The sequence below is a fragment of the Halichoerus grypus genome, chromosome 8, assembly GCF_964656455.1.
Source record: "Halichoerus grypus chromosome 8, mHalGry1.hap1.1, whole genome shotgun sequence".
Lineage (NCBI taxonomy): Eukaryota > Metazoa > Chordata > Mammalia > Carnivora > Phocidae > Halichoerus > Halichoerus grypus.
Genome location: NC_135719.1, coordinates 1085764 through 1157101, shown reverse-complemented (window position 1 = coordinate 1157101; position 71338 = coordinate 1085764). Strand labels below are relative to the sequence as shown.

Genomic DNA, 71338 nt, shown 5'->3' with positions numbered 1-71338 from the left:
TGGCTCCTTTCTCTGGAAGCAAAGTCATCCATCACTTATTATGTATTAGGCACTCTCAAAAAATTTTTTTATTAATGTGAGCACTGATTTTAAAATTGACAAGGAACATTTCACCTGCAAGAGTAGCTATGGTAGTTTTGAGAAAGAACAAAGGAGAAGAATTCACTTTCCAGCCTCCCAAACATATCACAAGTCTATAGCCCTAAAAGCAGTGCGGGTCTTGTGCTCCGACAGAGAAACGGACTAACAGAACAAAAATGGGCTCATGCAGACATGGGTACTTGAGCACAAATACGCCAGCTTATGACTCATGCAGTCGGCCTTCCTAGAAAAGAGAGAACAGCATGGACACTGGGTCTTCTGTAGGGAGGGTAACCAATACGGAGGTGCAAGGGAGTCCCCACTGCATGCAGATCTGAGAGCGCGGACAGCGGAGTGAGGAGGGGCGGGGAGACCCTGACAGTGAGAAGTGAGCCGAGGATGTCCCCTCCCAAAAAGAAACGCTGGCCCCAACCACCCAGTGCCCCCAGCGTGGTTCTGGAACTTGCCAGCTCACGGCACCGGCTGTGGCTGGAGGGATGCTCCTGCCTTGGTGAGCGGGTCAGCTCTACCAAGAAGAAGTGATGCCCCCCTCGGAGCCGTGGCAGCAAAGGGGAAAGAGGAAGTGGGGGGGAGGGGGTGGACTCAAAGACCCTGAAGGAAGGAAAGAATAACCCTGCCAGTCGTCCCCCGTCGACATCATGGATTACAGCTGCATTTCCCTGAACGGACAGACGAAAGTTCTCTTGAGCCAGGAATCCTATTCACTTAATGTCTATATATACAGAAACCAAACCAACTCTAGACCCAACTACTATAAAAAGAAAAATGAAAAATGTGATTCATAACATTTTAGCCGATGATCATCCTTCTCACAAAGCTGTGAAGCCGGGTCAAACTGCAACGTAACATGGTTTAGACTACATCAAGCATCCTCAAACGAGCTTTTGGAGTCATTAAAAAACACACAGAAATAGAAACTCAAAGATTAAAAAGAGAAACATCAGGGAGAGGAAGAGAGAGAAACAATGTGAATGCAGGAAAGAAATGGAATCAAAAGGCAAAACCATCTCAAAATAAAAAATAAATCATGAGTTGCCTGAGGGAAAAAGAGTCAAATTAAATTCTAATAAGGGGCATTGAAGACAAGGCAGAAAAATAGCCACGAGAATGAAATTGAGTTAAAGAAGGAGGTAAAAATGGGGCTCAGAGAAAATGATCGAAATGGGAGTCAGCTGAGCCCCAGAAGAAGAAAAACAACAGAACAGCATTCAAACTGTAATCCAAGAAAACTTTGCAGATTTAAGGGAAAGCTCACGTCTACACATGAAAAGGCACCATTGCGTGCTTTGGAAAATTCACCTGGGATGATCAACTCCAAGACCCGTATTATTAAAACCATTAGGCTTTAAAGACAAATACCCTCAGGATCTCCAATCAGCAAGTGCAGATTATTCACGGGCTAACCAAATCAGGCAGGCAAGGCCCTTCTCAAGAGGAACTACAAAGAAAGGCAAGAGTGGAGACGTGTTTTCAGGCAACTCAAGGAAAGCTAGTAGGAACCACAGGTTTTTAAACCCAGCCCCACTTTCAAGGTTTGTTAAGAGGACGATTTGAATATGCAGGCGCTCAGAGGACACTGTGCACCCACCTCCTTCCCGGAGAAGCAACAACGAATGAAAAGATCACCGGGCAAATTTCATCAGAAGGATCAACAAGCCGGGAAGAAAAGGCAACCTAAACCCAAATGGGGAAATTTTAAAAATGAATCGAACTATTTCAAATGAATAAAGACACAGAGGGGGAGAAGGAATTTAATGCCAGTCAACTTTTGAAGGTAACGGTGACGGTCCACCCTTGGTCCGGGGAAGCAAAAGAGCCGCAGGGTAAGCGTGGGCCCCGCTAGGACGGCACCCTGGCTGCAGGGTCTCTGAACCACGTTATGTCTGTGCAGCACCGAGCGAGCGAATAATGTGTGGATTCTGTGGGGCCCCAGCTCTTGCCATGGAAGAAGGGAGGTACGGAATGGGGAAAGGCGTAAGACTATGTGTAAATACGTGCGTATCTGCTAGCTCGCTCCGATGAAAGGAGCCGGGAGTAAAGACCGCCCTGCAACAGCCCAGATCACGGTTTGCAAATGCCATTCCCACTAAATGGAACTAGGGCCCTTGGAGGGATGACTGATTCAAGGGCAAGAAGGAGAATGTGCAAGATGAGCCAGAAATATCTTGTTGTGCCAGAAAGTAACATGGTGCTCGAGGGAACAAATGAACGGAGCGATGGGGGCTTGTCACAAGCTTGAAGGGGCCCCCACTGGCCAAAGCTGGGGTAATGTGAGCACCAGGTTTTGACCACAAGAGAAGTGGGATCCACTGAATAATGGGATTAGGACCCACTTAAAGATAAGTGGGTCCTAGTCCCTGCCACCTGTGAATGTCCTTTTATAGGGCAAACGGGACTTGGCAGGTGTGACTAAGGTGAGGATCTTGACATGGAGAGATTCTCCAGTGTTATCCGGGGAGCCCTAAATGGAATCATGAGTGTCCTTATCAGTGTGAGGCAGAGAGAAATCAGAACACGGGGAAGAACAGGGCAGTGTGAGGACCGGAGCTCGGGGCCACCCTGCTGGCTTTGAAGGTGGAGGATGGAGACAGAAGCCTGGGATGCTAGGAATGCGGCTCTGGAAGCTGGATCAGGGAGGAAAGTATTCTCCCTCAGGGCATTCAGAGGGGGCGTGGCCCAGCCAGCACCTGGACTTGGGCTCCATGGAACCAATTTTGGACTTCTGACTCCAGAACGGTAAGAGATAAGAGAATAAATGCGTGTTTTTAGAAGCCCCCAAGTACGTGGTGATTTGTTACAGCCGCCTGAGCAGACTGATAGTCAGTAGTGGGTTACAAATCACCAGTGAAATAAGAACCCCTGAGTCCGTTTTCGTAGATGGAGGGGGCGCAGGAGAGGGAGGGGGTGCGAGCTCACTGGCAAACGGGCGGAGGGGAGGGCTCTTCCTTCCAGGAGAAAGCTAACTTCCTAGTGAAGATGGGTTCAGGCAAGAATCACGGACGAATCTTTAAGTCTAGGGGGACGTTCTGATGAGGATCAAGGGAAATGGTAACATGTTGATCCGTCACACCTCGGTCCAGCGGTCACAATCATTGTTATGAAAACAGCAGGGGGACACCGTGTGCCTCCAGGTGTGAGACCCTGAGAAAAGCAGAGGGTCGCATTTGCAGCAAAACTTGCATCTAGACGTGAGGAAACTTCAGACAAAACCCAGCAGAGGGGATAATAATTCCATAGTCATGAATAATTGACTGCAGGGTTTCAGAATTGTTGGTGTCATGGCAGAAGGGAGGCAGTGGAACGGACGATTCTAGATCGACAGGGACCAAGAACGGTGAGTAAATGCCCTGGCGAGAGAGGACGTCGGCTGTCTCCAGTTTGACCTCAGACTTTCCAGTTGGGTTCTTCTTTCCAGCTGGTCTCTTGGCTCAGGCGGGAGACCCCAAGGGCAGAGCATCCCGTGATGGGAACAGAAACCGCCCCCTCGAGCAGCCAGGACTGCCCTGAGCCCGCGCGAGCCCCGTGACCGACCCCGAGACAGGGATGGACCTGACCTTCACCGCCCACCTGCCCACATTCTCCTCCTATAGACCTGGAGGTGTTTTCCGCACTTTGGATGCTGGCCCGCTCTCTTCCCGGTGCCGGCCCCCCTGAAATGAATCCCTTTCCTGTCTGTCTCTCTGCCTTCGATTCTGTCAGCGGCGCGTGGCCGAGCCTGGTCCGCCTGGGACCCGCGGAGCCAGGGGCTGGCGCACCCTGGCGCCCCAAGCACTGGAGGGAAAGAATGCCATTAAGAACAGCACTGGGACAAGGAAATAACTGGAACGTGACAGTGGATTTGGTAAAATTATATCCTCAGTGTAAAAGTTTTTGAATTCAACATCAGTACTTTGGTTACACAAAAGAATATCCTTATTCTTAGGAAACACACACTAAAACATTAAGGGGCGAATGGGCACAATGTCAGCAACCTGGGAGAATATGCTTGCAACAAATATTAGGAAAAAGATTAGTATTCCTAAAAATAACAGAAAAAAAAGTCTTCACAGATAACCCAATGTAAAAATGATCATATAATAAGAAATCACAGAAAACATACATGGAAGGATGCCCGACTCTCTCATCACTAATGACACGTGACTTAAAACAAGGAGGTTCCAGAAGAGTTTGGGAACATTTATTGTTGGCACTAAACCCAGAAATAGCGGATGGCATGGTAGCGCAGACGTTCCCAAGGGCACAGCGCCCACGTGGGCGAAGACGGTCTCCGCAGTTGTTGCGCTCCGGGCAGAACCCGGGGAGCGGCATTAACGTGCCGGGATGGGGACGGAGACGGGTCCCTCCGCTCAGCGGGACTCAAGGAGTGGAATGAAATGTCACATGCAGTTCACAAGTCCATCTCGGTAGCCCTGCTGTGGAACAACACAGTGTCAGGGGAGGGAGAGGACTCGGGTCGTCCCAAGCGGACTTCGGCCTGCCCGGGGTCGCGTCTCATGTCTCGGAAGGGCAAACATATTACTGCGTTGCTTATGTCATTAAGGATCTCATGTGTAATTAAGAATTCCATACGTAATTAAACATTAATTCCAAAATACAAGCTGCAGTCTTTACCTCCCCAAGATCATTTATAAACCAGCGTCTCTTCTGTCTGTTAATAAATCAGTGACCACGTGCTGAATGAGGGCCCCCTCCTGCCATTCTGGCTTGTTTTCACTCTCCTCTGGCCCCTCGGGACGTACTATTTAAATCTCTAATATCGTGACCTGGAAATTAGACCCAAGCGAGGACAAGGAAAGGCGCATCTGAACTTCAGCAGCGTGGGGGTCCGCCTTTTCCCTCTCCCGCCCACACGGTGCGACGGTGCAGAGCGCGTGGACATCTGTGGACATCATCTGATGTTCATTCACACGGGCCTCTGTTTCCTGGCCCGCAGAACGCTGGTAACACCAGGTGGCCGCCCGTCCTCGCTGGGTTGCAGGAAAGTGAGGGGGTGGCGTCCCGTCCCTCCACCGCCTGCCCTGCGGGTCTCCTGTAGCGATCGGGTAGGACCGGCTCAAAGGACCTGGTGTTCCCGGTTTTCCTTCCGTGGTTCAAGCGAGTGATGGTGTGGAATCTGGTAGGAGCACAGACCTGATGTCCTGTTTCCCTCGCAGACATTCACATGGTCAGCCATGTCATTTACTTCGTTGTGTGGCCTTGAGCCAACTCCTGCCCCTCTCTGAGCGTCCTCGGAGAAAATGGGGATCAGAGGTCGGTCCCACTGTGACCACATTAGAGGGACCCAGGTCAAAATAAGAGAGGAGGCCGTGTACGCTCTCTGCAGGGTCAGAGCGCCTGGGGCCACGTCTTGCCGCCGCGCACTTTGCCTCCACCGCTGGGAAACGTGCGGGAAAACAAGCAGGATGGGGAGCAAACCGTGTCAGGGCTCTTCAGAGAAACGGAACCTGTAGGATACATACATTTATGTTTATATTTATGATGTAAAAGGAGATTTCTCATAAGGGACTAGCTCATGGGCTTGGGGCGGCGGAGACGTCCCTCAGTGTGCAGCCAGCAAGCTGGGGACCCGGAGAGCCGATTCAGCTGGAGACTGAAGGCGGGAGACCGCGTCCCAGCAGATAGGGAACAGGAGGGGGCCTTTACTCAGTCTGCCAATTCACATATCCATCCCCTCCAAAAACACCCTCCCGGACACGCCCAGGGGCACGGCTGACCTACCGTCTGGGCACCCCATGCCCCGTCAGGTGACACAGAAAATCCACTGTTGCAGGAACCAGAAGCTGTCTTCCTGAGGGACAGCTGGGCACGTCTCACTTGTCAGCTACGGGGCTTTTCTGTGGGACAGTTCTGTGCACCCCGGAGGGACACGGAGTCTGAGTCAACATTAGAGAGAACGTCCCAGCATGCAGGGAGGTTGGGGCTGTGCGTTCTCGCTCACTGCAGAGGAACGGCCCTCACACACATAGCTGTCGGGCAGGCACGGGATGGTGTGCTTGGCCTGAGGTTTCTTCCAAGTGCACGGGCCTTTGGTTCTGTGGCTGTGGAAGGGCTCCCACACGGGGCCAAGCTCGTAGACACTTTGTCCAGGCCAGACATCCCAGTCCCAGAGGGCTCGTGTAAGGACACTCTCACTCAATAACCATCAGGGGCTCCCATCACCCAGCGAACAACACTCAGACTCACTGGGCCAACATACAAGGCCTTCTTCCCCCACTGGCCGCACCTGTCCTCACAGCCTGACCCCCCACGGCTTTCCCACCAACCTCCGATTTCCCAGGTCTCTGTGTCCTGTCCCTCCTGAAAGGACATGGCTCCGAATCCCTCAGAAGCGGGTTCGCCGACCCTCCCGTGAGTTCCCTGGACCCCGGGGTCTGAGGCTCACACCAGCACCGCACACGACACTGCGGCTATCTGCATGATTGTGTCTGTCACCCCCGTGACCCGGGCACACGTTTGCGCCTGCGCCCGAGCGGCCCTCGCGGTGAGGTGAGGGTCTCGGATCTCGTTCGCTGAGTCGGACGGAGCGTGTCTGCCCGCGAACTTCCTTCCACCAGCAGTCTTTCCCTCTGGAACCCGAAACCCTTCTGAAGGGCTCCTAACTGACCTCCCATCGTTTATCTGTCCAACTGATGGTGTGAGCGGCTTCTGGGTGCCAAGCCCCCTCCGGGTTTGGGGACAGACCAGCTAAGAGGTAAGAGGACATGATCTTGGCTTTCAGGAGGTCTGGGTTCCAGTAGGTGATGTAGGAGCAGAGCTGATGAGCAGACTCTCCCCCCCTGCCGGCCCCCTGCCGATCCATGGATGGACAGATCCCGCGGGCAGGGATGCTCCGGGTGTTTTATCTCCGTGCTTCGGTGCCCGACCCAGAGCGGGGAAACGGCGTGCACCTGCTGAACAAACAGGTAACTACACGGGGTGAGTCCACACTTAGGCCAGCAACTGGTCCATTTCCTCCTACGTGTCAGAACCGCTAGCGTCTCAGACGCACCCAGAATCTTGACCTGAAAAGAGCATCAGAGCTGGAGAAGTCCCGTCCCTTATGTATCATTTCAGTTCCTTCTACAGCATTCCTATACCTGATCCCATGAAGACAAGCTCGGGTCCCCACGCATGGAGGTGTCATGTGAGAGCGGGGTGACGTTGTTTGGCGGAGTTTTAGATGCAGTGGAGGGGGGAATTTAAGAGGCACAGGCTCCAGGGAAGCCTATGGGGTTGGGGAGGGGGTCCAGAGCCGGCCCCTGTTGCTGCCACTCCTGTTCTTCCTGGCGCAGAGACCGGGACAGGGGGCTCGCACCCCCGTTACAACGAGCGCACAGAATTTCTGCCCATGAGACATGGTCAAGCTTCCGTCCGGAGCCGGCTAATTCCACACACAAGCCATCCCAGCAAAGTCGAGCTCATGGAAATTCACCGTGACCCTCTCTGTCTCAGAATTAAAGCCCCATTAGGTGGGGATGTGTGACAATTCATTCGGGTTCCTCTGCGTTGGCTTGCTGAGCAAATCCGTCGTGGCTACAAGGGAGGTGTTTAACCTGGTTGAATGAGAGACACGGAGACAATTTCTGCGTCTCCTTCTAGCCGCTCCGGCCGCTATCTTGTTGAGGACGGAGTGACCGTGCGACACACAGATCATCTCATCGGTTTCCTTCAAAACACGTGCGAGTCTCCGTCACACGGGGCCGTACAATCTCATCTCCAGCAGCAACACAATAAGTTAACCTGTGTTCTAGGTTCGATTTCTTCAAGTTCTGACCACTGTCTTGATGCCTCCCGTTTGGGGGACGTGTGAGGCTCTGCAGCAGGAGGCCGCAGGGCAGCTCGGGAAGGGTCTCTGAGCTCCGAGAATCTGATTGGAACGCGTGGTAAGATGAGTTGTCTCAGCCCCATTGTAAGGCAGGAATTCGGATCTGGGGATTCAGAGAACAACCTTGCAAATCCGGGAAGGACATGGTTGGGATCTTTAGGGACTGGACTATCCCACCAGGTCGGATGCAGAAGATGAGTGGGGAGGCTCCCATCACAGCCCCGCTCCCCATGACCTGTGTCCTGTGAGCCTGCAGACCCCGCCTTCCCCCAGCCCAGTGGGATGGCCTGCAGAGGGAAGAAGGCGCATCCCCCGGGGCGTGGGAGCAGGCGACGTGGTGCAGCCAAGGCAGCTCGCTGGGCGCCTGGTGCAGAGGCTTGGCGAGCACGCTCCCCCTCCCACACCGGGAGCACGGGGTTTACACGCGTGCACACACAGTCTGCGGAAGCAGCAGACTCCAGGGCCCGGATTGAGGCCCTTGGCCAACAGGGCACCACAAGGACAGTCATGGGAGTGATTGATTAACTCTAACCGCTGCAATTCGTTCTGGAGGCCGGGACCGAAGGTGTGGCTGTGACCAATCACTCGGCTTTCCTTTTTGTCTTTACATGAACACATTTGTCAGAACAAGAGGAGAGGAAACACAGAGAAGCTGGTGCCAGAGAGGAACTTTTACTGACTCGGTGACTCGCTTCTGCGACGTTCTTGTTCAGAACGGGATGCGGGGGCTTCTGCCTGACTGTGAGGACGGCCCTCCAGGGACAGGATGGGCAGGGGCGCCCTCAGCAGGGGACCCCAGGGTTCCACCCACCCCCCAGCCCTCAGACCCCATGCCCCACCCTCGCCCCGCCCGTGTCTAGTGGGGGGAGCGGGAGGAAGGCCGGGAGGAAGGGGGGACAAACGAAGGTCTATTTCCTGTGGCCACGGCCCCGGGTACGGCACGGTTAATAACTTCGGCCTCAGAGTCAGAGCTGGATTTAACCCAAAATGAAGTCCAAGTTCAAACTTGCTGCCTGTGTGAGTTCAGACGTCCTTACTAACGTCTCTGGCCTCCGTTTCTGCATCTGTAACTGAGTCAAATGATACACCTGCTTCCCGAAGTTGAGTGAGAGCCCCGGCAGGAGGGCCGTCTGCGTCTGTGTCCTGTTACATATTCCCTGGGTCTCCCTACTAAGTGGGGTGTTTCGTCCACCGCTGTGTTCTCAGCATCCAGAACCCCGTCAAGGGCAGAGCACTTGGTAAAAATCGTGTCAGTGAGGAGTAGTGGAAATACAGGGGTTAAGCCCGGCGTCCTCGCACAGCCAGGTCTCGGGGTGATGGCTTTCAAGTGTCGGTGACGGCTGGAGGAGACTTTGCGTTGAGATCTGAGAAGCTCTGGACGGCGACACAGCGGAGCAGATGCGAGCATGAGCTCTGAGTCCAGAATGCCGTGGTTTGAATCCTGCGTCTTCCACTGCACAACCGCGGGCAGGCTGCGGGGACCCCTCGGTGCCCCCGTCACTGTAGGAAGGCCTGGCGGTGATAAAAGTCCCTACTTCAGAGAGTCAGAGGGGGGAGGGGAATGGGAGTGTGCACCTGTGATCTCAGAACCGCGCTCCGCTTTGTAGGAAGGAGCCTGCTCTCATTAGTGGGAGGGATGTGGTGTGGCCGGATTGTGAGATCCCAGGGGTCTTAAATGAGTGGGAGGTCGCTCCCAGCCAACTGGAGTTATAAGACGCGAGACCCAGGGCCCGGCTGGTTTAAGCCTGTGTGTCGCAACCTGGGCCGAGGCTCACTGTGGGCCCACTCACTGCGGGGAGGTGAAGGTCAGGGGCTTTTCCCTGTGGACGTGGCCTCCTTAAGAGGAGACGTTCACTCCCCACTCCTGAAAAGTGTGCGTGGGAAAGCCCTGACCTGCACGCACCCCCAAGCAGGACCACGTCTGAGCCCCGTCATCAGACCCAGGGCATCTCTCCAGTCCTCTGTGCGTAAGCTGCCGTGCACGGCTCTGTCCCCCATAGCTCGCACAGGCCCTGGCCCGGTGGACAGTTCTGCGAAAAGTCTGTAGAGTGCACGAAGCACATCAGTTCCACAGGCGGACAAGAGAAGTCTAAGAACACGGGATAGGTGTGGCTGAATCACATACTCCCTGTGCCGCGAGTGTGCATCCTCTCCTCTCTCTCCATCTCTAATCCCATCCTTGACACCTACATTTCAGGAACAAAACAAATGGAGATGTAATTCTGTGCACCTGGGTCTCCCATGCAGGCTCAGCTACGCGGGAAATGGGCCAGGACCCCCCATGGAAGAGCCGCACCTGTCACTGGCAGGTGCCTGTGGAGCGTCCTCCTGCCTGGAGTCTGGAGCCTGGCAGGTGCATGTGGAGCGTCCTCGCGCTGGGGGTCTGGAGCCACATGAAGGGGCAGTGAACCAGGTCTTGGGCAGCTGGAGCCCACGAGCTTCTGGAGGTTGCCATGTGGTTCGCAGCCCCCCTGCCTCCAGTACGCCCGCTCTGCAGACAGGGATGCATTCCAGAGGGACGTGTTTGCATCCCAGCCGCACACCCAGGGACGCTTCTCTCTCGCCGTTTGCCGAGCACGTGCATGCACACACCCACACTCACCTTACCTACACTCACACTGCCTCCCACACTCTGAAACCTTCTTAAAACATGTTTTTTGAATCGTAATTCCTTCATATCATTCAAACTTCAGAAAGGATAAAAGGATAAATGGTGGAAACCGTCTCTTCCTACTTCCTGTCCCCGCATCCCGTGAAGGGTGAAGGGTGGCTGTTGGCAGATTTCCTCCCGAATGGGCTTCACGCACGTCAGTGATCTATGTGCAAGGATCTATTCTCTTTTTACTTCTCGTGTTTACATGGATGTTGCAAACTGGACATAATTTCTGCTCTTGGCTTCTTCACTTAAAAATACAATTAGAGCCTCCAAGTGGTGCACAAGCACGAGGAGTTACTATTACAGTTTTGAAATGTTATCTTAATAATGGGAAAGGGTAATTGTGAAGATCAAAATAGCTCTTCTTAGCATTTGGAGAGGAAAATGGAGGAAAGACTTAAACTGATAGAGAGCAGCGTGGCGGCCTGTGAACCATGGGTTCCTGAAACCCCGTGCCACGCGTCCCTCCTTTCCTGTTTCTCTACGTTCAGTTCAAACCCTCTCTGGGTCATAAATCCCTAGCTGCAAGTACACTTTACACAAGAAGGATGCTTTCCCGACCACGGAGACATGGAGACAAAGTTGTCCTATGTGCTCTGTCTCCCGGACGCGGGACGGGATCCGCACGGTTTCTTCCCCAACGATCCCTTCTGTGCTTGTCTACAGTCAGGAACCCATCTACACATAGTCATTTCTTCTCTTGGTTCCCTTGCTTCTCTTTGTGCCTCCCGACACTGTTGGCCACCAGGAGCGTCCTCACTTCCTGTTCTTACCTGTTAACTGTGCTACAGACCGGCTCCACGTAGGGCAGGAGCGCATCCCTGTCCGCAGTGCGGGCGTGCCGGAGTCAGGCGGGCCGCGAACCACATGGCAACCTCCGGAAGCTCTGCCCAAGACCTGGTTCACTGCCCCTTCATGTGACCCCAGACCTCGGGCACGAGGATGCTCCACACGCACCTGCCAGGCTCCAGACCCCGGGCGCGAGGACGCTCCACACGCTCCTGCCAGGCTCCAGACCGCAGGCGCGAGGACGCTCCACATGCACCTGCCAGGCTCCAGACCCCTGGGTGCGAGCACGCTCCACACGCACCTGCCAGGCTCCAGACCGCAGGCGCGAGGACGCTCTACACGCACCTGCCAGGCTCCAGACCCTGGGCACGAGGACGCTCCACACGCACCTGCCAGGCTCCAGACCCCTGGGTGCGAGCACGCTCCACACGCACCTGCCAGGCTCCAGACCCCGGGCGCGAGGACGCTCTACACGCACCTGCCAGGCTCCAGACCCCGGGCGCGAGGACGCTCCACACGCTCCTGCCAGGCTCCAGACCCCGGGCGGGAGGACACTCCACACGCTCCTGCCAGGCTCCAGACCCCGGTGCGAGGATGCTCCACACGCACCTGCCAGGCTCCAGACCCCTGGGTGCGAGCACGCTCCACACGCTCCTGCCAGGCTCCAGACCCCGGTGCGAGGACGCTCCACACGCTCCTGCCAGGCTCCAGACCCCTGGGTGCGAGCACGCTCCACACGCTCCTGCCAGGCTCCAGACCCCTGAGTGCGAGGACGCTCCACACGCTCCTGCCAGGCTCCAGACCCCTGGGCACGAGGACGCTCCACACGCTCCTGCCAGGCTCCAGACCCCGGGCGCAAGGACGCTCCACACGCACCTGCCAGGCTCCAGACCCCAGCGCGAGGACGCTCCACACGCACCTGCCAGGCTCCAGACCCTGGGCGCGAGGACGCTCCACACGCACCTGCCAGGCTCCAGACCCCGGCGCGAGGACGCTCCACACGCACCTGCCAGGCTGCAGACCCCTGGGTGCGAGGACGCTCCACACGCTCCCGCCAGGCTCCAGACCCCAGCGTGAGGACGCTCCACACGCACCTGCCAGGCTCCAGACTCCGGGCGGGAGGACGCTCCACACGCACCTGCCAGGCTCCAGACCCCAACGCGAGGACGCTCCACACGCACCTGCCAGCCTCCAGACCCCTGGGTGCGAGGACGCTCCACACACACCTGCCAGGCTGCAGACCCCTGGGTGCGAGGACGCTTCACACACTCCTGCCAGGCTCCAGACCCCGGCGCGAGGACGCTCCACAAGCACCTGCCAGGCTCCAGACCCCTGGGTGCAAGCACGCTCCACGTGCACCTGCCAGGCTCCAGACCCCGGGCGCGAGGACGCTCCACACGCTCCTGCCAGGCTCCAGACCCTGGGCGCGAGGACATCCACACGCACCTGCCAGCCTCCAGACCCCTGGGTGCGAGGACACTCCACACGCACCTGCTAGGCTCCAGACCCCGGTGCGAGGACGCTCCACACGCACCTGCCAGGCTCCAGACCCCTGGGTGCGAGGACGCTCCACACGCACCTGCCAGGCTCCAGACCCCGGGCGGGAGGATGCTCAACGTGCACCTGCCGCAACGTTAGGCTCACATCTGGTCCCAGAAAGAGACTCCCCAGCTTTCAAGTGGCCTCCTGCCGAGTGAGAAGCAAGGCAGGTCTTCTGAGGCGACCAGAGCTCCTCTCCCGAGGGTCCAGCTCAGTGCTCTCCAAGCGGAGTGTGGAGTGTGCATGGGTGTTGTTTGGGGATGCGCCGACTTCCAGAGCAGGCTGGGGTGGGGGCCAGGTGTTTGGGTCTCTTGCAGATTCACAGGTGGACCCAGTCTCCCATGTGGGCGCTGTGCTGTGCTGCCCTGGCCCCTCTCTAGCCCGGGGCGGCCGACCCCTCCCCGCCAGCACCGGCGGCCCACAGCGTCAGGGAAGCTCCTCTCAGAATTGCCTTCAGCTGAAGAAAGCCTCCCACCGCCCCCCGCCGAAGCCTCAGCTCTCTCCAGGAGCCAGCCCCAGGACACTGTTCAGGCAGAGGCAGGAAGACCCACACCCTTGCTTCGAGGGGGACAACAGCTCCAGAGGTCCCCAGGGGGATGGTCCGCCTCCTCTGCTCGGGGACCGTTCCACCCTCCAGGCTGCTGACCCACGTGCTCTCCCCGGGGGCCCCGGCGAACGAATCTCTGTCCCGTTGTCTGCCTCCCGCAGAACCTAACCCGAGCCACCTTCTCGACACCCGAATCTTAGCCTCGCAAATGCAGAGAGACCCAAACAACCGTGCGACACGTTTTGTAGATTTTGTCGTGCTGTGTTTATGTGAAGGCTGATTACCGTCACTGTATGTATCATTTCTAAAGATCTTGTTTTATGCTATTTTTCATTGCAACTGGAGAATGTCCCGGCTAATTTACAGGAGTTTATCTACAGGCATTTGTAAGTTCATTGACCATCCCAAACCCACATTAGTAACATTTTTATTCTATAGTAGGCAGCATTTCCTTGACACGGCACTGTGTTCTTCTTCACCTTTAAGACAAACCTCAAGAAATACCCCATCCTTCCCACAAATATTCCCTGAAGGCCTCTGGGCTTCACCCTGGTGTGGGTGCTGAAGACGCAGCTGTCAGGGGGATTGCAACGCAGCATAAAAAATAAATACTTGGGGGCACCTGGGGGGCTCAGGTGGTTGGGCGTCTGCCTTCAGCTCAGGTCATGATCCCGGGGTCCTGGGATCGAGCCCCACGTCGGGCTCCCTGCTCAGCGGGAAGCCTGCTTCTCCCTCCCCTCCCCGCTTGTGCTCTCTCTCGCTATCCCTGTTGCTATCTCTGTCTCTCTCTCAAATAAATAAATAAAATTAAAAAAAAAAAAGTTATCAAACTAAGACAAGTGCCCGGACACCTTCTAATGTGAACGGCAGGGAAGGATTGTGGTGAGGAGGTTGGGAGGACCTCTCCGGCTCGGTGACATGATGACGAGGACGGAGAACATTCCTGCCAAGTGAGCAGCAGGTGCCAAGCCCTGAGCGGGGACAGGCGTGCTGTGCTTGGGCAGCAAGGTGGCCTGGGGCTCAGTGAGAGGTGAGCGTGGTGGGGGGACCACGGACCCTGTTCAGTGCACAGGCCACGGGAGCCAGTGAAGGTGACATACTCCAGTTTCATCTGATTCGGTGGACCCCTCGGGCTCCTCATGGAGAATGAACTCCAGGGTGAGGGGAGAGCCGAGATGCCCGAGCGAAGGGTGTGGAGTCATCGGTGGCGAGGTGGCGGCCACACACACGCAGGCGGGCGGAATGTGCGTGTGACCTAGGGTCTGCAGGGGAGTGACAGGCGAACACGGGCCACGCGGGGAAGGGGGGAAGGGGAGCTCGCCGATGCCTCTTCCGCTCTCGGCCGGAGGGCTGGCTGGGAGCACAAGTAGCTGAGGGCGGGAGCGCTGGGAGGGGACGGGGGAGAGCATGACCAAGCTGGCCACGGAGGTGTCTGTCACCCACGGAGGTGTCAGCCGGACACCTGGATGTCTGGGCCGGAGCTCAGAGAAGGGCCCAGCTGCAAGGATCTAAACGGGGCCCGTCGGCACCCGGATGGCGTCTGAAGCCTGCTGCAGGTGCTGATCCCAGGAAACCACAGACGCGGGAGGAGGGGCTCGGGAGGGGGGCAGAGAGGGCAGCAGGAAAGTGGAGGCCAGTGAGGAGGGGACAGGCCCGGAGAGGACAGTGTCTGAAGGAGGGCGGGCCGCACGCGTCGCATACTGCTGCAGGGCTGGTGACATGGACTCGGAGGAAGGGCCACCGGACTGAGCGGGGCGGGAGTCTCTGGCACCTCACGGGGCCGTTTTGGAGGAGTCATGTGGAGAGAGGCGGGGCTGTGGGAGCCGGGGGCTCCCCCACGGCCCAGAACATTCCTCTAGGCAGAAACCCGGGGTGACCTTCTTGCCGACCTCACCGTCCTGGACGCCCCGAGTCTGATTGGCTTCCTTCACGTCCTGTGCAGTTCTCGACAGGCCGACCGCCGAAGAGCAAGTTTAGTGCCAGCTTCTCTGCCCCGACCCCGACCAGAGGCTCGTGTTTACGACTCATCGACGGCATGGAGTCCTAATGAGCAAAGTTGGTCCAAGCGTGATGCCAGACGTAGGAAAACCCTTTCTGCTCACGTGTGTTTCCTGCCAGGACCTTCACGGTCCCATGGTTTTTAACACCGAGCCCTTCAGCCCCCACGTAAACTTATTTTGGTGAAAGACGTAATAAAGCATGGGTCCGGCTTTCTGCAAATGATAAGCCCGCTTACTAAATAATCCGCCCCCTCCTTAGAGGTATAAAATGCCCCCTCGGTACACCAAGATCTTCCTACAATTGCACCTGTATCTTGACTCTTTTTTTGTTCAAGTACATTGTCTGTCTGTTGCTGAAACCACACGGGGAAAACTACTCTGAGCTCCAGATACTGACCTGAAGACTAATTGCTAACATGCACGCCATAGGAAGACTGTTCCAGAACACCGAGAACGTGGGGCCTGGGGGCAGAGCACATTGCTTACCTCTCTGCTCCGCTGCTTACTCCCTGCTCAACCCTGGGCGAGCACTCAACCCGTGAGCCTCAGTTTCCTCGAGGGTAAAATGGGGACAGCGGCTTCCTCTCATTTCTGCTCCTCTCCTGAACTCTGCGTTCCAGCAGGAAGGGGCACTGGACCCTGAAATACGCCTCACTTGTTCGCGTCTCCACGTGCCGGCCCACCCTGCCCTCTCTGCTCTGACAGCCTGGTCACGTCCTCTTTCCGATACTTTTATCATCACTTACAAAGTAGACACCTGAGTAACTGCTTCTTGAGCCTTGCCCCGTTCCCGGCTACCCAGCCACCCCCTTGCATGCTCTCCCAGCAGCCTGCGCGCGCATCTCCCGGGGATATATGTATTCCCGTGTCCGTCCCTGGTGACTGACCCTAATCTCCTGGGGGTGGAAGCTGGCCTTATTATTATTCTCTGATGAGCAGAATTAACACTTAGCAGGTGCTCAGTAGGGGTTGGTCGAATGAACAGGTGGACAAATGGATGCGGATGCAGGGCTAAGTGATGGTCCAGCCGGCTGCCCGTCCCCCTCTGCCCTTGGCAGGCTTCGCCTTAGTGGCCACATCCTTAGTTCTCTTCTGCCTCCTGATGACAGCATCCTGATGTCAGAACCCCTCTCTCTATGGGACTGTTGACACCAATGCTAGGCCCCTGAAAGCCTCTTTACAGCTTCTCAAACAACTGTCCCCTTCTTTCCCAGCAGATTCTTTGTTCCCTGCTTTCTCTGTGGGCCCTGAGCTCCCGCTGCAGGGTGCTGTAAGCTCAGGACGTCAGCATGAGACCACCAGGTGGGTCCCTCCCTGGCCTGCCAACCGGTGGGACTGTGGGGCTATCTGGTGGTTCTGACCATGGGCTTCCCACCTGTCCAGGGCTGACCAGCAGGACCGAGACTTCGAGTCTGCCTGCACTAGCCCCTTGAGTTGGAAGAAGGCAACTAACATTTGTTGAGTAATTATTATCAACCTGGTGCTTTGTATACGGATTTGCATTTCATTCTCTCAAAACCTCCTAACATCAGGGTGATTGTTTCTATTCCCAGAAACCCCGAGGGGCTGAAAGTTGCTCCAACTGAAATGGAATGTGTGGGTTTAGTCACTGAGCCCGAAGACCCATCCTCCTTCCGCATCTTCCTTTGGCGTCTCTGGTCTTGCTTTCCCTGGCGCATGCTGTCATGGGGTCATCACTGACCTGGGGCGTGCTGCATCCGGTCCACGGAATTAGACTTCCAGTGGAAATCCATTGAGTGGCTCTGTCTGGGCACTAGCCCAGCGGGTCTCCTCCAGTTTCAAGTCCAGCCCAACAGTGCTTGGGGTTTGGAGTCAGAATCCCTGGGCCCACCCAGATTTGAGTTTAGGTCCCGCCTGTGTTGCTTACGGACTAGATGAACCTCAGTTTCTCTTGCCAGCGTTATAATCCCTCCTCCTCCCTCCCAGGGCTGGCCAATTTCTAGAAAGTACAGGACTCACGCTCGAGAGCCCACTTTTTAGATGCAAACCCACCATCCCAGAGCCCACACTCCAAGCATCTTGTTTTATGAGGTGTTCACACTCTGAGCTACTCTCCACCTGCCCACAACCAGGGACCGTGTTCTCATGCCAATGTCCTGAGGTTAAGAGTCCTGGAGTGGGAGCTCAGGGCCCACAGAGAAATTACACAATCAATCCTAAACCCTCTTGCGCGCCGACCTCTCCTGCTCCTTACCCGGCAGCCGCGATAAAGGCTCCTGCCCACGGTTCCCACTGTTGCTTCTGCCTTCTGCTGGAGCCCGGTGCGCCCATGTCCACCGCCGTGTTGCTCTTGGGTGCGGTCTTTCCTGTGATTATCCTCTCCTTATCTGTTGGCATTGCTATATCTGAATTTTTTTCTGTAAATACACTATTTTAAACCAGGCTTTACATCCGGGATCCGAGATACGAGCTGCACAATCCTCGGTCTGTCTCTCTGAGCCTCCACTTTATCCTGTGGGGACGGGAGCCGTTTCTAGGTCTTCCGGTTGTTGTGGGGATTGAACAGTCGGTTCCTGGCATGAGCTGAGTGCCGAAGGAGAGCGATCACTACCGTGATCATCACAGCTGTAGCTCAGCGCTCACCAGTACCCACCGTGGGGCAGCACAAAAGCCAGGACTGGACAGGGCACCGACTGGGGCAATGACAAGCAATTGAGAGCCTTCTCCATGGACTTCCTTGGTCATCCAAACACAAACTGGGGCAACCAAGGCTCTGAAGAATTGTAGGCTTGTTCAGGGGCGGCCACGAGTGGAACTTGGTTCACCTCAGGGCCTGAAGAGGCATGCTGGGTGGACACGGAGATGGCTGGAGAAAGGAGGTCCAAGGGGACGGCAGTGTGCCCTTGCTGTCAAAGTGACAAGCAGCAGTGAGCCACGGTTGCTAGGAAGTGATGTCAATGCAAAGCGAAGGGTCAAAAGCCAGGAGTCGGGAGATGGTGATCGGTCAAAGCTGACCTACACCCTGTGTGTGTTGCAAGAACCAGACTCAAGCTGGCAGGTGGAGCAATGACTGAGGAGGGTGACTTCCAGGAATCCAGGTACTCCTCGATCCCGTGCAAAACACAGGTCCCAAGAACATTATGGAGGGGGTGGGGTGGGAGCAGAGCTGGGCGAGTATGGCAAATGCCACACTGTTACGCCAGCATTGAGTATGCACCTACCGTATGCCCGTCTTGACACTGAGAAGTCTGTATCTTCCAAATACTGCGGTGACAGAAGTGTGGGTGCGCTGGGGAACAGCCCCCTTGACCTCGTCAGTAGAAGAAGAGAGTCAGAGTGTGTGAGGTCAGTGGTTCTCAAACTTGAGCATGCGTTAGTACCACCGGGAGGGCCGGGTAAATCACACATTACTGGGCCTGCATCCTTCCCCCACCTCCAAGATTTTCTGACTCAGTAGATCTGGGGTGGGCCTGAGAATTTGCCCATCTAACACACACCTGTGCTAACCAGCCCTGTGTTAGGCATATTTAAAGCCTAACTGCTGCCCTTCCCTGCCGGGCTCCTCCCTGCTTGGATCTTCCCTGAGCAGGAGTCTGTCTCCCACCCGCTGACGCTGGGCCGGGCCTGGTGACTTGTGTGCACACAGGGTCTGTGTGTCACTCTAGGCAGCAGCTGTAGGAGCCGCATGAACCGCCCCCATCTTTCTTTCCCTCCGTCAGCAGACGGGATGGGTGTGTCCCAGACACGGGGCTGCTCACACAGCCTGGGCCCTGTGACGAAGAAGATGTGAAATCCAGCTGGTGAACATGCAATGTGGGAAACGAAACTTCGTTGGCGTGAGCTTTGGGGATTGCTTGTTAGCGCAGCACATCATGGCCGAAACTGACTGATACGGAGACTCTCTAGAGAACATGGCCCTGAGTGGAGTCTCACAGCAAAGCTTCCAGGCAGAGAAGGGGCAGAGGTTTGAGACAGCGTGCTGTGGGGTATCTAGTGCATAAAATGCTTTAGAACCGGATGTGGTGGGCGAGGTAGGCAGGAGCCAAACCAGCGGGGACCAGATGCGGAAGACCTGGAAGGCGGTGTGCCCAAAGCAGGGCCTGAGATGCTGTTCCCCATCCCTAAACTGTCCCTTCCAGACTCTCCAATCACACGGCACCATCACGGCTCTTCCCCAAATCAGAAAGTCATCCCCGATCAGCCTGTCTCACTCTCTCTCACCAGAAAGGCCAGTTGGCTGCACCACAAATAATAAAGTTCAGTAGCTTCCACCTGACGGCCTCCCCTGGCCCAGCCCGGCCATCTCTCCCCTACTGTTACAACCCCATCTGGGCCAGTCCCCCTGCTTCCACCCCTGCCTCCCCTCAGCCCATTCTTCACATTGCTGCCAGAGCCCTCTCTTAAAAATATAAATCGAGGGGCGCCTGGGTGGCTCAGTCGTTGAGCGTCTGCCTTCGGCTCAGGTCACGATCCCAGCGTCCTGGGATCGAGCCCCGCATCGGGCTCCCTGCTCCGCGGGGGGCCTGCTTCTCCCTCTCCCTCTCCCACTCCTCCTGCTTATGTTCCCTCTCTCGCTGTGTCTCTCTCTGTCAAATAAATAAATAAAATCTTTAAAAATATATATATATATATATATAAATCGAATTGTAGATTATGTCATCTCCCTGCTTGCCACCTTCCAATGGCTTCACATTATATTGGAAATAAAATCTAACCTCTTTACAGTGCCTAAACACCCTACCTAACCCAGCCCCTGCCCGCTTCACTGATCTCCCTCCTACCACGTTCATTAGATTAGAGCCATGCTAGCTCTCTTCATTCCCACCTCAGGACCTTTACACTGTCAGCTCCTTCTGCCGGATACGCTCATCCTGAGATGTGCACACACCGCATTCTCCAGGGGGCCTTCACTGGCTGCCCTAACTCAGACAGTGTCTCCACTCCTCTCTGAGGTGAAAATTGTCCTTCATTATGCCTCTTGCTGTTTGAAATGATGTTTTGCTTACTTGATTGCTCTGTGTGCATTCATTAGAATGGAAGTTCCAAGACATCAGCTCTCAGACTTCATGCATTCATCACTCATCATTCAACGAGTCTTTACTAAGCATCTAGTATGTTCAAGACGTTGTTGCTTCCGGGGACAATATTTCAGCCCCAAGCCATGGCCTTGCACATTCAAGTTGCTTAATAAATATCCGTTCAACAAGTAGATGAGTAGAGCAAAGGGTAGGAAAAGGTTGGATCAGAAAGACATAGGTCACATATACCTCACTAATGGTAAAACTGAGCTCTAATAATAAAGCTAATTGGTAATAAAATGATAACTTAGGCTGGCGGAGACATCCACATCAAACAGCATTGGTCCCAGAGAGAATGAGCTGGGAGAGCCTTCCTCGTTGGGACGTCTGCACTTACACAAGAATCATTACAATGTGGGACATGTCTGTGAACAGCCAGCATGAAAATACCATGTACATTTCTTCTCTTTGTGGGTGACTATGTGGCTACTTATCAGGCATAATTTCTTAGGTGCTTTTCTTGACAAATGAAGGGAAATTGTATTTGCAATTAACCACACGCACACTGCTGATTTCCAACAGTAATTTTATGTCTGGGATTTAATGAATCTTTCAGGAATCTTCAAAAACTGCTGTGAGTTGAAGTCAGATTTGAGACAGCAGAGAAAGGGCGTGGGGGTGGCTTGGGCTGCTGTGCCTGGCTCCAGCCAGAAACACCGATGTTCTGTTCCTGTTTTGGGACACTGGTGTATTTTTTCACATAACATGGTATCACTTCTGTCTAAAGTCAGGTGTGCCTCCTCCCGTCCTTTCCATTACAAGGACTAGTCCAGATATAATCCACATCCAGCTATGGCCAGATCCCAGTGAATCCAGCACACCATGGACAAAGCCTGAAATCCAGAGCACTAGGAGATGGTGTGCTTTTTTTAAAAGTACCTTCAATAGCATAAAGTAAGTTAAGCAAGTATTGACTTTCGCTGGTACTTGGAGGGAAGAATCTAAATTAATGACAGACTAAAATGCCTTACGATAGCACAATGCACATTGATTTGTCCTCATGGGGAGGATCAACATTTTCCCTACAAGATTACTTACATGCTGTTTTCTTAATTCACTTGTTCAGAGCACTCTGGCAAAATGCAATCCAGGTCCAGTCGATCTATATGCAAACCTTGGATTTAGGTCTGAATTAATATCTTATTGTAAAACTGAGAAGTGTTCTTAAACCCACCGTTGTGTGGCCACCCTAACCTTGTCCAAGCTCACATCAGAGACTTCTCTCTGTGTGCAGGTGTCAAGATATTAATTGCTTTTTGCAATGTGCTCTGACTTGGGTCCAGTCATTTTTCTTTAATGACTCAGGCAGGGAACTCAGTGGCATTTGTGAATAGCACAATGAGATAACAGAAGCTGGATGAATTCTCTCTCTTCGGCGTCCTCCACGATATGATTTCACAAGCAAGAGATGTCCTATGGCCTCTGCCCAAGTCAGCTATGATTCATTTACTTTACAGTGAGGGATGTCTTCATATCTCTGGGAGGAAAAATATTATGTTGATGTTGTGCTCACACAAGCACAGACGAATAGACAAATGGAGCAGGATAGAAGGTCCAGAAAGCCATGTATACATTCAACAGACTTGTGTCAAAGGGGGAAAGATGATCTTTCTAATAAATAGTGCTGACCAATGGATATCCCACATGGGAAAACACATATCATAACCCTCCCCACCTCAAACCAGATGTAAATATCAATTCCAGAAGACATACAGATCTAACCATGAAAAGTAAAACAATAAAGCTTCAAGAAGAAAACAGAGCATCTTCTTGACCTCAGAGTCTCTAAAAATTTCTTAAATAGACTCAAATTGCCAATCATAATGAAGAAAATGATGTATTTCTCTATCAAAATCAAGGACCTCTATTGATCAAAAAGACACCATTGAAAGAATAAAAACGCAGCTCACAGAATGGAAAATAGTATCTGTAATGCATATCTGGCAAATAACTCATTTTTCAGAATGTATACAGAAGTTCTACAAATCATGAAGAAAAAGACAACCGGCCTAATGGAAAACTGGCAAAAAACGTGAACAGGCACTTCACAAACTCGGACATCCAAAGGGCCAATGAACATACAGAAGGTAGCAAGCCTCATGCATCCTCAGGAAAATGTAAATTAAAGACATGACGAGGTGCCACGACACACCTGCACGATAGCTAAGACGAGAGAGAGTGCCTTGGGAGTGGATGGAGAGCACCAGGAGCTCACGAGCGTGCTGCCGAGGGGACGGTCAGCTTGTGGAAGCACGGAGACAACGTTTGGGCCACATCTGCTCCAGCAGAGCAAGAACGTACCTCACGGTTTGGCAGTTTTACTCCCAGACGCGCCCACTGCAGAAATGCACGCGTGCTTTCACCAAAAATGCAGACAAGAGTGTTCAGCCCCACACTGGAAGCTAGGCAAACGCCCATCAATGGTCGAATGGATAAATAAATTGTGCCTTGTTCTCCATCAGTGAAGGCAACAAAATGGGAAGACTACAACCACACACAGCAACACGATGTTTTCCACAGCATCGTGCTGGGGGAAAGAAGACAGACACAAAAGGACAAAAAGTATATATTCATTTGCTTTTTTAGAATATACCTATAAGTGAAATCCTATGGCATTTGTCTTTATCTGACTTACTTCACTTAGCACACAAACAAAAATCAGGAACAGACCCGTGAATACAAAGAACACATTGGTGGTTGCCGGAGGGACGGGCAGGGGATGGTGGGCTGGTGGGTGATGGGGAGCGCGAGGGCCAGGCTTCCAGAAACAGGATGAAGAAGTCACAGCACCCACAATAGTCAATGATGCTGTAATAGCGTTGTGGTGACAGAGGGTGGTTACACCTGTGAGCTCAGCATCCTGTGAGACTTGTCCACGTTGTACACATCCTCAGAAGTGAGGATGGCCATTTTTCTTTGCCAGGTTTTAACCGGAAGGGGGCATGAGGGAGGCTTCTCGGGTGTCTGAATGTCCTGCTTCTTCATCTGGGTGCTCGTCACCCGCATGCTTTCCATTTGTGCAAAATTCCACCAAGTTGGACACTTACGATGTGTGCATAAAACTGAATACTTACAATTTACGCCTAGAATAAAATCTCACTTCAAGAGACCTTATAATTTTTCAGTTTATTTTTGATTATATTTGGAGAGGCAGATTGTACACGAATAGCTTCAAACCAACCATTGTACATTAACCAAATTTTACACAAGCCATTTGAAAAAAGATCTAAAAATGTGCTTAGTTATTGGTATTATATAACATTGATCAAGCACCAAGAGTGTGCTGACAGCTATGCAGACCAAACGTAGAAAAGACAATCCCCTGCCTTCAAAAATACCCATTCCTTGAGTCTCGCACATAAAACTTCGCCTTACATTTCACACCCTTTTATTCATAAGGCATAAATAAGGAAGTTTGTTGCATTTCTCATTGTTAGTCAATAAATATCTAGTACCCTTTCCCCCAATTATACCGACAATTACTAATATCTTTGCCTTTAAATACAAATTTCCGCAGTACAATATACAGTATATATTGATTTGGTATTCACACAACTGACCACAATATTCTTGCAGGTTGGTTATAGTATGAAGCATGTTGCATTTCAACATTCACAAATTTTTATACCACTTAACAGAATCATTTACTGTCGGCAGAGCTTATTTTTTGTTAAAAAAAAAAAAAAAAGGAGGTGCCATTACTCTTATATTGATCAAGTGTAAACAAAAACAGCCCTGCCTTGATTCTGGTAAGGGTATCAGGACTCGGGGCACAGAGGGGAGAGTTCGCGTATCTACTAAAGTAGCCTTGCGGATATCAATCACACAGCCGCATGCCCTAAAATACTAAGTTTATGATCGGCTAGTAATGGGTGTTTGAAATATTATTTGCTTTACTGTATTTGCAGTTTGAAGAAGGGGCTAGTGTTGTAACACATCTGAAAACTGAGCTGGGAACTTTTTTGCTTTTCTGCAAGGCTGTGTTCAAAGCAAATCAGACTAGAAAAGAGGAACTGAATGATTCTGAAATTTAACCAGGGACTGAGGATATCAGATTTCAACATCATCCCTTAAGCAACATCTTCAGATTGTTCATTTTTTAAAAGCAAGAGAAATGAAGTGAATTTTGATAGATTTTAGGCCTGGGCATAAGAAATTGTACTTCGTGTGAAAATGCCGAAGAACATTGTAGAAGGTGGTGCCCAGCACAGAAGACCGGCCAGTCCACACATCACCCACCAGGAGCTCATAGCAGCAGGAGATGAGAGGGATGGGTAGAGGTCTCCTTCCCAGCCAGACTCTGGTTGTGCCCTGTTCTGCAAATACAGGGATGGAGGAATCTGGGATCCAGGGAAAGAAGGCTGTCACAAGCTTGGGGTCAGTGGAGAGAGAAGACCCAACCGTGAACTTCACCTTCTCTAGATCCCAAGACCCTGAGCATCCATCAGCTTCAAGCCACAGCAAAGATTCATAACTTGGCACCATGCTCCATCCTATAAGGCTGGGGATAACCCATTCCCATAGGAAACCCCTTGCCTTTGGGGTTGTCTGGTTTCCCAGGGCATCAGCAGGTGTGGGTGTTTGTCCATTATGTGGCAATGATGTCGAGTTGAACTCTAGCTACACTGGACTAAGAGCAAGAGGAAATTTCCCTGCTACCTCCTCAGATATGAAAAGGGTAGAAGAATATTATTCTAGAGAGTCCTGTCTCTTCCGCCCATGGGGTGGGGCTTACAGTCACGCTCCCCTGGTGGTAGCTAGACACATGGCTCAAGCAGGGCCCATTAGGAACAGGTGCACCCAAGAGCAGTGGTAATAGTAGTTTGGCCCATCCTCCACTGTCCCACCTGGCAAGGAGAGCAGTGCTTGGGATCTGACCAAGTTTTTCTTATCCTGGGTAAGTGTATCTCCACTTCCCTGCAAATCATAGAGCAAGACGTTGGGAACTACCTATCTCTGACGCTCTCCTGGTTTAATCCGTGGTAACAGGGACAATGTGTCACAGAGCCACACTGGTTGGCAGGAAAGCTAGGATGGCGACTCCCAACTCTTGCAGGTGTGAATCTAGTATCCCCTTTAGGATGAAAGACACAACCTTATTTAGTGTACCCAACCCAGAACAGAGCACCAAAAGACTAAAATTCTGACAATAGACAGTAATATATATATATATGTATATATATATATATATAAATTTTCAATTATAAATCCTCAGTTCTTCATACTAAGGCTTAAGTTTCAGTCACCTAGTTGAAAGTCCATACATAAACAGGAGAATAGAAACAGGTAACATAAAGACCGCTAAAAATGAAGGCTCGCTACAGATGAAAGCATCCGTCCCTTACTTGTTGACAGCATGAAATGTTCTGACTACCCCGTGTGGGGAACTATAGGATTAGACAGAGCAAGCTAAGCATTACTTGAAGGTTTCTGGGATGGATGCTGGACTCCTATTGCTTTAAAATCTGAGATGCACCCCAAACCTCTCTTTCAGGAATTTATTATACCGTCCAGAGAGATTATTCTTGCTACCCACCTTGTTCTCAGAAGAATTAAGGTAGCTAGTATCTGTCATTTTTCTTTGACCTGTAATGAGACATTAGAATCAAATGCTAAGAAGGATTCTTTCTGTCCAATTGTGTCAAAGCACCATTCGACAGGTGGAAACAGAAATCAAAATCTGATCGAGTTACAACAGCTTTCTGTACGCTGGAGAAACCTTGCTCTCAAGTTATTTAATAGAGAAGACAATAACCCCAAACTAGGTGTTTAGATAGACATATAGATAGATTGATAAACGGTTAAATAGAGAAATTTTTTTGCGCTGCTGACAAGAACCCTGGAGTTGGTGTCGCCGTGGTTAAGAACACCTCGGTGCCTTTATCATATTATTGACAAACTTGCAAGATCCCATGAAAGCCACCGGAAACGGCTGGGGTTAGGGGCACGTGGAAACCACCGCTTACAGTTAGAATGTCAAAGTTCAGCCACTGTCTCTACTCTTCAAGGCCCAAGGACATGTTCCAAACTCTTCAACTCGGGGGTGAGAAGCAGAACATCCGGGGCCACCAGGAGAGAGAAGACCAAGGAGTGGAGCCACACACCAAAGCGAGCATGGGAGACCCTTCAGGTGGCCGTGATTTTCAAAGAACTGGCCTCACTCTGTTGGCAAGCAGCTCTCCCCCCATGCCTCGGGGTGGGGACAGGAAGGTCTCCTGGCCTGAGTACCTCAGCCTAGTAAGCAGAGGAAGCACACTCCGTGCCACACCCGATTGGGCAGTTCAGCTCCTTCCTACCCTGTGCACAAGGGGGAAGGTCCAGAATGTTCCGTGAAGATCTGCAGTGAAGATCGTAATGATGACAGAAGGGCAAGAATGAAAAGTCAGTAGCCCTTGATGAAAGTCAACAGAGAAGCAACATCCTTTGTGGGCACGACACCTGTTACTTTACCTGCAGTGGTCTGAGGACGTGAAGGAAAACAGAACTCATCTTTTTTCCTTCTCGTCTTGCTATCTCCCTTAACTTCCCCAAGCAGGCAGGTACTAAATATCTTCTGTATAATATATTCCCCACCATGAAACTTCACTAAAACGGAAAGAATTCAATTAATTTCCTTTTTTTTTTTCTTAGAATTCAATTTGTATCTACTGGTACCCAGTACGTTCTTTTGGTGGGAAACCATATCGCACCTCCCCGAATGCCTCCGAGTGTCATGAAGTCAAAGCCAGCAGGAGGGCAGATTCCTCTGGAGAATGTGCACTTTCTGAAGAGCAACAACACATTGGCAGAGAGCCTCCGGGACCCCATCCCTACTCCACCGCCCCGAGCCCTCCCGCCACGGAGGGGGGCGCCGGCAGTCACGGGCTGTGCCCCGCTGCCCGGCGGCCCCAGGCTCATGATTTCATTGTGCAGATGGGCACGACGATCACGAGGATGACTGTGCACGTGGCGGCGGCGATCAGGGCAGCGATCTTGCAGACCTTGGCTCGTCTGAACTCGGCTTCCTTACGCTTTAGCAATGAGTCGTAGCCTGGGGTATAAATATCTTCCATCCAGTATTCTAAGTGGTTTGGGTTTAAAGATTCCTGCGTCTAGAAGTGAAGAGAAGATGTTAGAGACACAGTAAAACCCCGTTCCCCAAGCTGGCCGTCAGGGCCGACCGCGACATCCACCGCCGCCGGCCCGGGCTGAGGTGCGCTGGCGAGGCCCCGAGCTCCTACGCACTGTGGATCGCACCTGCCCCGCCCTTGCTGCCCAAGTGCTAAGGGTCCTGACACGGGGAAACCACGGTCTCCTCTCTGCAAGCAAGCAAATGAGGGCTGGGACCAACGGGGCTGCCACCAAGCACAGACTGGCCCCGCGGCTAGAGGGGCAGCGAACGTCCCCGAGCAATAGCCCCCCGGCAGCCCCTGAGAGCAGAGCCCTTCGAAGCAAGGCTGTCCTCTCGCTCTGATTCCGTCCCCAGCTCCTCACCAAAGCGCCTACTGAAGAATCAAAGGCACCTCCCAGATAAGCAGTTCAAACAAAATATAAAATATTTCCATTTCAAACACTTGTCTGAGCAGGTCAGGCCCCTGCTCAGGGTCAAGGTCTACAGACCCGCGCAGGCTGTCCCCGTGCCCGGGGCTGCGTCCCCAGGGGCGGAAGCCGCACTGACATCTGTCTCCCGTCTCCCTGAGACCGATGCACTGTCTGCAGGGAAAACGCCATCTTTAACCTGTCCTGCCCACAGGGCCCGCTCCCCGGGGATGGTTGCAATCTCTTCCCATCACGAAAGGCAGTATTCTCATTTTACGGCAAGCATTTAATAGCACAGTGTCACATAAAAGCAAACACATCGTAATTCCCCAAGTGAGGTCACCTCAATCTTTGAAACTCAAACAAAATATCCATTTTGAAGACTGTCTCGGCTTCTTTAATGCTCGAAACATGGGCACATTAAAGTCTCTCTCACACACGCAGGTTCACAAAACAAATCCTTCAAAAAGTCTTCTAAAAAACTGAGTTGCCCCGCGTCACTGGGGGAACACTGGTGATTCTAACCTGTGTTACTCATTGCCACCTGTCCTTCCAGGGGCGCCCCCTGTTCTTTCCCCCGTGCTCTGTGCCCCGGGAGCCTGGCCCCACGGACCCACCCAGGGGGCCCCGGTCAGCGGACGAGGCTTCTCTCGGTTCCCACCAGGCACCTGCTTCAGAGCCGTGGGTCCCGGGGGGTTGCAGAAACAGCTCCCTTCCCTCGGCCTCAGATCCCAGGGTGAGGGTGTCCCGTCGCTGAGGCTGGTTCCCTGGGGGATGCTCCCCGGGCTCTCACCCTGCCCGCCGCACCGTACCAGCCACCCCCCAACACTCTGCTGTCACCCGCAGGGCGTGCTGTCTGCCTCCCGCTGGGGCCCGCTGCGGACGGGCCAGACTGGTGGGCAGACCGCGGCCCCACGTCCAGCCCCCGCCCCCTGCCCGTGAACAGCCCCCAGGCTGGGCATGGTCTCTACGTTTTTAAGTGGTTGACAAAAATCAAAGAGGACTATTCCATGCTGTGTGAACATTAGAGGAAATTCAAGTCTTGCCATCCAAAATAACGCTTCACAGAATCACAGCCCCGTCCGGCTGTTGGCAGATGGTGGCGGAGTCCAGCACCAGAGCCCTCAAGGCCCAGACCCGTCACCATCGCCTTTGCAACCCCTGTTCTAGTACTTTCTGTGCAACACTGCATAATGGCAAGGGTGGGGCTCAGGGGTCGCTAGAACTCTAGGCCCCCTCCCTCGCTAAGGCAGAACATTTACGGGCTCTGGTCAATCTCAGAAGCAGCGCTGACCACCCGATGCCCATCCTGAGCAACAGGACTCTCTCGGTCGTGCAAAGTCCTTAAGAGCGGGGTGCTCCGTCTTTGCAAGGGCCCCCACGACAGCGCCCTCCGCCTGGGTCCCAGGAGCTGCGGCCCCCCGGAGCCACCCGGTCCCGGTGTTTGGACACATGCCCGTCTGTATGCTTGAGCCAGAGCTCCCTCCCCAGCAAGCTCTGCCCTCCGTGGGCGCTCGGGACGTGTGGCCGCAGCCACGAAAGCCCTTCAGCAATCTCATGGACGCCAGACGGACAGACGGATCCAGGATGGGCATATTTGGCTGGGAGGCTGGTCCGCGGCGGCGGGGGGCCACCCGCAAGGGCTGGTGGACCTGCTCCCTGCCGTGCACCTTGAGGACAGGCTCTGGCCACCTGGCTGCTCCAGCCCCTTCTTCCCGAGCTCGCCAAGGAGGCGAGCCGTGCACACAGCACAGTTCCGGTGTCACCTTCCCTCCGGCTCAAACAGAAGCAAATCGGCTTCTCTTCATATATGTACCTTAACGGGCTGGGGGTCAGCCTGTGGAATAAACGATTTTTCTTGAGTTTTTTCAGCAAGTGCTCTAGTGACAACGAAGAGCGCGGTGACACCAAGGTTTCCAGGGACACAGGCGAGGGGCCTCGTTGTGACCAGACTCAGGCGGCGGAAACCCAGCCCACACCCTCGATCCGCCCGCCAGTGGGCCGCTGACGGGGAGCCCCACGTGCCACCAGGGGACCCTGCGAAGACTCTCCAGATGCTAGGGTGCTGTCGAGGGCCCGAGCTTCTGAAGGGAGAGGAGCGCACATCAGGCCCGCCGCCCCGCCTTCCCCGCGCTCCCGACGCCGCTGGGCTCCGCCGCAAACGCCCGGCCGCCGCCAGCCCCGCTCCCTCCTGCTCTGTTCTGCGCGGCTTGGGTGCATGATGCACTTCCGAGGATGTCGCCCCCAGCTCTCTAATCTGAAGACCTACTTTGATTTCTTGTGACGTTAACATCACGCGGACCCAGGAGCACCTCCTTCGCCCACACTCTCAGACGATGTTTCTCAATCTACGACTCGTTCAGTTAATCGGACCCTTTCCAGGCCGCGCACTGGTGGGGCCACTCACACCCCGGGGCCTGATGCCCACGGCGCCCACGGCAAAGCCGCACAGGGCCCGCCTGCGGGAATCAATCCCGGTCTAGCCAGCAGGATGAGGTCAGGACGGGAGGTGGCATGCAGGAGGGGCGAGGGGGGCTGCCACCACAGACCCCGCTGTCAGGATCTGGCCGGAGCCGCCCCTTCCCCTAACTGCTGTCACTCAGGGCCCAATATATACAAATGTCACTGCATTGCAGTCACGGCGGGGACATGAGGCTCCCGGATGCTCCCCCCAACAGGAACGGCAACGCGGGAGAAAGGGCCCAGGCCGTTGGTGGGGTCCAGCACAAATTCAGACTTGTCCGACCCCGGGCAAGTCCCGAGCTTCTCGATCTCCTCATCGGGGAGCTGGAGGTGACCGTAATCGTCCCTGTGCCTTCCTTGTGCTCACAGCCTGCCGTGAAAAGCACGTGCAGAGTTGGACTGACGGATCTCAGCATCATGGGATTGGCCCCTGGAATCCCTTTCGGTGCCTACCTAACGCCGGTACTTTAAATACCTTCTTTGCAAAATTCCTCACAGTGACTCTGCGAGGAGTGCCGTGTGCTCACTGGACGGGTGAGGGGATGGACGCACAAGCAGAGGCGTGCATGTCCTGGGTCCCGCAGCAAAAGAAATCCTGGACTGGAGCCCCATGCTGTGGACCCGTGAGGTCTGTTCCCGCCACACCGCGCCCCCTCAGCCCCCTCTGCTTCGGGCCCCAGCCAGCCCCCGCCGGCGTCTCTCCCACTGCCCCCGCAGTGATATGGTCATCCTGGGACCTGGAGGTCTGGCACCGCTGGGCCCCACCACCCACAGAGCTAATCCTGCGGGTGGAGACAGGTGCCCCCCGGGCCCTGCGGTGACGCAGAGACCCAGGCAGACACAGTGCAAATGGAAGCAGGTGGAGCTGCCCACCCACATACGAGGGGACCGAACCCCAGCCCGGCAGGTGGGGAACAGAACACATGCCCGCCGGCCATGATGGCATTCACAGAGCTCCCGGGGGTGGCTCTTACCTGGGGACTGCTCCGTATGGAAACTTAGTCCATAGCTTGGCTCCCACAAATATGCTTATCCCACGTGCTACATGTGGAAGGAGAAATCAGCTTGTATCTCATTAAACAGTTTGGCTCGGGTCTTGTGAGCAAAGACGAGAAGCTGCACTTGGGGCAGAGCCTTAAAGGCGCGGTTAGCAAATCATGCGGCCAAAGTAAATACATCAGTCACATGATTACAAACGTATAAGCCAGATCACGTTCCCCTCCTTAAAATATCCACTCTGGGGCTTGTTAAAGTTCAGAATTCCGTGGCAGGGGCCCGGGGAGCTGAAAGGTGAGGGAGCAGGCTGGCCTTGGCCATCCCAGTTCCTTCCTGCATCGGCCGGGCTCCCAACCCCCCCGCCGCCCCCTCCCCCGCCTCTCACCCTCTCCCCCGCCTCCCACCCCAGCCCCCCACCGCCCCCTCCCGCCCAGGGGACAGCGCGAGACTCACCTGCAGGTCCAGGGCAGTCAGCTTGCCCTTGTCGCCCGCGTTCCTCGTGTACTCCTCGATGGTCCAGGACGGCTGGCCCCGCTTCACCTCCGCCAGCTCGGTCAGCCGCATGTCCGTGTACAGAGGGTTGTTCTTCAGGTGGGCTTTGAGGGAGGCGGGGTAGGGGTGCGGGCTGAACACCTGCTCCACCAGGAAGCTGTCTTTGGGCTGCTTGGGCATTCGGTGCTGGGGGGGGATGTCGTACTGTCTGTCCGCCTGTTGGGGGGGAGGGCACAGAGAGGTCCAACGGGCAGCACAGAGGCTGTGGGGTTTCCCAGCGCACCGGGCAGCCTGCAGCTCGGCATCCCCGGGCCCTGCGCCTGCCCGCCAGTGGAACACCCTTATTTACACGCGCACCCTAAGTATGCCGCAGGGGGGCATTCTCCGGGAACAGCTTGTAATGAGGACCTGAGCCTACACTGGACTGAACCCTCACGCCATCACTACCACCAACCACATGCAGCCCCGCTCCTGATGCAGAAAAGGGGAAAGCAGGACCGTGAGGGGAGGGAGGGAAGGAGGGAGGAGGGGAGGGCGCCTGAGAGGGGCGGTATGCATGAGCGCGTGGTGAGCCGTGCCGTGCGAGTGTGAGTGTGCACCTGCAAGGGGACTGGGCCACACCGTGTGTGAGCGTGAGCATGAGTGTGCACCTGCACGGGGACTGGGCCACGCCATGTGTGAGCGTGAGCATGAGTGTGCACCTGCACGGGGACTGGGCCATGCCGTGCGTGAGCGTGAGCATGAGTGTGCACCTGCACGGGAACTGGGCCACGCCGTGCGTGAGCGTGAGCATGAGTGTGCACCTGCACGGGGACTGGGCCACGCCGTGCGTGAGCGTGAGCATGAGTGTGCACCTGCATGGGGACTGGGCCACGCCGTGCGTGAGCGTGAGCATGAGTGTGCACCTGCACAGGGACTGGGCCACGCCGTGTGTGAGCGTGAGCATAATTGTGCACCTGCATGGGGACTGGGCCACGCCGTGCGTGAGCGTGAGCATGAGTGTGCACCTGCATGGGGACTGGGCCACGCCGTGCGTGAGCGTGAGCATGAGTGTGCACCTGCACGGGGACTGGGCCACGCCATGTGTGAGCGTGAGCATGAGTGTGCACCTGCACGGGGACTGGGCCATGCCGTGCGTGAGCGTGAGCATGAGTGTGCACCTGCACGGGAACTGGGCCACGCCGTGCGTGAGCGTGAGCATGAGTGTGCACCTGCACGGGGACTGGGCCACGCCGTGCGTGAGCGTGAGCATGAGTGTGCACCTGCACGGGGACTGGGCCACGCCGTGCGTGAGCGTGAGCATGAGTGTGCACCTGCACGGGGACTGGGCCACGCCGTGTGTGAGCGTGAGCATAATTGTGCACCTGCACGGGGACTGGGCCACGCCGTGTGTGAGCGTGAGCACAAGTGTGCACCTGCACGGGGACTGGGCCACGCCGTGTGTGAGCGTGAGCATGAGTGTGCACCTGCACGGGGACTGGGCCACACCGTGTGTGAGCGTGAGCATGAGTGTGCACCTGCACGGGGACTGGGCCACGCCGTGTGTGAGCGTGAGCATGAGTGTGCACCTGCCCGGGGACTGGGCCACGCCATGTGTGAGCGTGAGCATGAGTGTGCACCTGCCCGGGGACTGGGCCACGCCATGTGTGAGCGTGAGCGTGCACCTGCACGGGGAATGGGCCACGCCGTGTGTGAGCGTGAGCATGAGTGTGCACCTGCACGGGGACTGGGCCACGCCGTGCGTGAGCGTGAGCATGAGTGTGCACCTGCACGGGGACTGGGCCACACCGTGTGTGAGCGTGAGCATGAGTGTGCACCTGCACGGGGACTGGGCCACGCCGTGTGTGAGCGTGAGCATGAGTGTGCACCTGCCCGGGGACTGGGCCACGCCATGTGTGAGCGTGAGCATGAGTGTGCACCTGCACGGGGACTGGGCCACGCCATGTGTGAGCGTGAGCGTGCACCTGCACGGGGACTGGGCCACACCGTGTGTGAGCGTGAGCATGAGTGTGCACCTGCACGGGGACTGGGCCACGCCGTGTGTGAGCGTGAGCATGAGTGTGCACCTGCCCGGGGACTGGGCCACGCCATGTGTGAGCGTGAGCACAAGTGTGCACCTGCACGGGGACTGGGCCACGCCGTGTGTGAGCGTGAGCATGAGTGTGCACCTGCCCGGGGACTGGGCCAGCACATGTCCACCGGCCTCTCTCCATCCCCATGTGCCGTCCGCGGCTGCAGAAGGACAGAACAGCCACCAACACAGACAGCAGATGATTCTTTGGGATCAGAAAAAAAATCACTTATTTCATTTACTCTTTTCCCCCACTTTGGACACTGAAAACCTGCTGAGAGGCCCATCTTCCAAGCTCCTCCTTCTTGGCACCGTCTGAGGAAGCCAGCCTCCCCGCGTGGCTCTGCGTTTCTGCAGCGCACACCGCCATCCCTCCCTCTGACCCTGGGCCCTCCGGTCTGTCCCTTGACCTTCAGAATCAGGGAAGGGAACTGAGAAAGCAGCACATAGTAACCGTGTCACTGGAACCCCGGGGAGAATGACGAAGAGCAGCCCTGGGGGCCACCGACATGAGTCACCCCGCTGCAGGGGACGCGAGCACCCATGCGTGTGCTCACTCGGACCTGACAGGGAGAGGCCAGCTCTCAAGACGCAAACGCACTCAAGCCGGTGCCAAACACACAACCCTGATGCAAAACAGCAACAAAGCAAAGGAAAGGGCTCTATCGGGACCTGCTGTCCTCAGGGGCGGCTTGGGGAACATTTTCCTTATTTGTCTGGCTTTTCCTACTAATCCTCTACCGATCTTACCATGGAAAGACTCGAACTTTTAAAGAGGAGCACCGTGAATCCACGGGGCACAGGGAAGGGACACCTGAGCCCGCACGTGTGGAAGGCATCCCCGTTCCCTCGGCCCGCACCCCGTCATCCTTGGCAACACCCGCCTCTCCCCCATGCTCCCCATTCTACGAGAATCTGGCCCCTGCCACCCATCCGTATCCAAACCCCGCTTCCTCCCGCGGGCAGCCTGGCGGCACGCACCCCTCAGAGCCAGCAGGACAGACAATCCGTCTGGGCCGTCCCCCCTGTGCTAACACGGAAAGCCCGCCAGATCTGCAGGAGAGCTGGCGCATGGAGGGAAGGCCTCCTCCTTCCTGACTCCTGTGACGCGCGGGGCCGGGACATGCACCAGGGCTGCAAGAGCGCGAGCGCCCAGCTTTGTGGGCGTGGGGGAAATTACCTCTTTCGACCGGCGGTGCCAGTCGTTACTCTCCCCGGGGCCTCTGTCCTTGCTCTCCTCCTCCCCGAGGCCCGCACGGCTGGTGTAGGTGACGGTGTGCCAGTCTCTGGGCGAGTTAGAGGCGCTGGCGATCTTGGACTCCGTGGCGCTGTTCTCCTCCGTCAGGGACCTGGAGGACGGCCTGGTGAAGAGGTTCTTCTTTAAGGCCTTGACTCGAAGGCTCTCGCTGTTGCTTCCACTGGCGTCTGAGCAGTACCAGTCGGCCGCGTTCTCCAGCTTGGGCCCCCGGGGGCCGTCGTGTGGGCGGAACATCCTTGGGGAGGCGCTCTCATCAGACGGAGCCTCGCTGGTCAAGGAATTCAGGTCAATCTGCACGCTCACCTTCTCAGGCTGCTGCATTTTCTGGTCCAACTTATTTAGCTTGCCCAGGACCTGGGAGATTTCCTCACGGACCCCTGACAGCGATTCGAGCTTCCGTTCAATTTCGCCGATCCGGAGTACCAGTCTGCACACGCTGGTCTTCAGCTCCTCTTCCGAGTGGTGGCTGTTTTCAGGCCGGTTGCCCTTTTCTCCTTTGCTGCCGGGGAACCCGTTGGCGATTTTGGTCAGGCTGTGCTCGGGGGAACTGTCACCGTCGGACTTGTGAGCCTGAGACAAGGACCCCGTGCTGTTGTAGCAGGAGGACTGCATCACCCCCGTGGAGCCACTGATACTCATGTCATCAAGGAATCGAAAGATGTCACTGATGTCATCACTGACGACTTCTGAGTCGTCATCTGACTGCTTCATGGCGTGCCGGTCACTGTACTTGGTCTGCCCCGTGGCGCACAAATCTTTGCGCTTCTTGGGCTCTAGCCCGTGCTGCTCCGTCTGGGTGCCCACGCTGCTGGTGTCCGAGCTGAGCTGCCCACTGGCACAGCTGATGCTCTTGTCTTTGAACTTTTTGACTGGCTCGTGCTTCTCCAGGTCAATAGGGGACGAGATCTCTTTAGACTTGAGCCCGTTTGGTTTTGCCGTGTAGCCAACGGAAAGGATCGGCTGTTGGTCTTTTGGCACCAGGTAAGTGGGGCGCCTGTCTGGGGTTGGGAAATTGGGGTTCTGGCTGCTGGGATTTGGGTAGAGCAGCTTCTCCTCGGAGGGATTTCTATTAAAGAAGGACCGTTCAAAGTCAGGGACTTCTTCGGTGTTCAGGCTCCAACTTTTGGCCGGCCAAGGGGTCTGCTTCCCTGGCCTCCCCGGACAGCGCCTGGCGTCCTGCGTCCCCATCACTGGCGTGGGACCAAAATACGTGGAGGCTTGAAGGTCATCTAAGCTCTCGTGTTTCGCCCGTCTCTTGTCGGGCACAGGGGAGTACACGGGATTCAGGTACTGGCTTTGGTAAGGCATCTCGAAGCTGTGATTGAAGAAGGGAGTCCTGTGGGGCTCCTTCTGGCCCTGGGGCTCCCCATGCTCAGCCTCTGCCTTGTTAGCGGGGCCAACCAACTTGGGGGACACGGTCATCAGATTGTGGAAATCTTTAAAGATGTTCCTTTTCTGGACACAGGACTGGACCACAAACGGCTCCTCATTGGAAATGAAGGTCTCCTTGATGCCCTGGCTGATGGGCAGGGAGTCCTGATCCGAAATGGACTCGTTCTCGATGTTCATGGGGAAGTAGGTTCTCTGCATCTCACAGGGCTGGGGGCTGGTGATGGAGTAGGGGGCCAGGGCCTGCAGCCGGTCCAGAGAGGCGGCACGGTTCTTCAGCTCTTTGCTGACCCCCAGCAGGAAGTTGGGCTCGGAGGCGGGCACGAACTGCAGGCAGTCCTTGCGGTCCGCCTTCCGGCCCTGGGACGACTGCCGGGCGGGGTAGCCCCGGTGGAAGGGCCTCTCGCTCAGCTCACAGTTCAGCGGCTCGCACGCGGCAGCGGTGCACACCTCTGTGTCCGACCGGCACGACTCGAAGGACGCCTCCTTCTTGTGCACCTTCTGCCGGCCGGTGGGCAGCTTCTCCTTGGCGGCACCCCCGTTCGTTTGGATCAGGTTGAATATCGTCACGATGTCCGCGGCCACCATGATCTTCTTGGACTGCTGGTTGTTCATGGCGCATTTCATCTTGTCTTTGAATAGCGTGGCTGGGAAGTTGGGGTCGAGACAAGCCGTGTAGAAGAGCACGCTTCTCAGCTTGGCGAGCTGCGACAGGTCAAAGCGGGCGCACAGGGACTTGCACAGATCCTGGTAGGAGACGGTGCTTTGCTTGCTGTCCAGCTCCTCCAAGATCTTCATCAAGAAGAGGGAAGTGTCCTGGTTAGTCTCCATGACTTCGGACGTCAGAGGCTCGCGTAGTCTTCCAGTCCGTCCTATAGTGACGACATCGAAAAGTGGAGGGAGGTCATAAACACTGGTGGGGTTGTGAGCCAAGCTTGTTACGAACCACATAAAGACATGCAAGGAGAACCTTCTTAATTGAAAAATGTGTTGTCAGCTTACGACTTCGTAATTCCCTTCCCAGGAATTGATGACAGTGATTTATGTATAAAGATGTTTGCTGTGATGGCGTTTGTAAGAGTGAAAAAATAAAACATCTTAAATATCCAGATAACCAAGGGATGCATAAATAAAACATGCAATGATTATGCAACGACTTCCCACAAGCATTAAAACGATAGCAATGCACGTCCTTACGAAGGAATATGACCCATCAATAAAAAGGAACAAACTGGGCCCTCTGAGGGGCTCAGTCCGTGGAGCATCCGACTCTTTGTTTCGGCTCAGGTCCCGATCCAGGGTCGTGAGATTGAGCCCCACGTCGGGCTCTGTGCTCAGCAGGGAGTCTGCTGGAGATTTTTTCCCTCTCCCTCTGCCCCTGCCCCATCCCCACTCTCTCTCTCAAATAAATAAATCTCTTTAAAAAAAAAAAAGGAACAAACTAGTGTACAAACAAGGATGTGGACGGAGCCCACAGGCACTGTGCTTGAAAGAAGGAAGCCAGAGTCACGGGCTGTGTGCGCTGGGACGCCACTTCGATGACCTTCTGGAAAACATACCTGTGGCCTCGGGGGCTGGGTGTGAGCCGGCAGAGGGGGGCTTCCCTGCCTGCCAGCGTCTCTCAAGACTCATGGAACCATGTGCTCACGTGTGTGAGTTTTCCCGCATGTAAATTATACCTTCATTTAAAAATGACACATTGAAGACTTTTTAGGACACACAGACACACACAAACTATGCTACAATCCTGAGTGAGAAAAATGAAAATAAATGCTTTTTTTTTAAAGATTTTATTTATTTATTTGATAGAGAGACAGTGAGAGAGCACAAGCAGGGAGGAGAGAGAGAAGCGGGCTTCCCGCCGAGCAGGGAGCCCTATGTGGGGCTCCATCCCAGGACCCCGGGATCATGACCCGAGCCGAAGGCAGACGTTTAACGACTGAGCCACCCAGTTGCCTTGAAAAATGTTTTAAGCAAGAAGTTCTGAATTACAGAAAGTTATACATTCTTGGAAATGAAAATTAAAGAAAATAATGTACACTAAAATATTATTGGTGGTTATGTTTGGAGGGTAAATACGGATTTTTTCCTGAATAGTAATCTTTGTTCCTCAGTATTTTATGATGCAAATTTTCAAACATAGAGCAAAGTTGAAAGAATTTCATAGCAAATACCTGTATACCCGCCATCTGGATTGTACCACTAACATTTTACTATATTTGGTTCCTCACATACCTATCTATCCATCCTTCATCGAGCCACCTTACTTTTTTTAACATACTTTGAAGTAAATTGCAGACATCTGAACATTTCATCATGCTTATCATTAACCTTGGTCAATAATTGCTTATGGCTTTCCTTTGAACATCAGATCCTCATGCACAAATCTTCAGTGTGCATTTGCTGAAGCTTTGATAAATGTGCATGCCTGTGCAGTAACCAAAACCCTTGGAAAGATCCAGAACGTTCCCAGTGCCCCTTCCCATTCACCCTGTGTTCTTATGTGTTATGGGGAATGTTATGTGCTCCTTACAATTTCCCATCCTTTCTAAAATTCTGACGTGTGCTATTTGTAATCCGCACACAGTAATAATAATGAACCTTACTTCGAAATAGAAGGAAAAGCTACGTTAATCCATCCTGATGGAAAAGTTAAACACACCAAACCAAAAGTTCCACAAAATGTCACAAGAATGAGTAGAGCCTGTTGATACACGTGGATCAGGTCTGAGATTTCCCAGGAAATGTGGAAGCCCACGGCACCGTGGCCTCCCTGGTCACGCCCGCTTGGAAAGGTGCTCCGACGGGCCACCTGCTAATTCTGAGGTCGGCTCAGCCTGTTTCCTAGGGGAACGGCGTCTTTTCTCTGGGTTAGATTTCGGTGGCTCCTGGCAATGGGTTCTCCGTCCCTCCTGAGGGCAGAGCTCCCCAGGGGCTCCTGGCTCAGGCGTGTGCTCTCCCACACGTGTCTGCAGGGCCACGCAGAGACTGCGGTGTGGAACAGACAACAGCCCCAAGGGGTCCTGTTCCCGCACAGAGCGAGTCCCAGCCAGAACTCCCAGCCTTGCCCGGCCATGAGCCCATTCCGTGAAAGCACCCGGTTAACGGGGGGGGGAAGGCCTGTCCCGCTAGAGTGTCAGGTAAAGAAGTGGGCGCAGAAATCAGAGCAGAGGCGAGTGACCGTACGGAGGGAAGGGCGAGCCGTGCACCTGGTACCGGACTGTTTGGTGCTGAATTCTTCCAACAGCCATAGGAGACCTCTCGCACTTCTGCGAGCGCCCTGACCCACAGGACACACACGGCAGCGAGCCGACCCCCAGCGGCCCCCAGGACAGCCCGACGCTGCCTCCCTGCAGGAGCTTCTCGACACTCTATTCCACTTCCCGGGCTACATCCCAGCTCCAAAGTGGTATTTGGAAAGCAGAGGCCCCGTGTCTCCGGGGGGGAATGGAGGAATCGCGAGTGATCCGGTACACCTGACTCATCTTCTATTAACACTGGGATCTGGGGGCTTATGAATGGCCGGGGTAGGCGCCTGCCCCCTGCAGATGGGAGCATGGAGGCGTGCCTGGTGCGTGTGCCCGCGACACTGATCCTTGCAGAGGAAACCCCACGCGGCGATCTACGGGAGGCCAGAGGAGACCAGGGAGGAATCGGGAGGGACAGGCGCTCGGCTGGAAAGCAGGTGCCAGGCTCTGTACCTGAGTGACAAGTCTGGCTGCCCCATGCTCTCACGGGCCGGCTACCTCGCTCGACCACTCAGACAACTCTGTGGTGTGAGGACGCCGCGCCCATTTCACAGACGGGGAGGCTGAGGCTCCTTGAGGGGTGACTGCCCATCAGAGGGGCCAGAGCTGGGTTAGGGGCCCACGGCTGATGATGCGCCAGGAGGGGGAAGCGTCACCACCGCGCCGGACGTGAGCTGGGCGGTGGGAGGGGCCCTGTCACCTGAGCACCTGCTGTGGGCGGGGCCTACAGGTAACACGCACCACAGCCCAGAGAGGGAGGCACCACCGCTCTTCAGTCTGTTCGGGAGAAGAGCGCGGTCTGACACACACGGAGACACACGGAGACACACTCACACGCACTCCCCCCACACACGGAGACGCTCACCAACACACTGAAACGTTCTCACACGCGGAGACACACGCACATGGAGACACACGGAGACACACTCACACGCACACCCCACACACGGAGACGCACACCAACACACTGAAACGTTCTCACACGTGGAGACACACGCACTGAGACACACGGAGACACACTCACACGCACACCCCACACACGGAGACACACACCAACACACTGAAACGTTCTCACGCGCAGAGACCCACGCACATGGAGACACACGGAGACACACTCACACGCACACCCCACACACGGAGACGCACACCAACACACCGAAACGTTCTCACACGCGGAGACACACGCACTGAGACACACGGAGACACACTCACACGCACACCCCACACACGGAGATGCACACCAACACACCGAAACGTTCTCACATGCGGAGACACACGCACATGGAGACACACGGAGACACACTCACACGCACACCCCACACACGGAGACGCTCACCAACACACTGAAACGTTCTCACACGCGGAGACACACGCACATGGAGACACACGGAGACACACTCACACGCACACCCCACACACGGAGACGCTCACCAACACACTGAAACGTTCTCACACGCGGAGACACACGCACTGAGACACACGGAGACACACTCACACGCACTCCCCACACACACGGAGATGCACACCAACACACTGAAACGTTCTCACACGCAGAGACACACGCACTGAGACACACGGAGACACACACGCACTCCCCACACACGGAGACGCACACCAACACACTGAAACGTTCTCATACGTGGAGACACACGCACTGAGACACACGGAGACACACTCACACACACTCTCCCCACACACGGAGATGCACACCAACACACCGAAACGTTCTCACACGCGGAGACACTCGCACTGAGACACACGGAGACACACTCACACGCACTCCCCCCACACACGGAGACGCTCACCAACACACTGAAACGTTCTCACACGCGGAGACACACGCACATGGAGACACACGGAGACACACTCACACGCACTCCCCCCACACACGGAGACGCTCACCAACACACTGAAACGTTCTCACACGCGGAGACACACGCACATGGAGACACACTCACACGCACTCCCCCCACACACGGAGATGCACACCAACACACTGAAACGTCTCACACGTGGAAACACACGCACATGGAGACACACTCACACGCACTCCCCCCCCACACGGAGATGCACAGCAACACACTGAAACGTTCTCACACGCAGAGACACACGCACTGAGACACACGGAGACACTCACACATGGAGACACACATACACACTGAAACACACGGAGACACACTCACACGCTCAGACATACGTACACACTGACACTCACATGCACACTCGCACACGCACTCACACACGCACCGCTCATCCAGGCTCTCTCTTTCTTAGTTCTCTCGGCGGGTCCCTCATGGTTTGAATATTTTTAGCTCCCAGCACAACCCATTGCCTATTTTGAGAAAAGGCCAAGACACCAACATGTGCACCAGTCGTCTTGCGTCTGGGAGGCAGACCCCCCGCCTGCCCACCACAGATGTCTCATGAATCACGGTAAGCAGGGCCCGGGGGCTACTCGAGGAGCAGTGGCCATGAGCCCCATGGGCAGGGAGACTGGCACAGGAGCCCATGAGCAGCTGGGCATCTGGAAGTCAGACCCCATCAGGGGACACGGTCAGGGGACCCCGTCCAGCCCCACGTGACTGCCCAGCCCAACCCCTGGGCCCAGGCCTCCCCTCCTGCCTTCCTGCAGGTGCTCTGCATCTCCCAGGCCTGGAATCCTGCTTCCCTTCCAGGGTCCCTCCAGCAGCCCCTCTTCCCCCATCCCTCACTGATCCCAGAGTTTAAGTTAGCCAGGTCCTCCTCACTGGTCAGCAGCCCTCTGCCCAAGCCAAGGGACAGCATTTCTCACACGGGACAGACGTGCTTGGGAGGGATTAAAGCATACAGAGATGTGGCCCCCAGGACCCAGGACCCGTGCGGTTGGAATTCCAGGGAGGGGTCCAGAACAGGGTCTTTTTAAAGCCACCCAGACACTTCTGAAGCATGGGCCTTTGGGCCAAGGGGGTGAGAAACCCCATTTGGAAGTGGAAGGCCTGGGTTTGTGAGAGGTGGCGAAACCAAAGGTTTGGGGCTCAGATCCCAGCCTTGCCCGTCCACAGCTATGTGACCTTGGGCTGGCTACCTACAACCCCCGGCCTCAGTCTCCTCCCCTGTAACAGTGAGTTTAATTAACAGGGGCACCTGAGACAATGATGTGCCTTCCAAGTGACAGCCAACAACAAAGGACCGCGGTCACTCACGGGCGGCGCGGCGATGCCTGGTGCCGACTCTGGGTCTCAGCCGGCTCCCGTCCCACAGGCCTTCTGCATGTCATGGGGGAGGCCGACATGAATAGTTTTGGACAATGACTCCATTCTACACACAGAGCAAGGCACGCCTGCCCAAAGAGCATCTGGCACGTCCATCCTCACCTGCTCAGCATCTCCAGACACTCTCAGTTTCCCGCCACAGAAAACTCTGTCCTGGACCCTCACAAACCCTGAGTTCCTGCCTCCTTCTGGAATTCACACCACCAGGCGGGAAATAACAAGTTGGCTGTGGAGCTCATCATTCATCCTTTTTCTAAAAAGAGGGGAGTTCACAACCCGATGCCCTGAGGAAGCTCTGAGGGCCAGAGGTCAGAGATGGGGTGTCCCCTCAACCCATCACTCTCCGCACAGCCAGGCCCCCGCCCCGCACACCTGCCCCAAGTCTCCTGGAGGACTCTGCAGGCATGCAGTCCTTCACACCCCTGAGCACCAGTGTGAACATGACCGTGTGCTTGCATAGCTGGGAGCCCACAGCCACTGGGGTCAGGGCTGGTGGGACCCCAGCCAGCCCCCAGGCTAAGCCCCTCCAGGAAAACTGAGCCCAATGCCATAGTTTTTCAAAGGCACGTGGAATTCGTGGCAGAATTGGCCCCAGGAAGCCGGGCTCCTGACACCTAACCTGTGTTCACAAGTGTCCAGTTGTGATCGTCAGGTGTCAGAGAAGCATAAACAAGGGGCTGAGAGCCTGGCCTCGGTGAGGTAAGTTCCAGCCATGGGGGAAGGGGAAAGCCAGCTTCAAGGAGGAGGAGGAGGAGGCCATTGTCAATAGCCACAAAGACTGAGGAGGAGGCTTCTGGCCTGGGAGGGGACAGAGCAGGGGTTCCAGGCAGAGGACAGGAGGTGCAAAGCGGTGACAGGGCAGAGTCTGTTTGGTGAGGATGGAGAGAGGGAGGTGAAGCTGCACAAGCAGGGGATTCGGAGCAGGCAGGTGCTGGGCTGCTGGGCGGCATCTGGACTTGATCCTGTAGGCAGTGGGAGCTGAGAACACCAGGCTTGCATGTTGGGGTGAGCACTCAGCCCACAGGATGCACAGACGGACCCACACTGTCTTCCCCTTGAACATCACCTGATCTACACAGCCTGTTCTAGGCGCTTCCGACTCCGATCCAAGGCTGTTTCCAGTCTGTGGCTCTGGGAAGGGCAGGACCCAGATGCCTGATGTTTTCCCCACCCCCTCACATGTCCCACTCTGGCCATGACGAATGTTGTTGCTGTCTGGTCCGTGAGGCTAAAGTGAACCTTCACCTTCTCATAGCCTTATGCATTTTTCAGAGCTCACAGTGCTGACATCAGATGTTGACCAAAACAGAGCAGAAGAAAGGGATGTATGCTCTGGGGCCACAGCTCATAGGGTTGCTGTGTGGAGCTCTGGACAGAACTCAGCTGTCTGGACTCCACCAACTGCTTTACAGATTTCATCTTCCCTTCTGCCAACAACCCTCAAATCTGGTAAGAACGAACAATACAGACCTTCAATTGGATTAGCAAAACTGTTATGAAGTGTTCTGATTCAGGCTTTCCCACAAGCCAGTCATATATTGATGGTTCAGAAGCCAAAATGGCAGGCAGCAATGGAACGTGGCCACGGTGTTCCCACTTCACTCGCATGGAGAGCCCACGCAGAACAGTTTCCCTGCAGCCTCTGTGTAATTCCTGCCTGAGTGTTGGCCTGCTTGTGGTTTGGGATGTTGTTTGTTTACAGAATGGTGTTTGCTGCTGTGATTCAATATAATTATGGATTCAGGGAAACTGTAAAAGGGAGGCATTATGTGAGGAATTGGAAACGTGTGGTTGGGAAATTCCACATTTCCTCGTGTCACCTATAACAAAATGTTGAACTGAATGGAGACCCCTTTCTCTCCCAGAGGCAGCTTTCCTCCACAAAATCTACTAAAGAGGGCAGCGAGGAGTTGGGAGGGGCTATCCTTCTGTTTGCCCAGATGTATCCCCCACCCCGAGCTCAACCCTGGTGCAAAGCCCTTGACTAAGAAGCCAGGACATTATGAAGCAAATTCCAGGTCTGGTGAGAAGGCAAGCTTAGAAAATGTGAAAAATCTTCCATTATGAACACCTACAAATGCTGGATAAAATACATTTTTTTAAACATGTGCAGCTAGGTTTGGGAGAAAGCCAGGTAAATGTCCAGGTGCCAGAAACAGAGAAAAATCACAGGGTGAGCAGGAGCGTTGGTAATGTGGCTGCTGTGGGGAAGGTGGGGCAGGTGGTTCCCACTGAGTTAGGATAGAAGAGGCCTCCACCAGATGGCGAGTGGGAACATGGATGTCTGCCTGGAGCTGGGACCCCTGAAGGACTATTCGCTAACTCTGCGTGAAAATATGAAATACAGAAAAATGTGCTCATGAGCTCAGGAAACAATGAAACTTGTCAGCCTCTGAGTTAAATAGAGTAAAAGGTTACTCCTTAAAATGTAAATCAGGGCATTGCCTTAAATGCTTTGGGGCCAAAATTTATGTTGCCACAGGGTTCAAGAACTCTTGAGCAAAGAAATTAATATGATATTGGCTCCATGCTGGTGATATCCCTGGATGCAAGCAAAACAAATGCAAAACCGCTCTGGACAATCAACGGTGCCCTGTAGAGATAAGAAGCCACACACACTAACACTGAAAAAATTACAACACACAAGAGGAAATATACAACAGGGAGTAAGAGTCATCAGATACAAAATAATCAGGACCATTAGGACTCGAAGAACTTCACAAAATGGAATAGCAATCTTAAGAATGTCACAAAATGGAATGCCAATCTTAGAAAAGCTGTAAGTATATTTTAAATAGGTAAAGATATTTTAAAATCTTTGGAAATCCAAATAAAAGAAGACATTGTGAAAAAAAAAACACAGAGACCTAGAAAAGAACCAAATAGTACCCCTAGAAATTAAAAATAATCACTGAAATAAAAATCACAATAGACAGATCAAATAACATATTAGCATAAGCAACAAAAAAAAATAGTGAACTGGAAGACAGATCTAAAGGAATCTATCAGCATGTAGCATAGATAAATACAAAGATTTTAAAAATATGAAATCAGGGTTAAAAGACATAGAGCATAGGAGAAATTTTAACAAATGCCTAACAAGAATTCCAGGAGAGATAAGAGAGGATTGTGTAAAGTCAATATCAAAATAACAATGTCTAGAAATGTTCAAGAATTGAAAAACATGAATCCTCAAATTCAAAGAGAAACTGCAAATAAGACCTATAAAAGTAAATTTACCCTTAAATGGCAAAGCACACCATATTGAAACTGAACAATACCAGAAGCAGAGAGAAAGTCTTAAAATGGTTGAGGCAGTGCGAGGAGGGAATGACTTACCAAGAAAAGAATAAAACTAAAAACAGATTTTTCAAGAGTAAAAAAAAGGGACTGCAGCAACTGGATGACACAATCAGTTAAGTGTCCAACTCCTGGTTTCAGCTAAGGTCATGATCTCAGGGTCATGAGATCAAGGCCCCTATCCAGCTCTGTGCTTAGCACAGAGTTTGCTTGGGATTCTTTCTCCCTCTCTCTCTGCCCCTCCTGCTCATGCTCTTGCTCTCCCTTTCTCTGAAATAAATAAATCTTTTTAAAAAATAATAAAACATTTTTGAAAGGGACTATTCTGTTATATAAAGATGAGATTGTAATTTGGGGCATCTTTTAGATAAACTGAGGTCTATTTATAAAATCCACATTGTGTGTGTAGTCCATGAACAGATGTCCAGAATTTTTGGTCCTTTTAGAGTTAAAAAAAGAAAAAAGAAAAACTAGAAGACATAGATACAAAATTCTTAAAGTGCTAAGGAAAAATGACTTATAGTTTATAATTCTATCACCAGAAAAACACTATTATTCATAAATAAAAATTAAAACTGAAGACACATTCCTCATTGTAAAAACTACAAAAGAAGCTCCTTCAGAAAAAAAAGCAAATCCAGAAAAAAGAAAGTAGTAAACATACAATTAATTCTAAACACATACCAACTGTATAAAACCATATTAATGACTATTGTTAGAGCTAAGATGGAAGGGGGATGGTGATCAGGGTTAAAACTCCCTAAGCATTATCTGGTATTCTCCAGAGGAGGAAAAAGATATTAAATAAATTTAGATGTTAACTCAAAAAATGTAAATTAGAAAACAATTTATGGATAACCACCAATAGAGCAGGAAGAAATTATAGAACTTAATGTAGAACTTCTAAACTAGTGTAGAGAAAACAGAATAAATAAAAGCTCAATCAATTGATAGAAGATCAGAAATCAGAGAAAGAAAGAAGCAATGACAAAGTAAGATAAGCAAAAATCACAAGATGACAGAAATATTTCCAAATACATCAAATCACAATAAATGTAAACAGGCTAAATTTACCAGTTAAAAAGACTGTGACTCTCAAATTGGATTAAAAAAAATTGCAGCCAAATGCCACCTATAAGAAATATACCTAAACATGCTGTCACAGAAAGGTTGAAAGTATAAGGATGAAACAAGATAATATCAGCCAAAACCAAATCAGAATACATTTGGTATTTGTTACAGGCAGAATGGTACAATAGTTAAAGATCATAAACTCTGGAGCCAAATTACCCAAATTTAAATCCAAGCTCTTCCACTCACTAGCTGGGTGACTTGAGCATTATTAGTCTCTCTGTGCCTCAGTTTCCTCAGCTGAAAATGGGGATGATAATAGTATCAACATCAAAGACTGAGTTATATGCATGAGTGCCTGGCAAAGGGTAAGCAATTTGGCAATACAGATAAAGCTCAAGATAAGCAAATCCTACTGCCCTCTAAATCTACCTCTAGTTATATACCAAGATAAACATTCACATGGATTCGTAAGGCAGCAAAACTGCTCATTAAAACACTTTTTAATAGTAAAAGAGTACAGTGGGGGAAGAGGTAAACATGGGTTTATCATATAATTGATAATATACAGCAGCTAATGTGAATGAATTTATTTACAATAAATTTAAGGATAAACTTCAAAAACACAAAAATGTGTGGAAAGGAAAGTTGCAAATAGATGTGTCCTATCGTTGATGTAATTTGAAAAAAAATAGATTGTTTTGGAATATTTATATAAAAAGGATAATGTGAAAACATATATGGAAATGAAATATGTCAGGTTTGGGATAGTGGTTTCGTTTGGAGAAAGAGAGGGGAGGAAGGAAGATGTGGTATAAGGCCTATAATGAAGGCCCAGCATTATGTGGTGACATCTGGTGAAACCAGGAGGGCCTCAGATGGCCTTCACACTCTGCTCCTGCAGAGAAGATCCCCTAACCAAACAGCCCTCCTTATCAAGGGGATCAGGCACAGCTCCTACGTGTCCCTGAGTAGCAAGTGTTAATAACTTGCCAGCCATGGAATTATTCAAACAAGCCAATCACAGTGTCCCACAGGATCCAGGGGTCACTTCACCCTCTTGTCACTACAATGCCTAGCCTTGCAAAAACCCAAGTTCAAACCCTGTGTGCCCTGTGTCCTCCTCCTCTGGGTTGTGAATATGTGATTACAGTACAAGACATGGGCTTTTTGGCTGCTGGATTGGTAATAGTTAAGAAGGCTTGTACCATTATGGGGGGGGGGTTGTGGGAAAGAAGGCACCCCCATGTATCATTGGAGAGGCACACACCTGTGTGACTGTTACGGGAAGTAATCCGCAGCAAAATTTAAAATAAAACAACACCTAAAATGAAAATATACCTATTTTTAAATGAAACAAATCCATACTTCTAAGGATTTCTCCAAAGGAAATCATCATACATGTATAAAAAGAAAAAAAAAGGCTACAAATACATTCTCTTCCCTGTTGCTTATAAGAAGAAAGTATCACCAATAAACTTTATATCCAACTGGTCATGTAAGATTGTAGCACATCAATATGCTGAAATACCATGCAGCAATTAATAAATCATGTTGCAAATATGTTTATTGACACGTTTAATATTAATGGCATATTCTTAAGTAAAAAAAGCATGCAAATGATGGTGTATTGTAATGTGATATAAAATTGTCTATATAGGGCGCCTGGGTGGCTCAGTTGACCTGACCATGACCTTCGGCTCGGGTCATGATCCCAGGGTCCTGGGATCGAGTCCCACATCGGGCTCCCGGCTCAGCGGGAAGCCTGCTTCTCCCTCTGACCCTCTCCCCTCTCATGCTGTTTCTCTCTCGCTCGCTCTCTAATAAATAAATAAATAAAATCTTTAAAAAAAAAAATAAATAAATAAAAAATAAAATTGTCTATATATAACACCTTCTATATAGCAAAACTAGTAATAATTGTCCCAGGTGCTTTTTTCCTCCTTTTGTTCAGGTCTGTATTATTTAAATGTTCTGAATATCTCATTTTCTAATGAAAAATAAAGAGGAAAAGATTTGCAGGCAGATCCCAGAAACAAAAACTGGGGAGTAAATTATCACCTCTGACCTTTGGCTTTCTCATCTAGAAAAGGAAGGTATCACTTCCTTCTCCTGGGATCACTAAGAGGGTCAAACGAGACATCCTTTTTTTCATTCAAAAGATACTCATTTTGTAACTGGCATGTCCCAGGCACTATTTTGGCTGGTAGGAATACAACAGGTTATAGAGCAGACCAGAACAAAACAAAAATACCCTAGTAAGCTTATATTCTAGGTGGGGAGGTAATAATAAGCAAAATAAACAAGTAACACATAGTATGGTAGAGGTACAGAGTGTTATGGAGAAAAAGAGGGGACAGCAGAAAGAACAGGGCAGATGGGGGTTGCAATTTTAAAGAAGATGGTCAGAGAGGTCCTCGGAGGAAAGATTGCATTTGAATGAAGTCCCCAGATATGGATGAAACAAACCGTGTACCTACTTTCCTTCCGTGAGGAGGAAGGGGAGTGTCCAAGGTGGCAGGAACAGCTAGTGCAAAGGCCCTGGGGCAGAAGCATGAGTGGCATGTTTGGCTGGTTATAGGGGCACTTTATAAAATATGGTATGCAAAGAAACAGGATGCATTAGTATATTATCTCTGATACAATATTTAGCTCCAAGATGATTACTTTCTTTATCAAAATGTCTCCAAAAATAGCTTCCTAATGCTCACACATCACTTGTGTCTCATTTTAGGGCAAAATATTAGTGATGAGTAGGAGGTCCCTTAACTTTCCCTCTCTCTGCCTGAAATCATCCCCAGACCAGCCTTCTCCCTTTGACCTTCCAGGAAGAGGTGAGGCCCTGGACCAGATGATGGCGGTCAGATGGAGATGTACAGACAGACAGCATTTGTCGGGGTGGGGTGGGAGGCTGGGAAGCCAAAGTGTTGCCTCTGGGTACAAGGCTCCCCTGGTTCATTTCTTACCTAGGAAACTTTTTCCAACCTTCCCTGCGTATACTCCCTGCATACACTTTCTATGTTTTAATTTGTGTTAACTATTTGTTTTCACGCCAGTGGTAAATCTAAACGCACATCCCAGATCCCGTGAGTGGCCGCCTGACAACCGGGTCTAGCTCTGTGGTTTCCGAGCCGGATGTGCTTTTGCGACCATGTTGAACTTCTGCCACTGTGTCTCCCAAGCGGGGCTCCATGGGTTCAGCCCTTTCAAGAGGGTAGAGTCCAGGATTCGAGAAACACTGACCAAGGTGAAGATCCGTGCAGATTCTCCAGAAGTCAGATAAAGCTCTGCCTCTGGTTCTGCCTCCCCATACTTTGGTGGCAAACACGGATCATCTCGGACGTTGTCCTGATTCAGCTTCCTTCTGCTGTTCTAGCACGTCACCACAAACACAGTGGCTTAACACCACCGGGTCTGCCATCTGAGAGTGTCAGATGTAACAAGCCCACAGGGGGCTTCACGGGGCAAAAATCCACATATCGGCGGGGCAGCATTGCTCCCCGGGGCTCCAGGGAAGAATCCATTTCCTTGCGGTCTCCCTGGTTCCTGGACTCTCGGCGCCTTCCTCCATCTCCAAAGCTAGCAGTGCGTGGCTCCCATCTCTGCTCCGTCTACAACTCTCCTGCCTTCTCCTCTCCATTCACAGGCTGTTGTGATGACCCCCGGCCCCCCAGATAGCCGGGATGATCCCCTTAACTTCATCACGTCTGCGAGGGCCCTTCTGCGTGTAAGGTAACATGGTCAGAGGTTCTGGGGGCTGGCCCGCGGGCAGCTTTGGGGGCTATTCCTTACTGGGCCTCCCACCAGGGCCTTGACCAGGGGGCCTGAATCCCCAGCCACCCCAGCACGCAGGGGGAAGGAAGGCTCATCCCCTCCACTTTCTCGCACATACAGTAGACGTTCCTGGAAGCCCACCGGCCTTCTCCAAAGGCGAATGCTTTGCCCTAATGAATAAAATACAGCCTAAAATAGAGCGAGTACTTCTATTGACCGCCAACCGAGGGGAATGAGAATATTGCGGGGGATGTGAGTAAGGACTGCCCTGGGCCGCAATCCTGATACACATCCTAAAATCCCAGAAACATGGCCAGCTGCACTGCCTCATCCCCCTCCCCATTCCTGGAGCTCATGGCACCCCTGACCCGAGCCGGTGGCCGTGGTAGCCCCCGAAAGCAGGTGGCCTCTCCTTCTTGCCAAGGGCAGCCCTCCCCCCACCAGCCACTCCACAGAGCTCTGCAGCCACAGCATCCTTCCCGTTGATGGGGCGTGGCTGCAAGGTGCGTTCCGTGACTCACAATGTCCGCTCAAACCCGGGTCCCCCTCCTCAGGCAACTCGCCACCGCACTTGTGAAATATGGGGTAAACCCAGGCTCGGTTCTCAGGCCAGACATTCCGACTGGGCAAAGCCTGGAAGTCCATATTCATGAAGATCCCCAAGAGGCTCTGGGATGGTAGGCAGCTGCTTGGGAATTCTGGACGAGTCACACCCTGGTGCTGATGACCCGTGGTTCTCCTTCAAATAATTCCCGATTGGCTCATGTGCTTCTCAAGTAGAGCTTCCTTAGCCTGGCATGCAGAACGCATGTCCCCTCCCTCAGCCTGGATCTGAGGATCTTTCCGGTGGCCACGCCAGGCAGTAGACTCAGACCGAGCTTGTGGGGGGACAGAATCATGATACTTTTTTCCTTCCCGTGGCCGCTGGAGAGTCAGGCCTTCCGCATCCCTGCAGAGAGCCCTGTGAGTCCATGCGGCGGGCCGTCCATTCGCTCCCTCACCTGACAGCGTGCACCGAGCCGCCCAGCCTATGCCAGACACCGTGCTAGTCCCAGGGCAACACGATGACCGGTGCTGTCCCAGCCCTCCAGGGTCTCCCAGCCTAGCGGGAGGGGCAGACCAGCAGACAGGCTGTTAACACGGCGCAGTGCGCCCTCCGACGGCCATGGGGACAGAGAGGAAGAGCCCACAGCCCACTGTCCATACCCCTTCTTTATCTATGCCCACCCCACACGCTGCCCACCCACTGTCCACCCCACTCACTATCCACCCACCCACTGTCCACCCCACTCGCTGCCCACCCACTGTCCACCCCACTCACTATCCACCCACCCACTGTCCACGCCACTCGCTATCCACCCACCCACTGTCCACCCCACACGCTGCCCACCCACTGTCCACCCCACTCACTATCCACCCACCCACTGTCCACGCCACTCGCTATCCACCCACCCACTGTCCACCCCACTCGCTGCCCACCCACTGTCCACCCCACTCACTATCCACCCACCCACTGTCCACCCCACTCACTATCCACCCACCCACTGTCCACCCCACTCGCTGCCCACCCACTGTCCACCCCACTCACTATCCACCCACCCACTGTCCACGCCACTCGCTATCCACCCACCCACTGTCCACCCCACACGCTGCCCACCCACTGTCCACCCCACTCACTATCCACCCACCCACTCTCCACCCCACTCGCTATCCACCCACCCACTGTCCACCCCACTCACTATCCACCCACCCACTGTCCACGCCACTCGCTATCCACCCACCCACTGTCCACGCCACTCGCTATCCACCCACCCACTGTCCACCCCACTCGCTGCCCACCCACTGTCCACCCCACTCACTATCCACCCACCCACTCTCCACCCCACTCGCTATCCACCCACCCACTGTCCACCCCCCGCCGCCCGCACACTGAGGAAGGACTTCCCACCTTCCTCAGCTCCGTGCACTGCCCGTTCCTTGTGTCTCCTGGTGGGCTTCTCAGCACTGTTGATGCCCGGCCGGCTTTGTACTCACAGGCCTCCCACCGAACCTACTGCTCTGTTGACCTTGGTTTGTTTTCTCAGCTGTTTACTGAAGTCTCTTAAGTAACCAGAACACTCGCGTGTTTAGCTTCCCTCAGAAAACTTTCCTTTCTCGAAATTCCAGTGTTCGCAGAGGCTCCATGTGGTCCTCCTGCCCACCAGCCACGGGAGGTCACGACGGCTCCCAGCACAGAAGGACGACGCAGACGGGACGCACGGAGGAAGCCACTCAAGGCAAAGGGACGCAGGCGGGCCCAGCGCTGCTCCCGCGGCCACACCAGGGGGCAAGGCTGCCACGAAAGCTCTCATTAGCAGAGGGCATGCACTAACGAACCCCCAGCGCACCAGGAAAATTTCACGGTGAGCAGGTTCGACAGCTCACGCTCTCAGGATGGTATTCAACGACGCATGTGCACACGCATGTGGTACGCTAGGCGGGTGGCCTTCTACCCTGGATGAAGAAGGACACGTCAGCCTGTCGCAGCCGTATGACACCCGCCTTTCAGCTCATCCCACAGACCCCTTGGCTTTAATTCTAAGATCACAAAGCAGCTTCTTTTTATTATCTGGCTTCTAATCTCCCTGATCAGTGAACACATTCATCAGATCCACTTTCTTCCCCCTTAACTACTAAACCAGCATTTTATGGCTTATGCACCAGGCTTTTGGTCATCAAGGGTCCTTCTCTAAAAGAGCGACCTGGGTGCATCACCAGACGAGCTCTCCGACTAGCTCCCGATGACTCCATCCCCACTGCGGTGACCACACCCGCGGCTGATTCCCCACGAAACCCTGTCTCAGCACCCACTGGCCCTCCTGATGGGTTCTGATGGGTTCTCATCTCATCCAAAGCCAGCATCAGCCTAAGGCCTGTGCGTGTTGCACCCATCAGGATAGGCCAGGTTCTGCTGCAGCGACAAACAGTCCCCAGACTCCAGTGGCTCAAAACTGCAGCAGTTTATCTCTTCTCCACACTACACGTCCGCTGTGAGTTAGCTAGGGTCCGTGCTCCACATCATCTCCAATGCGCACTGAGGAAGCAGCCACCTTCTAGAGCTTTCACTACCACTGGAGCAGAGGGAAAGGGAGAGCATGGTGAGGGAGCTTCTACGTCCTAAAGCTCCCAGACACACTCCTCTAGCCAAGCAAGGCACGTGGCCACACCTAACTTCATGTAGGCAGGAAAACGCAATCCTGCGCGGGCTCAGAAAGAGAAAGAGTCAGAATATTTTTGAACAGAAGGGATGACCACACATATGTTGCTTATTACCTCTTGGAGATATCCTGTTCCTAGGTGCAATATAATCATTTAAAAATATATATGTATTTGGTCATTCAGATAACCAAAATATATATTTCTCAGATATATTTGCCTTCATCCATAGACCCTGAAAACACTTCAGAGCCATAAAGGTGAAAAGGGTGTCTTGTTATTAATGAAGGTGACTTTTGGACCCTACCCAAGGGCTGGGGCTGGTTGCCAGGAGGACCAACCATGTAATTAGAGGGTTGGAACTTGTGGTCTCATCCCAGTCTCCAGGGAGCAGAGAGTAGCTGGAGCTTGAGTCAACGGCCAACGACTTAGTCAATCGTGACTATGTAATGAAGTCTCCATAAAACCCCAAGAGGAGAGCTTCCTGGCCCTTTCTCAGAGAGCTTCCATGTTTGAGGAACCAGAACGTGAGCCCTGAGGCTGTGGGATCTGATCGTGTGTCCAGTAGCTACTGTCAGAAGTGAACTGAATCCAGGTGTCCAGGAACTGCGTGTGCGTGTGGAGGACCGCACCCTCCACGCTGGAACTCTAAAAGGCCTCATCAACAGCTCCAACTACATTAAAGGTTTTCTTACAACGAGCCAGCCAGTGTCCTAGACACCAGAAACACAGCAACAGATAACTCCAAGCCCCCGCCCTCCTACGATTCACAAAGTGGTGGAGCCGAGCTATCCATCAGTCATCGTTCGGTCAAAATAACTCATCTCCTCATCCATCCAGCAAGGACCTACTAAGCACCCACTTGCCTGCTGTGCATAGTGCTAGACTCAGGAAATTTAGGGCTGCGACAGTTAGGGTCCTCTGGGGCTCACACTGTGGGGACACAGCTAGCCATCCAGAAGGAGCGGGTGCCGGGGACACATTGATAATACAGAACGGGATAACCACACCATTTTGCTTCAAGCACTCAGAGAGAAAATATGCCATGTTCTAGAGAGAAGCCTTCCAGGGATCCTCAAACTGTGTTCTGGGGAGCCGTTAGCGGTTCCAGAAGGGTGCTTCTGGAGTCAGGCTGGGAGTGAGCAGGCTGCCAGGTTGCTCCCCACTCTTTAATCTGTTCCATGTAATTAACTGTCATATAAGATTTAATTTTAAAAGAGAAAGAGAGGGGGGATTAATGATCTGACCTGATGCGCTCTCATTTCATACATATGAAAATAAACATGGAGGAGAGTGAAGTCACTCATCAAGGTCATGTGAGGAGTTAGAAGCGTGCCTGAGACTGGCCGGTAACTCCCGCTGCTTGTCTCGAAACTCTGCAGCGCTGTTCCTATTCCTTTTCTTTGTCTTTTTTTTTTTTTTTTTTAATTTCAATGGACACTGAGTCTGCAGGTAAGCTCCAAAAACTACGATCTAAATGTCAGTGGGAAAATTGTATGAGTGGGGCTTTAGCAACAGATCTGCAGGGGAATCTGGAAGCTTTTCCCAGCTAGTTTGAGAATGCCCATCACCCCGTGGCTGGAGCAGAGAGCAGGGCCGTCGGATGCGGGCCCTGCATCACTGGAATGCTGGTTTCTGCTTCACGTTCGTCAAGATTGGAGACAGGGCTGATTTTGGGAATCCTGAGTGAGAAAACCCCCCAGACCAGTCCTGTGTGCTGTGGATAGAGACAGGACAGACAGCCCAACCTCGGGAGAGCAAAAATGCTTCAGAGGGAGTATCAGAGAGTTAATAAATACGAAGGCTTTTAGAAGCTGGAAAGTCCCATCAGTGTTGCCTCTAGCACAAGCCAGGGAAAAAAGACATCATATATGTAAAACTCAGAAAGAACATGCCGCCAACAAAGAACTCTTTGTCTGTCTTCCAAGTATTAAGTGCTGTACAACACTTCCTCACCAAACGCATCAGAAATGCAAATAAACTGTTTGATCTATTCTTTCCCTGGCAACTGATATTTATTTCCACATAGTCCCAGACCTCTACAAACCTCAGACACACACAATAAAAATCAGACTTTATTTACTAGACATTTAAGGTTTTCCCTCCAGGCTCCAGTAAGCGAAGAAGAATCTGTGCATTTGCTCTTTCTGCAGACTCGTCTCCCGCCTCCTGCTCCACCCTCCTCGGCTACACAAGAAGAAAGCCCATTAACAGGGGTAGCGCAAGTCTCTCTACAGTGCCAGACGCCCTGCTCTCTCGTACTCTCTTCTCTCACTTCAACAGTGCTCGAAATACTGCAGCCAGGCTCTCAATGAGCCGGTGGCCCAGAGCTCATTCCAAAAGACATCTGTGGCCAGAGTAGTCAGCTGGCTCCCACCTGCAGGGCAGGCTCCATTGATGTTGGTGATTCCAGAAAGGGGAAGAAGGGCCATTTACCGACCCTGTCCATCCAGAGAGGTGATGGCAGTGGCTTGTTTGCTGGAGGAAGGGGTGCCTAATTGGACCCACAAGCTGCTGCCAGACTCCTGGCAACTCTTCACATCATACATAAAATCAGAGCAGAGCCCCCCCAACGAAGCTCCAGATCGCAGCCGCAGGGGCAGCAGCAAAAACTCTGCCCCCTCCCAGTTAAAGCACCCCATCCACCCAAGAAATGGGGTGAAAGCTTTTTAAGATAGACCTCTATTGTTTATAGCAGAGACTCGGGATTTTTCCCTCCCCTTAGGTCTTCATTGAACGTGTGCACAACAGTTTAACACAGCTACAATCTTCCCAGCAAAACAGTGCTGATCGAGCGCTATTACAGTTAAGCTTCTCCAATTCTACCGGAAGCTCCGGGCACTCCCGGGGAGCAGACAGATGATCTCTCCGGCTGGATCTGATCCCGCGAGGAGCACTCGGGATCCTCGATTTAGCAGGGATGGTGGAGCAGGTAGGGATGCTGCATATGCATGAATCAGACAGGATATGAGCGCACACTCCCCGCCACCCAGGCCTGGCTTCTGTGCTCTCTGGCAGGTGAAGTTGAACATCCTCATCTCCCCGGGAAGAACAACGATCCCATCCCACCTCTACGTGACTGGAAATCTCAATGTAAGAATTGGATGCGCCGGCCGGTCCACCTGGGGTTTGTCCAGCTTTCCGTCTTACTTTGCGCCTCTGATGTGTCTGGCTTTTTGCGCACACAGCTCACATATTTAACCCTCATAATATCGTTTTCTAGAAGCGAATTGTCAGCCGTGAAAACTTGCCCCAAACTGCATGGTCCCTTCCCGGATCCCTGATCTCGCCGCCAGGTTTGGCCAAGCCCGGCACCCCCCCCCCCCGCACCACCAGCACCCCAACACCTTTTTCACCAAGCCCGGGGCGCAGCGTCAAGGGCCCCGCGCCCCGCGGCCCGCAGAGCTGGGAGCCCCGCCGAGGCAGGGGGGCGCGCCCGCCGGCCCCGACTGCCCCCCGCGCGCGGCGCCCCAGCCGCGGGCACTCGAGGACCCACGTCGCCTGGGCACACACCGCACGCGTGCGCCCCAGCCCCGCGCGCCCCGGGCTCTCCGAAGTTACCTCCGAGGCCCCCGCGGGGCTCCCGCTGCTCTCCGGCGGCGCTGCGCTCGGCCTCCACGCCGCGCCTCGGGAAGGCTCCGAGCCCCCGGCCCGGCTCCTGGGGCAGCCCGGGGTCCGCGCCCGGGGCCGGGGCGGCTGCAGCTCCCGCCGCCCGGCCCGGGGTCCGCCCTCAGCCGCGCGGCGCCCACCGGACTGCAGGCGGGGCCGGGGCGGGCGCGCAGCGGCCGGGGCGGGCGCGCGGGCTCCTGCGGGGCAGCGGGCGGCCGGCTCGGGCTCGCATGGCCCCGGGCGGCCCCGGCCCCGGTCTTTTGTCTCGGCCGGCGCGCCGCGTCACCGGCTGGGGGCAGAGAGCCGCGCGGGCCGGGCAGCCGGCGGCGGAGAGCAGGGCTCGCGGCTCGCGGTTGCCCGCCCGGGGCGCGCAGCAGGCGGGGCGCACGGGCGGGGACTGCGCGCACCCCGGGGACGGAGGGGCGGGCCCGGGGAGGGGCGCGGCTGGAGGCTGCGGCGGGCGGGAGCGGGCGTGGGGGCGCAGCCGGAGCTCGGGGACGGCGACGTCGCTCGGTCCCGGATCGCGGCCGCCGCGCCGGGGGAGAGCGAGCGGAGGCTGCGCGCTGGAGGCAGCCGGGCGGCGGGGGCGGCCAGCGGGGTTCGCGTCTCCGGCTCCCCTGAGCTGAAGGTGACCGCGGCCCCCAGTGGCCGAGCGGGGCGAACAGTGTCCTCGCCTCGCCTCCGGGCGCACCGGGCTCGCGCTGTCCGGGCCTCCGGCGCCGCAGTCTTCGCAAGGCCAGGGCGAAGTAGTCCCTTCGCTCATTGATTTTCCCTCTTGGCGGGTCTGGGCTTAATGGGTACCCAGATTGGAGACTGGAGGTCATGTGACCATCCCCTCCCCAAACACGCAGAAACACACACACACACTCACACACACCCCAAGCCCAACGAACGCCGGGTGGGTTTGCAAGAGTCAAATGGGACACATGGTTCAGCCCTGGCGGCCTTTGGCAGGTGGCCCTGTGCGCCGCAGTGGGTCTGAGGCGCGGTAGCTGCCTGTCTAGCCAGACCTGTCCCTGCGGCTGGGGAAGCTCACAGCCACAGCGTCCTGGGTGCCCTCGTCGCCAACAGCACAAAAAAGTCCTTCCAGACCCGTGGGATCCCATTTCAAAAGGAAAGCAAACCCCCCACCAAGTCTCGGCACCTCGGCGGGGCCAGGGCCCTCTCCCTGGGCGGCAGTCGGTGGCTCTCTCCGGAGCGCAGCCAAGATGCCTCCCTGCGGTCTGAGCCCCGGCCCCAGGGGTGGGGGGGGGGGGTGGGGGGACAAGGATCTCAGTCCCAGCCTCCCTCCCTGGGGTGGTGGGGGGTGGGGGGACAAGGATCTCCTCCCAGCCTCCCTCCCTGCGCTGCCTGGATGTGGCTGGCGGCACTGCTCTGAAAGTGAACCTGCTAACAACCGGATACTTTAAATGATGCCTGATCCGGGTGATATGTGTGGACAGCTTGATTTTTCCCAGAGCTCCTCTCTGCTTGAGTTTTTACATGTATTTGCCTTTAGTATCTCTTCGCCAGGCAGGTGCGAACCCCGACTGCTGAGAGAACAAAAGGACTTGACCTCGAGATGAGAGTCAAGTGTGTGCTGTTCCTTCCCTCTTGCTCGGGGACTCCGAATTCCTAAATAGTACTGCCTCTGTCTTTTGTCTGGATATGGTTTGTGACAAAGAAAGGCATAAACGCAAAGAATAAAGGGGTCAAGGTGAGGAGTCTGGGGGTAGCTAAAGAGATCTGGAGACTCCCAGGGACTTTCTACCCTTTGCCTTCAGAGGACGGGTTATTTGAGACCTCAGCAACATATAGATGGATTTCTCCCCAAATGAGAACGGAGGCACCCTGTGGAGCAGTCAGACAGGAGGTGGGGAGGCATCTGCCTTCCCCGCGCTCTAAGTTGTACTTTCTTACTCTCCCTATGGTTTCTCTGCCAAGTACCACCACAGAGGTTCTAGGAGGAAAACCCAGAACTTCCTAAAGCTCAGAAGGAGCCAAAATCTACTCTTTCCCTGTTAGTTCAGCTGAGGCAGGTTAGAGGCTTATTTGATTTTTTTCTTCTGAAAAACCATTTTGGAAAAACTGTTTTCAATTTAAAGCCGCGTAAAACGAACACACAGACGCTAAAATCACTGGATTCCAGCCAGAAGTTTGCTAGTGGTGGTCAGAGTCCCAAAGAAGTCAATGTATTGTCCCTTCCAGGTCCTGACTCCTGATTTCCCTCAGCCTGTCCCAGAAGCCCCCCTGCAAGCCTTGGGACGTATTCCTCCCACCTTCTGTTTGGCTACTCGCCGTCCCCAGGAGAGGCACGGATGCAGAGCACCTCAGCCGGCCGCTCTCCCCGCATCCCTCTCTGGGAAGTGGCACGCATCCTGGGACTGCCTTGACTTTTCTGCACCCACAGCGAATGTCCTTGGACCCGCCCCATCCCGCCCACCTGGGACAGAGTCCTCACCCTCCAGGGTCATCTCCCTCCACCACCCCCGTGCCAGAGCGCCATCGGATCATGCCCACTTATCTATGGACCCAACACATAAAGGTTGGGGAGAAATGATGGAAATTCATGCATTATACTCCCAGGATAAGCTAAGATTTTTTTTTAATTTTAATTTTGGTCTGGAGAACCGAAGGAGACGGGATGAGGTGGAAGACAGGGCACCAGACCATGAAGAGAGGAATGGAATCAGCACCCAGCAATCATGCGGCTTTCAGCCCCCAGCCCCCCGTTCTACGGTGTCTCTCCCAGACCCCCACATCCCACCTGGTAATACCATTCATAAACAGGAGAGAACCCAGTGTGGAGTAAGCAGAATAGCAATGAATTTGGAATCTGAAGATCTGATTGTAGACATCTGTTAAATGGTATGAACCACCAAATGAACACAGACAAATTACCCAGCTTATCTTTAGTCCTTTAACACTTGAAATGTTGGGTTTTACTGAAGTTTAATATCTGGGCTGAAACACATGGATGGTTTCCATCATACAGAATCCGAGCTTGATTGTGAAACCCTAGCAAATCTACAGGGATCCATGTGACCCAGTCTCAGTAACGTGTCCCATTCAATGAAATATCGCCCAGCAGCCCAAAGAGATGGATCCATCGTCAAATCCTTTGAGTTTCTCAGGGACAGCATCGTCCTCTCTCTCTTCATTATTCCTTCTCGCCTCAACTGCTTCAGAGCCTGTCTCTCCCGGACCTGCCCCCCCCCCATATCTCTGTTTCTCTCCCTTCCCCCTCTGCTTTATTAGATCTCCACATTCGCTGTCCTCCCTCCAGAGGTGAAGGGGCACACTGGTCAGAATCAGACGTAGGGAGAAGGCTGTGAACACCCACACAAGAACACTTTTGGGTCCATCCTAACTAGGTCTCCTCTGGGTGCATCTGGGCTTCCTGAAGCATTAGGAAAGCACCAGATAGAGTGCAGCGGACGGAAGGCCCTGGTCTCCAGCTCCCCCACCGACTGTCCAGGTGCACTTGACACAGCTTTGTAAGCTCTGCTGACCTCAGTCTCACCATCTAGAACTGGGGCAGAACCCTCACAGGGCCACTGGGAAGACTGAGTACATGCACAGTTTAAGTCTCATGACAGGCATTCAGCAGGTGTTTCTGGCTTTTTAAGATGACAAGAGAAAGGGAGGGAGGGAGAAGAAAGAAAGAAAGAAAGAAAGAAAGAAAGAAAGAAAGAAAGAAAGAAAGAAAGAAAGAAGGAAGGAAGGAAAGGGAGAGAGAGGAAGGAAGGAAGGAAGGAAAGAGGGAGGAAGGGAGGAAGAAAGGAGGGAGGGAGGGAAGGAAGGAAGGAAGGAGGGAGGGAGGGAGGGAAGGAAGGAAGGAAGAGAAAGAAAGAGAAAGAGGGAGAGAGAGAGGGAAGGAGGGAGGGCGGAGGGAGGGAGGGAGGACGTGCATCTTGGGCATCCAGGCAAAAGCTTTACTGTACCAGTGAATAGGGATTGGAAGCACGGGGAACCTGTTCCCTCCCCAGGGCTGAAAGTCCCAGCTGCAATCTCCTTTTGGAGGAGGTGCTGCTTTGCAGGCTTGACAAAGTGGTGAGCAGCTCACCCCGACAGAGCCAGGGCCGAGCCTGGGCGCAGGCCCCGACTCTCCTCGAGCAGTCCAAGACTCTGCACCTCGCTGCTCCCGTGTACCCCAGGCTGTTACCTGTGCGGGAGCACTTACCAGCCTCCCCCTGACCCGGGGCTCTCTGGATCCTACGCAACCTCGCTGGTCCAGGCTCCTATCCGAGGACGTCCAGAGCTCTATATCAAGCAGAAATAAGTGTCAGAGATCATTTCAGACCTTGGTTTCCAAACTGTAGGAGAACAGCGGCCTCTACCCTCCACTTTCCAAGGAAAACCTTTTTGATGTACTGTCCGTTCCTGGAGGAATTTCATCAGTGCAGGGATTTCGGGTATAGTCATAGGCTTCTGGGACAAATTTGGGGTGAGGCGGGGTCCAGAGCCACTCCGTGTCTGTAACCACTCGGCTGTGGATTAATTCCGTGGGTGGAGCTGCTGTAGCCGGTCACCGGGCATGAAGATGAGCCCGGGGTGGGAGGATGGGTTAACCTGGTGATGGGTATTGAGGAGGGCACGTTCTGCATGGAGCACTGGGTGTTATGCACAAACAATGAATCATGGAACACTATATCTAAAACTAATGATGTAATGTATGGGGATTAACATAACAATAAAAAATTAAAAAAAAAAAAAGAAGATGAGCCCAGAAGGGGCTGTGAACTTGTCAGTCGTGCTGTGAATTAGGACCGGATCTGAACCCAGAACTGAGCTCTTGTGAATCCTAGCTCAATGTCCATGGAAGGCTACCACTGCTGTTTCTAGAAATGCTGTGTGTTGGGGGAGCATCCTGGATGAGGCTGGAGACTTGGGGCCTCTTCGGGCCGAGGCGAGTCTGGCAGCCCCGTGGTCACCTCCAGAAGGCCGGGCCCCGGTGGGACACATCCCCGGTGGAATGTGAACCCTTGGTTTCTATGCTTCTGCTCTGCAGTGGCCTGTTCCAGGCAGACCCTGCTGTGGTGGCATGTTTGGCAGGTGCAGGGGACAGGTGTCATTTGTGGTTGCCCAGATTCTAAATTCTCTTCTTATTTTGGAGAAAGTTGCCATTTTGAAACTTCAGCGTCCCCTCTCCTCCCGAACCCTGGCAGAGTCTGAAGCCGAAGACTCTGGGGACAGTTCGGAAAGTGTCCCATCGCGAGCGGCAGTGGCGTCCAGGGCCCAAGGTGGGAACAGCAGGGGCCCTCACGGAGCCCGTCCTGTGGCGTGACCCTGACTGTGACCCCAGCCCCTCCCCACCAGTGTCCGCCGGGGCACTTCCCATCCTGACTCTCCGGCCTGCCCACCGATGCAGCCAGCTCCTGCGAGGCTCCCAGTAAATTCCCTTGGTGTCTCTGTAGACCGGAGTCGGGGTCTCATGCTGGCAACCCAGAGTCCTGAGGGGCAGCGAGAGGTTGGTTTTCCACACTCGGATATTCTCATGCCCTGGAAATCCCGGACAGGAGGTGAGGGAGAGACCCAGCTCAGGGTGTCCGGTCACACCGGAGCTGAACCCACCAGACAACGGCCACGTCCAGCAGCCCCCTGTCCCTGTTCTGCAGGTATAGGCCGTGGTGGACGACACGTGAGCTGCGGGTGCCGGGGGTGACCGGGGAGTCCCGTCCCGCCCCCTCTCCCGGGCTCTGGCACCTGGTGGCCATGCTGCCCCCTCTGGGTCTGGCTCCCTCATCCCCTGCAGAGGGGGCTCGCATCAGGCTGTCCCTAGAGAACTTTGCCGCCCTGGCCGGGCTGTCAGGATCCTGGGATGCCCGCAGGAGGGTCTGCAAACAACACGTGAGCTCCCGGCCCTCGCCTCTCGGTGAGCGGGGCTCTGGGATGCGCTGCTGGAGAGCCGGGAGGCAGAAGGAGCTTTGTCCATGCTCTGAGTTCTTCAATTTCATCGTGAGGGGTGGGAGAGGAGTGAGGGGTGCCACCTGGGACCAGGTGAATGGGGACGTCCCTAAGTCCTGGGCATTGCAGTTCGGGGGACACCGTTCATCCGAATTCCCTGCTGTTCTGCACTTTGTTGCAGAAAATCCATGACTCCTCTTTGAGACCATAGGATCCATAGATGGCATTGCTTACGTTAGAAGATGAAGCATGAGTCCCCAGCAGAAGTAACTAGACCTCCCTGGTTCTCTCAATGGCAGGCAAGTGGCTCAGGAAGCGAACGGAGGAGATTCTGTGGAACGTTACCCCGACACAATGCCTGGGACGTAGTAGGGGCTCAGGAAACGTCCAACAACTTGGTTGTTCTTGCCAACATGGCATAACACGAATCTTAGAATTCTAAGTGCAAGGCCCTTAGGAGCAGGTGCTCTTGGCACGTTGGCAGAGTGATCTCTGTCTCCCGGCAGTTCACCCGGGGAAGCTGCCAGCCCAAGCTGGACATTAGCGTCCCCACATCCACACAGGGCCCCGGAGCGTGGCTTTGGTTCATGTGCGTGTCTCCTCACCCTTACTGGACAGACGGGAGAACCAGGCCTCGGCCCTGGAAAGGAAATGACCTCGCCAAGTGAGCATTTCCTCACCCTGATCTAACATGTTCCCTCGAGACGGAGCTTCGAACAGGAGGTGGATGTCGGTTCGGCGTGCTTAAGGGATACTGCTGACAAGGGAGAGCTCGATGAAGCTCGGTGGAGAAGAGCATTCCCCAATATGCATGAGGCAGCCCGGAGACTTGCCAGGGCTGTGGGGGCACTTTGGCGACCAGAGAAGGCCGGCCTCTCGTTCTGAGGTCCCGGTATTTCTCTGGGGTTATCTGGATCCCTGAGATAAACAAAAATATTTTTAGGGTTGGCAAACGGGCATGCCTGCTGGTTTCTACTGAAACAACCCTCTCCTTTCTCATGTCAGGGATGTTGGGCTACGGGACAACCTGAATCATCCAGAATTATCTACCAGCTAAGCAGAAAACAGACAGCCTGCGTCTGCTTATTCCGTGAAAACCCCCAGCACCACGATGTGCCAGGCAAAAGCAGAGACGTCACCAAGTGCCAATACACATGAAGAACCTACTACACACCAGGCGTATGTCTGAGGCTTAGCTTGCTTAAGCTTTACGAAATCCTACAAGGCAGGTGATGCTGCTATTCCCATTTTATAGACAGGAAATCGGGGAGCAGAGAGGTTTAGCTACTTCTCTGCGATCACACAGCTAATAAGAGCTGGGGCAGGAACTGCCCCGGGCGGTCTGGCTCTAGAGCCTAGGGTGTTCATCTGTGCTGGGCTCCGAAGCCTCAGTGTCCATGGGAAGGACGGGTGCCCAGAAAGTCCTTCTAGCTCAGGTGGCCCGTGAGTGCAGGATGGCCCGGGGACACTCAGGAGGCCAGGCCATCCACTCTGTTTATGGTTCAACAAACTGCTCATTGTATTGTTTGGAGTTAGTAATACACACAATGTAGAAAATGTAACAATATCCCAAAGATGCCAACCAGTTGCCCTGTCTAGAGACAACTGCCTTCCCAGTTTCTCCAGAGACGGACTATAAAAGTAAACATGCATCAGGATTTCTTTGGCAAAACAGCAACATTCTACACACATTACTTTACACATTAATTTTGTCACCATCGACAAGATATTTTGGAGATCACTCCATATCAGTGTTTGTAAGGCTGTTTATGCCTTATTTCAGGTAAACTTTTTATTTTGAGATATATGTAGATTTGCATGTAGTTGGCCTGTTCTTTTTTATGGTTGCGTAGTATTCCACTGTACAGATTACCAAAATTTATTTAATGAGTCTCCATGAATGAATATGTAGGTAATTGCCAAAGTTTTGCTGTTATAAACATTAATGCAATCAGTGCATCTCATACGTGTCATTACACGTACTTAAGAGTAAACATCTGTAAGATAAATCCTTAAAAGTAGAACCAAGGAGTCAAAATGAATGTGTAACTTTACTGATATTAAAAATTTACTCTCCAGTGAGGTTACACCAGTACACACTCCCCACAGATCAGAAAAAGTTATTTGCACGATTTCCATTTTTTAGACAATTGGACAATTTGGTGTAAAACAAAAATGCAATCACCGTTCATTTATATGAGAAAATTTTTAAGCATTCCCAGACCCAAAAAATAACCTCTCTTAGGCTTTTCTGATACCTCAGGACACATCTTCCTAAAGGGTGCAGGGACCGAGCTGAGATGAAGCTCAGATGCTCAGATGCTCACACAGTCCAAGCTCTGGTGGTTGGACCTGCGGTGCTGAGTGCAACTCAGGAGGTGGGGTGGGGGCGGGGGGGTTATGCTCGAGGCTTGGGGGCACTCCCGGCTGGGGGGCTCTTGTGGCTGGGGGGCCCTGGGGGGCCATTCCTGGCTGGGGGGGTTGCTCGGGGCTTGGTGGGGACCCTTGGGACTTAGGGGGGGCTTTCGCGGCTGGGGGCGCTGGTGGCTGGTGGGGGCCGCTCCTTGGCCAGGGGGGCGTTCGCGGCTGGAGGGAGGCGATGGTGGCTGGGAGGCGCTCACAGCTGGGGGGGCTCTCGTGGTTGGGGGGGCGCCTCTGTAGGTTTGCTGCAAACCCAGCACGGAACACTATTTTCGTTTTATTTTGGTTTTGCCTTTCCTCATAAAAGCAAAAATCGTCTTTGGGTTTTCCCAGTTAGCAAAAATGGGTAGGAAGGCATGTTTCTCATAAACCCAAAGTGGGGTCACGCCAACCTCTGCAGAGTAGCGGGAGACGTGCGTATCTTCATGACTTGATTATCAGCTTTAAATCATGTCATTTACCCCAATCCTGTCTCCCACTCGCAGGTTTTATTAGAAACATAAGACGCATGTCACCAGGATGCATTACCTGTGCATTCTGGTCCTTCGGCGTAATCCTTCCACTTATCCTGTAGTCACCCTGCCGTCCAGTAAATTGATTTATTTCACCCCCTTGTTGTGCTGGTTAATAGTGACTCCATTCATCTCTTGTGTAGTGAAAACTCATCTCCCAGAAGTCTCTTCAAGAATGCTTCACGGACACCACACACCCTGTGTTCTCGAATGTCAAACACTTTTCTCCTGCCTTTCCGCTGAGCTTCAAGCAGTGCCTACGAAATCTCAGACACTTTCTCTCCTGGAGCACCGTATTGGCGTTGCTTTGCTGCCTCTCAGAATTGCTCATTTTCTTGAAGGTGTCTGAGGCGGCTGGTGCTTTTTCTTTTCATAAATGATCTGGTCTTCTCGTTGGGCTGCTCAAAGGATCCTTCCTTCCTTCCTCCCTTTCCCCCTTCTCTTACCCCCCCCGTACCTCCCTCCCTTTCCTCCTCCCTCCCATTCCCCCTCCCTCCCTTCTTAATTTTTCTCCCAGTAATTTATTTTGATTTTACTGTGTAAAAGTATCAGTTTAAACAAAATGGAAATTAAAAAAAACAAAAACCAGAAAACAACAATCGGTCGTTCACACTGAACAGTCGGAGAAATGCCCAGCCCTCCCAGGGGAAGCTGCATGAGGCCAGCAGGGGAGGGATGGGGACCCCAACTCGGGATGCTAACACTGGGCGAGTGAGCCAGGTTAAGAGCCAAGTGTTAAACGTGGTCCGATATCACAAAGAGGGGGGCCTGCCAGTCTGGCCAAGCTGGGGGCCACCGACAGAGTCCACAAGCAGGGTTTGGAGCCGGGGGCCACAGCAGTAGCCGTTGGTTGGGGACACCTGCCCAGAGGGGCCGTGTCGCCCGGGGGCGGGCTCCGCCTGCTCACTCTCGGTCTGTGCGGGGCAAGCACGGTTGTTCCAGGGGCGGGTTACGGGACGAGCAGGGCGGCAGGCAACCTCCACCTGCATCCGCGGTGATCGGGAGCATCGGGTGGGAAAACTAAATATGAACACCGCACAGCACAGTCCAAAGGTCCTCTTACCGTCCCTGTCGCATGAAGCATGGCAGTGCGTTCTTCCAGCGCAGAAGCCTCCGGTGAATCCAGGTGCTGCGGGGACAGCCAGTCCCCGAGCCCTCATCAGCAAACGCCTGTTTCCACGTTCGCTCCTGGCGCTGAGATGCCCATGAAGGGTCACCGCGGGCCATACAGGCACCAGCCAGTGTGTCCTCCGATGCGAGCCCGGGCTCCAAACGCCCGGAATACTGGGAGGGGGAGACGCCGGGGCAGCTCACAGCCGGGCCTCTTGCTTGTTTCCGTGTGTATTTATTCAGTTACTTACTTGTATTTTTATTATCTGAAAGAGTGAGGATAAAAGAAACCCACAAGTGAAACAGGCTTTCTTTTGAGCTCTATATTTTCTAGTAAGCTTCTTTTAAAGAACAGTTTTAGAGTCACAGAGATTTGCAGGGTGGTACAAAGGTTGTCCCGCACCCCAGACTCGATCTCGGCTACTGGTAACGTCTTACTCGATTCGGCTCACGCGTCATGCACAATGAGCTCCTGTTGATGCGTCCTTATCAACCATCATTGGCCAACGTCATCCAGGATTCCGTCGTTTGTACCCACTGTCTGGATCTGTCCCAGGACCCCATCCGGACCCCGGGTCACGTTTCCTCGCCATTTCCCCTGGGCTCCTCTGGGCTGGGACAGCTTCTCAGACCTCCCTTGTTTGGGGTGACCTTGACAGTTCGAGGACTGCAGGTCAGGTGTAGTGTAAACTGTCCCTCAGGGGGGTTCGCCGGTATTTTCCTCCTAGTTAGACTGGGGTTCTGGGTTTGGGGGAGGACACCACAGAGGTGAAGTGCCTTTCCCGTCGCATCAGCCTGCGGGGACATGCACCTGCCGCGGTCACATTTGTCACGTTTGTCCACCGCAAAATCACCCCCTCTTCCCCCCCATTTCTGTTCCTTAGAAGGAGGTCACCACGTGCAGCCCACCCTTTGAATTCTTCCAAATAACAAAGAAAATTACCTATCCTCCCACACTGATTTATCTACTCAGTCATGTTGATGGGATTATGGACTCCGGAATATTTATTTATGCTTTGGGTCATGGTCCACCACTACGTGGCTGGTTTTACTGCTCAGCCGTCCCAGCTTCGGCCACTGGTCGCTCCTTCGGGGGGCCCACGGATCCGTGGGAGAGGAGAGTCCTGTCGTCTCAGGCAGTCCCAGGAATAAGTACACACCGTGTCGCGTGGTTCACCACTGGAGTATCACACGGAAAATTCACTGAGCTTCCCCTGTTCCACCTTCATCCCCAGGTCCCTGGCAAGCACACGAGTGCACGTACTTACCTACGTACGTACATGTATTACCACCAGTACACTTACTAACACACGGACACACATGTACACAGCTGTATGTGTGTATGTGCGTATATATGCATACAGGCACATATATTAGGAATAACAGGACTTTGTTGTCAAACACGTGCTTGCACAGTACTAATACTTAAATTTACATAACATGTTACACTTCACAAAATGCCTTAAGAGCTCTCGGTTAAGGGGCGCCTGGGTGGCTCAGTCGTTAAGCGTCTGCCTTCAGCTCAGGTCATGGTCCCAGGGTCCTGGGATCGAGCCCCGCATCGGGCTCCCTGCTCGGCGGGATGTCTGCTTCTCCCTCTGCCACTCCCCCTGCTTGTGTTCCCTCTCTCGCTGTGAAATAAATAAATTCTTTAAAAATTTAAAAAAAAAAAAGAGCTCTCGGTTAGCTTGTCTAATACGTAAAATATCTGGCTGGCAGTCGCCTCTGACGGCATATTCATTCCCAAGACAAAATCTTTCTGTAGCACCTGACACTGCATCAGCATCTCCTTTTAGTTTACCTGCTAATAGAACTGGATTTAGGAATATTTTCTGTAAAAAATAAATAAGACATATTTGAGTTGGGATATAGACGACCTCTCTGCTTAAACCCATTGAGCAAAACATGTAACTGAGTGTTTTCACCAGGGCCCCTTTCCAGAGACAAGGCGGGCTCACGCTGGGGAACGCAGCCCACCCCAGCGGGGGCCCCCCATCTTCAGAGCGCTTCCCCGCGTGCTCCCCGCTCTCCTCCATGGACCAGGGTCGTGCGACACCAATCCACGCGAACCCCATCCCTCCTCCTTCAGTTACCACGGGTGCTCACGAGCAGTCCGTGCCCGCGGGACCAATGGGTACGGGGGTAGGTGGCCCACTGAACACCAACCAGAACATTCATGTGTATGTGTTCAGAAACATTTTGTTTGACATTTTCATTACCTAGGCTTTTAGCATCAAATGTATGGTTGCTTCCTTTCCCGTTATAATGTATTTGAGATTTCCAGTTTAATGAAGACTATATTTTAAAAGCTATCTTGTAAAAATTATTCCTAATTACACAATTAATGTGCAAATATTCATGCTTGATTCTTTTTTTTTTTTCTTTCCTACTAGTATCTTCCTGATTCCTGCTGGAATATATCCTGTAGCTATTCTTTCTGGAGTCTTTGGGCAGTTAATTGATCTGAGTCCTTATAAAAATGCCTGCCCTTCATTCTCTCTGTTGGATGAGGAGGAGGATGAGCATGGAATATTCTAGCACCAAACAAATTCTCCTCCTCCCCCAGAACCTTACAGTCTTTCTCTCTCACCCGGTGCTGCTGGGGCGAATTCGATTCTCATTCATACACAAATATTCTATCTTTATTTCCTGGGGGTTCTTAGAGTTTTCTGTCTATATCTTTGCAGCTTTGACATTTCGCTACCACCTGGACAGCGCTGTTGGGGGCTCGCTTGTTAATTCGCCTTTCAGTCTGAGCATGAACGTCTGTCCCCTGCTGAGGGAAGCACCGAGCTTTCGTGTTTTCCAGATCCTGCCTCCCCCCTCCACCGCCCCGTTCTATACATTCTCTGCTCCTAAAACTGCCACTGGATGGGTGTTTTCACCTCCACATTGATCCTTCATGTCCCTGAATGTCTCCCTTCTCCGTTCTCTTCCTCCCTTCTCTCTGCTCAGAGAGAATGCCTCCGTTCACCTTATGGTCACTCATTCATGCCCCTATGCTTTTCATCCTGCTCTTCAACTCATTTCTTGGGGGTTTTATTTTAGCGTTTTGCTATTATTTACAAGGTCCTTGTTATAAATGTCTTTCTTGTGTCAGAGGGCCTCTGCTCCTGGGTGGGGGAGGATAGGAAGCTGTTGACACGCACTGAGAAGCCTCCTCGGCGTCGGGCTGCGTAGCGCCCCCGGGCCGGCCGGCTAAGAGCAGGTCCACCGGCAGGATCCAAGGCCACCCAGGCCCCAGCTGCAGGTTGGCCCCACCTGAGAGTGGTCTCCCCTCTGGTTTCAACATCAGTGG

General features: G+C 53.5%; 1 protein-coding gene across 2 annotated transcripts; it reads right to left on the bottom strand.

Moving 5' to 3' along the window:
• Nucleotides 1–27261: 27261 nt before the first annotated feature.
• Nucleotides 27262–37526, bottom strand: MINAR1 (membrane integral NOTCH2 associated receptor 1). 2 transcript variants are annotated; one of them, XR_004913338.2, is made up of 4 exons: nucleotides 35197–37526; nucleotides 31907–32161; nucleotides 31432–31498; nucleotides 27473–27567 (listed from the first exon to the last, which is right to left on the bottom strand). XR_004913338.2 is itself a non-coding variant. In XM_036080023.2 (3 exons), exons 1-3 carry the CDS (start codon nucleotides 37492–37494, stop codon nucleotides 27370–27372), a joined length of 2751 nt encoding a protein of 916 aa, XP_035935916.1. In that variant the 5' UTR covers nucleotides 37495–37526; the 3' UTR covers nucleotides 27262–27369. The 2 variants fall into 2 exon arrangements, 1 of the variants encoding a protein (XP_035935916.1); XM_036080023.2 differs by lacking the exon at nucleotides 31432–31498 and having other exon boundaries at nucleotides 27262–27567.
• Nucleotides 37527–71338: the final 33812 nt, after the last annotated feature.

Bases quoted from the DNA above. Each gene is read 5' to 3' on its own strand.
- MINAR1 (XM_036080023.2), bottom strand. From the start codon at position 37,494: ATGGAGACTAACCAGGACACTTCCCTCTTCTTGATGAAGATCTTGGAG. The intron at 32,162-35,196 runs GTAATTTCCCCC...CCCCCCCAACAG, and splicing joins GGCACCGCCGGTCGAAAGAG to GCGGACAGACAGTACGACAT. The intron at 27,568-31,906 runs GTGAGTCTCGCG...CTTCACTTCTAG, and splicing joins TGACTGCCCTGGACCTGCAG to ACGCAGGAATCTTTAAACCC.